This window comes from Sander vitreus, chromosome 24 (assembly GCF_031162955.1).
Source record: "Sander vitreus isolate 19-12246 chromosome 24, sanVit1, whole genome shotgun sequence".
NCBI lineage: Eukaryota > Metazoa > Chordata > Actinopteri > Perciformes > Percidae > Sander > Sander vitreus.
In genome coordinates this window covers 12,709,529-12,770,476 of record NC_135878.1, presented here as the reverse complement: position 1 = coordinate 12,770,476, position 60,948 = coordinate 12,709,529, and the positions used below count along the sequence as shown (strand labels likewise).

The window sequence follows — 60,948 nt, the reverse complement described above, 5'->3', positions numbered from 1 at the left end:
ACATACCTCATTTGGTCCGGACTTTCGGACTTTTCAGTTTGATCCGAACCAAAACTACAGGTGTGAAACCTCCCCCAGACCACGGTCCGGATCAAAAGACCAACTTTTGGTCCGATAAAAAGAGGTTGTCTCAGTCCGGTTCGTTTATAGTGTGAAAGCATTTTTTGGATGGTTCGGACTTTCAGACCAAATACAAGAAGCTCTGGCAGGCTCTCCTTGCGTTACAAGACCGGGGAAGCTCCTTTAAGGAATAGTTTGGTGCTTATGTGTACATGAGAGACGGTAATGGTGTCAGCGCTCAGAGCAGACAGCTGTCAGCTATCAGAGCAGAGAATACATCAGCAGTTTATTTGTTAAGTGGTAGTAAATGTACAGTGTAGGATTCCGTTTGCCTCTGAATAAATGCTCCAGTTCCCGTGTCTTTGCTTCTCAACATCACAACAAAACCAAAAGAGCCGCGGCAGTAGGGGAGAGCAGCAGTCAGTTGAAAAAAACTCTGACACAGCGAGAGGATACGAGAGGACGGGGAAACCCGTCTACAAACCAATCTATTATAAGTATCTGGAGACGCAGCTCACGTATGTGATGACGGCAGGACGTAGTTTTGTCACGTATAGATCTTTAGTGCGCTTGCATAACTGCAGTGTGAAACCAAAACTTACCGGATCAAATGTACACAATGTAACAAAAACATGAACCTGGGTCTGGACCTTGGTTCGGACTTTCATGTGTGAAAACGCCGTAAGACTATCAGCTCCATAAAACTCTCTCTATATTTCTCAGTATGGCTGTGTTTAAAACATGGTGTCGTTCGCACGCAGAAGCTTGAGTGAAGATAATTACCTCTTCTGAAGAGTCCGTCATGTTTTTTTAATCCTCCGTGTCCTCCTTGGTTACTAGCAACTGTGTGGAGGAGGAGTGGGGGCGCGTGCGCGATCACAAAAGGCTTGTATCATGTTGACACTCCGACAGTGTTGTTGTCATTACTTAGAATTCCAAAATAGCCTCGGGGAGGAACTTGTTTTGGTGGAACATGTGTACATTCAAAAGTTGACGTGCAGTCTGTCTAGCTGTCTGGATTTACCCTGCAGAGATCTGATGAGCAGTTCACCTTAGTCCTCGTGAATTGGCCAGAGTTTAAAATGTCAACACAAAGGAAGCCCAAGACAACAGATATCTGGCCTAAATGAGGCATATCCGGCAGAATTTCCATTGGCAACGAAGCAATCCTGGAGGTGGAATGTCGAGCATATAGACTACATGTGCCCTAACCCATTGCGGTACAGTACTACTGGACAGCCCAATTGAGGACAATTATGTTTTACTTCTCGGATGGATCTCCATCTTGGATAAATATTGAAAATTGCTCAGTCACAATGCCTTTCACTCCGTATCTATCTCTCAAAAATAAAAAAAATTGAAAAAGAATACAAAAAACCCTACAGTGAGGAATATGATTACTGTATGGTATCAAGTTAAAAAGCACTTGGGTGAAACAATCTCTTTCTCTCACACTTCAGCTCGTTATGGGGCAATCATTCTCTCCCTTAATGAAGTGGACTGAAAAAGGAATAAAAACAATATGTGATCTCATGGTATCAGATGCCGGGACTTTATTATCATTTGAAGAGTTGATGGCCTAAAAATATGATATCCCACACAAACATTTTTATAAATTCCTTCAGGTGAAAAACATCATCTCATAATCAGTGTGTTGATTCCCCCATTATCTAAGTTGGGAACAGAAATGCTGAAGGATTGCTATGGAAAAGGCTATAACTATAACTATATACCAGCGATCGTCAACTGGTGGTCCGCGGGTCACATCTGGCCCTCCAAAGCTTTTATCCCGGCCCACTGAATAATAATGAATTCAGAAAATGTTGTTGGTTTATCTTGTTTTGCCACGAATCTTGAAATTTGGACAATAATTGTAAACTAAGCCACTGGCTAATCAAACCATCCTCTCTGTTGAAGTGGTAAAAAGATGTATTAGAAGACCAAAACAAATCCATGTGGCTACTTAAGGGGATACTTCACCGATTAACATTAAGCTTTGTATCAGTTGAAACCTGGAAGTATTTTCGAATGACTGTGCTTCCCTCCCTCATGTCCCCCTGAGACAATAGAGCTCTGTATTGTGTGTCTTGAAAAAAGCCTCTGATGACGCAAAAATCGTCATTTAGCGTCATCGGAGGCATTTTTGGCCCAAGGCTATGGACTACAGCCATAGTACAGCCAGCTAGTTCCGCATGTTTTCAACCCGCCCATAGGGGTGGGACTGTCGAGTGTCAGCCATCTTGAAGCTAAGCTAACAAGCTCTCTCTTTTTAGTAGCAACCTTTTATTATGTGCATTAAAACTACCGCACATTGGTACAGATCGGAGAATATGCAGGAAACTTTATTACAGACGGAATATTCGACACACTACGCAAGTTTTGCATGCTACGCAGACCAGCACCTCAGCCTGTGGTGATGATTGATGTCGCTAGCCGGGGAAGGGGACATCGAAAGCAATGTGCGAGACAGTGGAAACGCGGAACGAGGGTAGGAGTTTGAGCTGGAAAGCTAACACTAGCTGGCCACCTGTCCCATCCATCCTGCTTGCAAATGTCCACTCATTAGACAACAAACTGGACTACATCTAACTTCAACGGAACTCCCAACGGGGGTTCAGAGACTGCTGTGTTTTTGTCTTTTTTGGCTTGGGAGTGGCCTTGTAGGGAAGCGAAGCAAGTGCATTTTCTGGCTTTTCTCGGTCTAGAAGGCACCAATTTATAATTATTCTTCACATTTCTACTACATAAATGACCCAATTTAAATACATATTCATCTTTCCAGCGGTGAAATATCCCTTTAATATGCACGCGAGTGATGTCATCGTCATGTTTGCGTTCTTCATTCTTGATGATGATGCCGACTGTATTCTTTTGCAACAGCGATCGTTTCATTGCAAATGAGACATGCAGGTTAAGCGTTATTCAAAGCCAGCAAAACAAATGTGTAGCCTACTTATCAGTCCATTCATTATTAAAGCTGTGGTTTTCCATGTCAACTTTTTGCTTCAGGCTCTTTGACAGTGACATATTTACCTAACAACAAGCCTGTTCTCCTGCAAACATTTTCCACCAATCAGGACACTGCATATGACACATGACACAAGTGGCCACAGCTGACATATGAGGAGAACAAGAGCTGACTCTAAACAGCATGGCGCCAGACGTTGTGGAGGTTGCGGTGAGGCGGGTTGGAGCCACCGAGGGAGTAAATGATAATCAGCCTTATCCAATGTTGTCCTTACAGGGAGAAGGACTGACTCCTGACCAAGAGGGGGAAAGGACCAGCCTGCTACAGAAGTGGACAAAAGTGTTTTCAAGCCATGATGAGGACTTTGGCTGCACTGGGGTAGTGAGACACCAGATACCAATTGGTTCAGCACCCCCAAGTCATGAAAGGTACTGATCTGTCCCTCCAAGTCTGTATGCTGAACTACAAATCCTGCTGCAGAACATGCTGGACAGTGGTGTGGTGAGAGAGAGTGCAAGCCCTTGGGCAGCCCCTATTGTGCTTGTCAGGAAAAACAATGGAAGTTGGAGGTTTTGTGTAGACTACAGGAAGTTGAATACACTCACGCATAAGTGATGCCTACCCTCTACCCCGTATCGAGGAATCATTGACTGGACTCAAAGCTGCTAAATGGTATTCTACACTGGACCTGGAAAGTGGCTATTGGCAGGTAGAGATGGACCCCTCTGACAGAGAGAAGACTGCCTTCACAACGCCCTTCAGCCTGTACGAGTTTGAACAGATGCCCTTTCGGCCTGGGCAACGCCCTAGCCACGTTTTAAAGACTGATGCAAGACTGCTTGGGAAACGTGGTAAATTACTCACTTTTGATTTATTTGGATGATGTGGTGGTGTTTTCCCCTGATTTCCACAGTCATGTGCTCCACCTGGAGGTGGTGTTCCGGTGGCTCCACCAGCATGGACTAAAGCTGCAGCCTAAAAAGTGCCACTTGTTTCAGCGGCAGGTGACTTATCTGGGACGTGTTATCAGTGAGCAAAGGGTGGCTACTGATCCAGCTAAGACAGAGGCAGTGAGAGACTGGCCAGTACCCCAGACCGTGAAGCAGATAAAATCTTTTCTTGTCTTTGCTGGTTATTATCAACGTTTCATACCTGCCTTTTCCAAGATTGCAACACCATTAAATACCCTGACTCATGGTACTGCTGCACATGAGAAGACCGCTCCAATTAACTGGTCCTCGGAGTGCCAACAAGCGTTTGACCAGTTGAAGGGAGCCTTACTGAATGCACCAGTTCTAGTTTTGAGGGCCTGGGAGCAGTGCTAGTGCAGGTACAGGGAGATAAAGAGCATGTAATCGCCTATGCCAGCCGCAGCCTCAACCCAGCGGAGTGCAACGACCAGAACTACAGCTGCTGGAGCTGCTGGCCCTCGAATGGGCAGTTGCAGAAAAGTTTAAAGATTAAAGATTTCCAAGTAACTTGCAGTACATACTAGGGACCAGTCTGCCAATACGACAGCCCAAGCCCTGTACAACGGTCTTATCCAGATGTATGGCTACCCAGAACATATCCTGACAGATCGAGGGGCTGCTTTCGAATCTTCACTAATTAATGAGCTTTGCCAGCTCTATGGATGCCAGAAGAGCCGCACGACAGCATACCACCCCCAGGGGAGCGGGGCTTGTGAGAGATTCAACCAGACCCTGCTAAAGCTGTTAAGTTCCCTGACAGAGACCGACCAGGCGCAGTGACCCTACCAGCTGCCAGCCCTCCTTCAGGCCTACAATAACACCACTCACAGTACTATGGGGGTGACTCCATACTATGTGGTGTTTGGGAGACACACCAGGCTACAGTGGATTGGGCAAACGGCCTGAACCCTATAGTGAAGTCACACACTCACTTAATGTCAGAATGTGACTTTAGGCAGCTTTTTCATTTTGTTCCCAACGTTGCATGTTTTGGTTAATTATGTTATTAATGTTTTAGTAGTGTGTGTATTTTTCATTAGTACATGTGTTGCATGTTTTAACAGTTATTAGTTGCATGAGGTTGTGGATTTGCTGTGTGTTTTTTCTAATTGTTTGTTAGACTGGGATTATGAGAAGCAGCTGTGATTGCCTGGACCACACCCCCCCACCCCACAGCTCATGATTGGCCACAGGATCTAATGATGTGATTGTTATAGGTGGATGCAAAACAGGTGTGGGAAAAGAAACAAACAGGAGGACAAAGAAAGAAGTTGGGGCTGTGACCTGCTGGAGCAGAGTTGTGTGTTTTTAGTCATGTTCTTTTTTTTATAGCTGTGCAGAAGGAACCAGTAAATTATTGAAGAAACCATCCTGTGGAGCTTTGTTTTGTTTTTTGGTAACGCCTTGTTTTGCTGGTAACAAAGGACCTCACACTACTGTGTGACATATACTGTAACAGCGTTTCTGACTTTAACCATCACTCCTCAGTGAACTGTATCCTAATCTAAGATAATTTTCAAGTTTATTAGTCTAGTTATCGTTATGGATTTTTTTACAAGTCCGTTCAACATAATACGTGTAAAAAACAAAAACAAGGACAGAAGTATTTTGTTTTCTTTATTTGAAAGTCTGGCACCCGGAGTGTCTGCTTACAGACATTCTGTCCCTTGGAAAAGAATCTCAACTATCCAACAATACACAGACAAAAAAGGGACACAGTGTCTCTGATACTTATTACTGGACCAAGCTCTTTTATTTTATTGTCTATGACATCTTTTATGGTCTTCCATTGTTGAAATGTCAATGTCACAATTCTCAGGGGACAACACATGCATGCCCAACTCATTTTTATGTATTGTTCCTGCAAGGGATGACAAGCAGTAAAAGACAAAAGCATAGAATTATTGTTAATGTAAGGTTGGATCACAATAACAATCAGCTTTGCCCTCCTTTGTTTATAGCCATTTGTCTAGATTATGCCATGCTAATAGTAGCAAAAATGTAGGCCCATAGGCACATTTGCCTCACACATTACATCACACTAAACATCACCCAGAGTTGGATTACCCCACCCACTATTTCAAAACCACATATTTACCTTGAAAAAAAATGTCCCCACCAAATGTAGAGCTCTCATTAAATAAGGACACACAGATCTGGCTTCAAGCATCCTGCCGGAGGGAGACAATTGTTTATTCTGGTTGGTACAGCATGTCACAGTCAGAGTTTAATTCTTTATACTGTGAACACTTGCACACTCCTCTCCGTTTTAAAACACTGTACTGCTCTTTTATATTACATGTTTTTTATTTAAACTTTTTATTTTATTTTTGATATTCTTTAAGCAACATTATGTAGTATTGGCATTTTTTGCAATTTGGCGCACCTACAGTTTCAGGCTGTAAATCCCTTATTTACTTACAGCTGAACACAACTTTAGTAACACAGCCAAAGGTTTGTTTCTTCAAAATAACCTGTACTTCTCACCAATAGTTACATCGTGAGAGAACAGGTGATCGGGGCGAATGACACAGGGAGAATGACTGAAGCACCGTTCCCCCATGCCTTATGTTGTTGTGAATAAAGCAACTATAAAAATGCATCTGCAGCATACTGTATTTTGTGACCTCAGTATAATTTTACCAAACTCCTTTAATCCTTACATTTAATTTTATGCCACCATTAATCATATCCTATTTATCAATGTCAAAGATGGACCAGGTCAGCACATTATTTGAAGGGCCTGAACATGATGATGTAATGAAGTAGTAATGTTAACTTGAACAATGACAACACTACAATTCTTCAGAATATATGTACACTGCTCTGACTGGTCCGTTTTTTCTGAAGAAGACATGAACATCATTAATAAATCAGAAATCGTGATGATTGAAATACCTTAATTGATGCATTAATGAACGTATTGTTCCCGTCATGCATGAGATACCATTATCCTTGTACATTACTAATACTTCATGAAGTAGTACATGAATAAATTCATGATAATTCATGTACCATTATTAGTGTTACCCTAATAATAATAATAATAATAATAATATCATCAAGTATTAGCAGCTGGTCCAAGGCAGACCTGAGCCAGTCCTAATTATAAGCTTTATCAAAGAGGAAAGTTTTAAGTTTACTCTTAACTGTGGAGATGGTGTCTGCCTCCCGAACCCAGACTGGGAGCTGGTTCCACAGGAGAGGAGCCTGAGAGCTGAAGGCTCTGGCTCCCATTCTACTTTTAGAGACTCTAGGAACCACAAGTAACTCCAATTCTGGGAGCGCAGTGCTCTAGTGGGACGATAAGGTACTATGAGCTCTTTAAGATATGATGGCGCCTGACCATTAAGAGCTTCGTAGGTCAGGAGAATGATTTTAAATTCAGTTCCGGATTTTCCAGGAAGCCAACGGGAGAAATGTGATCTCTTCTCTTAGTTCTTGTCAGCACACGCGCTACAGCATTCTTGATCAGCTGGAGAGTCTAGCCAGCCAGCCAGTTAGAAATGCATTGACTTGTTTATCTGCCCTTTTTTTTTTTTTAAGACAGGATGTGCCCAATTTGTGTACAGGGCGTGGACTGGGAGTCCTGCCAGTCAAAATATATAGACATATATTTAGTTTTTTACAAAAATGCGATGAATTGATGTGTGTGAAGCGAAGCGATCATTCCCTGGTTAGTCTGCAATTTGTCCTCATAGGCCACACCTCCAACCCATCTGCCTCGGTCACCACTTAACTCAAACACCAGTTAATCCAGAACACCCGCAATCAACTATCCATTGAGATTAAAATATGAGGTAAACTAAGATCCAAACATGTTAAAGTTTTTGGCTCCAGTACATTTCCTGTTGGTTAAAAATACTATTATTAGTGATACAACAGCTTGGTTTAAATGAATATAATATTGGTGTTGTAGTCTGTTTACCTTCTTGATAATTATAAGCACTGTGACAAGCTAAAGTTGCCAGTCTTCAGCTCTTTGTTTAGAACTGACAGCAATTAGTGGCAAAAGGTTATGTGTGTTTCTTAAGGACTGAGTTTAATTAAGGAAACATGAGAACCTAGAAATGCTATGTTTCATAGTAATGTTTTCTTTTAAGTGGTTAACTAAATTAAAATATAATTGTTAACCTTTGATATTTTGGAAACTATGTTGATATTACAATGTGAAAAAACTGAATACTGAAAACAGAGTTTTTCATATAAGCAAATAAATTCTGCTGAGCGAAGCTGCACTATTGGCCTACAGAAGCACTTGTCTCATTCTTTTTCCTGTTTTACAGGAATCATATCTGTCTATGGGTTCTTAGTCCGAGACCTGTAACAACTCAAGTGACTGCCTTGTGCCACTACCACTGTAGCTGAGACAAGAATCTGGCCAGCAGTTAGTGGTTGCTATGGGTACGATTAGTGGATGGATTGCAGGTGTGCAGCTGGGAGCAGCTGAACCAGTTTGGCAGCAATCAGGAGCCTAGAGAGTGAGGGAAGCACCACGGCAACAACACAGAGACAGGGGAGAACAGATATTCCAATAACATAATATATATTCTGAAATGGGCCATAATGCATAATGAGTACTTTTACTTTTGGTATTTTAAGTACATTTTGATGTTAAAAACATTATGCACCTGATTGCCTGCTAAAGTCAGAACAACAACTCGGAAACTCAGAAAAGGTTTTGGTGCCCAACTTGCTGACTTGACATCATATGTGTCATCAACATGGCGGACAAAAGTAGATGTTTTGTTAAAGGTAAGAAAGTATGGTATACGTGCAGTTTAGTGTCCCAAATTCCCTATGGAAGATTCTACGTGCAGTTCAGTGTCCCAAATTCCCCATACAATGTCCTTAATTATGAACCTGCTAAACCACCTGTGCTGTTTAACAGGTGTTTTATAGTAATTAATGTGCAGGTGACAAGTTTGCCGCTGAAAGTCATTTATTACGTCATTTTGTTGCAAATGTACATTATTTACAAGTGGAAAAAAAATGGCAGGGCGACCCCATTCTGAGATTAAAATTAAGGGGGAGGAGCGGAATTTAATGAGGCTAATTCCCGAACTCACCACACCAACAGCGACTTTGGAGTGGCTGGCGAGACGTCGCCTAATCGCAAATGCGATGGAGTGCACCGCTGGCCGTCACCAGCTGGAAGGGGGGATATAGACGGCTTCAGGTGGAACACATGGATGCGCGCAAAGAAGAAGCTCAGGCGGCAGCACAGAACAGCTGAGCTATTTCAGTCTTACCTGGCAGAGTTCTTGTGGCGAAACAGAATGAGGCCAAATTTTCCCGGCACTAATACACACAGTTGCAACAATTTACAGTGTAGCCTAAAGAAATCATCATAAGCCTCCTTGCCTAACCCCCACCCCTCAAAACTCGTTTTATAAACACTACGGCGCTTTTCCGGACCTCAAATAAGACCCTCATCATCATAATCTCGTAGATGGTAGCTTTGGGACTTTGGAAAATGATAAACTAACCTGTCTCAAATAAGACCCTCATCATTTGGGACACTCAGTTTTTGGAAAGTAATTTGGGACACTAAACTGCACGTATACCGGAAAGTATTTATTCATGTATTATTTGTGTATGTTTATATGTACATTTTAGTATTTTTAGCATTCAACCTTGTACGAATCCGACCTACGTCTGTTTGCTGTGTGTCATCCCGTCTCTCTCCCCCTTTCCTGTCTATCACTATCTAATACAAAATTTAAAAAGCTCCAAAATATAAAAAAATAAATAAATAAACAAGTCAGGTAACCACACTTCATAGCAGTGTTAATGCTAATAAATAACTTACTCATCTTGGTCACTCTGTGAACAGCAACATCAACGGTAGTAGCTAGTGTTGCACGGTGTTCCGCACCTAGAAAGTTACCGAGATACTCCGCCGTTATTCACGACAAACGATCAACTTTTCTGAAAAAGAAATGAGCGTCATGCTTACCGAACCCAGTTTCCAAACGTCACTGGCATACTGCGTCCAGCGCAACGCACCAGGCTCACAAAACTCAGATCAAACTGTCAAACTACGCAGTTCTGATCAAATATGATGATTCTGTTACTGTATTGCCTATTTCTTGTCGAAAACATTGTAGTGTACTGTTTAGCTGTATTTGGAGCTTCCCTCACTCTCCCGGCTCCTGATTGCTGCCAAGCTGGTTCACCTGCTCCCAGCTGCACACCTGCAACCCATCCACAAATCAACGCTGCACCATAGCAACCTCTCACTGCTGGTCAGATCATTGTCTCCGCTACAGTGGTAGTGGCACAGCGCAGTTGCTAGAATTGTGCATTCCAGTTTATTTCCTCCCGTATTTTCACTGATTTGCTTCTAACCTGCTTTTCCTGTGCCAAAGAAACTCTGCCTGCCTGCTCATCATAACCTTTTCCATCAAATAATTGAATTGCTTTAACTTGATGGAATAGTGACACAGAGTGTATGTGATTAAACACCACATTATGGTGAAAAATAAGTTCAGATTGCAGCCTTTCATAGCAGTTAACATTTTATTAATCCACTTGACAGAGCAGCTTCAACCACAGGTTGCTTTCCCGCTGCACATTAGGTTTTCACTCTGTGCCACGACTGTGTCTGTGTCTGAAATCACTCACTCATTCACTGCTCACTTTATGGGGAGTTAAATGTAAAGGACTGTTATTTGTATGCCTTACTTGCCTATACTTAATAATACTCTTGATAAACAGCTTTCAGAGCTCTGTGGAAATGTCACGCCATACAATATTAATCTTTCTTTCTTTCTTTTTTCTCACAATCACTTAAATATTTTTGATCAGGAGAAAATAATAACTCGACATTAAACTGAGACGTGCTGCTCTTTCAAGAGGTCGTCAACTTGTTAGTAAAAAGATGAAGATGATGCTAGGCCTTTGTGTTTAAAATAGATAAATACATATATCATTACTGAATTGTCAATGTGAAAATAAACTCGTATAGTGTCAGACAGCATTTCTGCCTTTGGCTTTTAAAGGACAATTCAGGCGCAAAACGAACCTAGGGGTTAATAACACGTGTACGTGTTACACGTGTTGAGTGTTCTCTGGGACATGTTTTCATGCTAATCGAATGTGTTTGTAGCTTGAAACAAGCTAGCGCAAACCGCTGATAAGCTTACAACGCTAGTATTCGGGGCACTTGGAAAGTAAAAACAAATTACTATTTTATACCACTAACAAGGCTCAAAATATCACCAAACTTCAATGGTAACATAATGAGGGTCCCTACATGCAAACCGAAGCATTGAGAACTTGTAAGTGTACAGACAGTTTATTAAAAAGATAGATTATAAAGACAGTAGCGTTCATGTTTACATACGGGCGCCATCTTGAAAACCAGTCATCAGCAGTCGAATCGCGAACGCTGTGTTTGAGCTATGTTACTGGTTACTGGTTCCACGGCGTTCGTCGTTCAACTGGTCATTACTGTGTTCCCAAGATGGCGGCCGCCTGTATATGAGAACGCTACTGTCTTTCTAAACTATCTTTATAAATCTATTTTTAATAAACTGTCTGTACGCTTACAAAGTTCTCAATGCTGGCCCTGCTCCTCCTTCTCCTCCCCAGCCTGCGTCGCCGCATCAGCTACATCTGCAAACAAAAATACAAACACATTTATTGTTACTTTGCCTTTTTTTTTTCTTACCTCTTAACTCAACCTGTGGTGACTTTTGTCTCTGTCTAAAGCTTGACCTAGTCGCTCCTCCTCAGCCTGGCTTGGCCTTCGTGAGACGCACCAAGCCAGGCTGTACAGATTTAGACTAGGTCAAGCCTCGCTTTATCGGATATCCTGGATTTATAAACTCTGCTTTTGTGAAACAGCCCCCAGGGGCATAGAGTAGGGTGTGAGTGTTTGCTTACCTCTCATCCCTGTCAGAAAAACTTTGCAGCTAAGACATATTGATAGACAAATGTACTCAATGTGGCAGTTTGTGACATCATTACAGTCATTAAATTACATTAAAGGCCCTGAACACCCACATAGGTGTTCATTGGTGATTGGACCTTTTCCAGGACTGTGTGGGTGTGATTAGACTGAGTGATTGACATCTTCCTGAGTCCACCTTTATATTCAGTTGATGTCAGATAGTCTGTAGATAGTTCAGCTGGCAGCAGAGCCGTTGTTACCAACTCCTCTCATATACCAGAAGCTTTTCTTTTAAAGACATTATCCACCTGTATCCCTTAAACACATTTAAACCGGTAAATAGTGTCTGACTTCAGTCTGTGGGGATTTCTCTGAAAGCACAATGTTGAGAATTTGCAGCAGAACTCTGGTAAGTAACACCACCTTATTAAATTACACTAGCTAGACTAAATCATGTGGGTACACTTATTTATCCTTGCATAAAACTAAGGTTTGTTACCCTGTATTCGTATGTCTTAAAAGATTTTATATTTTGATTTTAATTATTGCACTGGGTCTATACCCCTTTAACTGTTATGTTAAAGCTGAGTGTGTAACTTCCACATTTACAACTGCTGCCGGGTGCCAATTTCAAAGATTTTTATATATATATCAGTTACTTAGACATCGATGTATGGGTCCAGGTTGGAAAAAAACACGAAATGACCCTTTAATCCAGGTCTTCTTCTGGCAGAATAGATTGTAATACAATAAGGACTTACTGGTATCTGGTCAAGATGAAACCGCTGTCATAAGTTACAACATGCATGTATTTGAGTACATTGTTGTGTCTTCCAGGTGAAGGTGGGGATGGTGAAGCCCTGGCAATTGGTCAAACCTGTATCATCGACACACATGGTTGCTGGAAGAAACCTGAGCCAGCAGAAAGAACTGCCCAAGATCCCTGTCCCCCCTTTGCAGCAGACCTGTGAGCTCTACCTGAGCTACGTGGAGCCCATGGTGGAGCCGGACGAGCTGAGGCGAACAAAAGAGCTGGTGGAAGTGTTTCGGAAAGCAGGAGGTGTTGGTGAAAGACTGCAGAGAGGCCTGGAGAGGAAAGCAGACAACACTGAGAACTGGGTGAGCTCAACAACTACACCAACAGCTGTAGGCACTTTCACTGACACAATGGGGGTGACCTGCTCACACATTCTGCAGTTATTTGGTTCCTGGTTTACTGAATGAGCAGCTCATAGTGCACTCATCTCCTTGAACTGCCATTCAAACACTTTCTGCCAGTGATGGAGAGCTCACAGACACAGTGTGGGGTGGGATTTCTATAAGATCTCCAAGTTTAGAAGTTAAATCATGATTACCATGACTAAATAATATCGTACTCCACAATGTATACCTTGACCACATTTAAACCACCACACCTTTCTTAGAAAAATTGGGTCTATTGCAATCTAGTGCTAAATAAAACAGGGTTGAGCCAGAAAGAGAGGGGTGGCCTAGAGCCAGAAAGAGAGAGAGGGATGGACTGGAGAGAGAGGGTTGAGCCAGAAAGAGAGGGATGGACTGGAGAGAGAGGGTTGAGCCAGAAAGAGAGGGATGGACTGGAGAGAGGGTTGAGCCACAAAGAGAGGGATGGACTGGAGAGAAAGGGTGTGGTCAAAGTAGCAGCTGCACCTGCTCAGAGTTGCAGACAAACATGATACAGCTGATGTTTGACTAAAGCCAATGTGATATGTAAAGTATATAAATGTCTAAACACAAGACAGAACACTGCAGTTACAGCCAGTAGTGGTTTTACAATACAATCATCAAATTGAATGAAAACAAGCTGCCTCCTGTCCTTTGGCCAGCTACAAAATAAATCACATATGATCAATAATAGTCCTTGATCTGTAATTTCGAAAGTTGTCTTTCTTCAATACAGTGGGGCAAAAAAGTATTTAGTCAGCTACCAATTGTGCAAGTTCTCCCACTTAAAAAGATGAGAGAGGCCTGTAATTTTCATCATAGGTTCTCTTCAACTATGAGAGACAAAATGAGAAAACAAAATCCAGAAAATCACATTGTAGGATTTTTAATGAATTTATTTGCAACTTATGGTGGAAAATAAGTATTTGGTCAATAACAAAAGTTCATCTCAATACTTTGTTATATACCCTTTGCTGGCAATGACAGAGGTCAAACGTTTTCTGTAAGTCTTCACAAGGTTTTCACACACTGTTGCTGGTATTTTGGCCCATTCCTCCATGCAGATCTCCTCTAGAGCAGTGATGTTTTGGGGCTGTTGCTGGGCAACACAGACTTTCATCTCCCTCCAAAGATTTTCTATGGGGTTGAGATCTGGAGACTGGCTAGGCCACTCCAGCACCTTGAAATGCTTCTTACGAAGCCACTCCTTCGTTGCCCGGGCGGTGTGTTTGGGATCATTGTCATGCTGAAAGACCCAGCCACGTTTCATCTTCAATGCCCTTGCTGATGGAAGGAGGTTTTCACTCAAAATCTCACGATACATGGCCCCATTCATTCTTTCCTTTACACGGATCAGTCGTCCTGGTCCCTTTGCATAAAAACAGCCCCAAAGGATGATGTTTCCACCCCCATGCTTCACAGTAGGTATGGTGTTCTTTGGATGCAACTCAGCATTCTTTCCCCTCCAAACACGACAAGTTGAGTTTTTACCAAAAAGTTCTATTTTGGTTTCATCTGACCGTATGACATTCTCCCAATCCTCTTCTGGATCATCCAAATGCTCTCTAGCAAACTCCAGACGGGCGTGGACATGTACTTGCTTAAGCAGGGGGACACGTCTGGCACTGCAGGATTTGAGTCCCTGGCGGCGTAGTGTGTTACTGATGGTAGCCTTTGTTACTTTAGTCCCAGCTCTCTGCAGGTCATTCACTAGGTCCCCCCGTGTGGTTCTGGGATTTTTGCTCACCGTTCTTGTGATCATTTTGACCCCACGGAGTGAGATCTTGCGTGGAGCCCCGGATCGAGGGAGTTTATTAGTGGTCTTGTATGTCTTCCATTTTCTTATAATTTCTCCCACAGTTGATTTCTTTACACCAACCTGCTTACCTATTGCAGATTCACTACAATTTTGTTTCTGGTGTCCTTTGACAGCTCTTTGGTCTTGGCCATAGTGGAGTTTGGAGTGTGACTGTTTGAGGTTGTGGACAGGTGTCTTTTATACTGATAACAAGTTCAAACAGGTGCCATTAATACAGGTAACGAGTGGAGGACAGAGGAGCCTCTTAAAGAAGAAGTAACAGGTCTGTGAGAGCCAGAAATCTTAGGTGACCAAATACTTATTTTCCCGAGGAATTTGCAAATAAATTCATTAAAAATCCTACAATGTGATTTTCTGGATTTTTTTTTCTCATTTTGTCTCTCATAGTTGAAGTGTACCTATGATGAAAATTACAGGCCTCTCTCATCTTTTTAAGTGGGAGAACTTGCACAATTGGTGGCTGACTAAATACTTTTTTGCCCCACTGTATGTCATCACACTCAATAATCTCAAACCTAAAGCCACAGTGATAGTACTAAAAAGTATTTAGGATGATTTTACATTTAATGTAAAACATATTATTTTCATCACAGAGCTGACTAGATAACTATTTGACAGCGTAGTTGTAATAAAGTGAAATGTCATTTGGCTTGCCATATGAAGACATAGACATTTACATATGAACAAAGCAAAAATAACTACTATAACAAAAGAGAGCAGGACCACAGTAACTGAATTTAGACATCTGCCTGTTGATCAGTTATCAATGTTGAACCTAGAACTAATGTCATATCAGTCTCTATCATAGTTGGAGGAAAGGAGGACCATATTCATTAAATTAACTTTTCAAATGGTATAATAGTAACTAAATAAAAACCTGCTCAATCTTGCAGCGCTGCTTCTTTTGCATTTCTGACAGAGTTGCTTGTTTGCTGCGTTATTATGGAACCCATACAACTTCTAGGCAAGACCCGACCTTCAATAGCATTCACACGCTATTATTGGCCAGGTGTCCATGCCTACGCAATGTAACGGACTCGATTTGTTCAAGTCCTATCCCCTGACCAATTGGCTATCCTAACCTTAACTACTTGGGGTCAATGCCTAATCCCAACCAATCGGGCTGCTTCGTAGGGCAGGTCTAGAAGTTGCGTGGGATCCATATTAACACGTGTTGCATTTTCAAATTCTGGGACTTCAATAAAATGTTACCACCAGTAACTGGTTTCGTACACTGTGTACAACCCCGCAAGGGGTGAAAAACATCTGTCTGTCTGTTTGTATCTTTGTGTCACTTATACTTTGTTACTATTTGTAGTTAACAGACCATTATGTGATCACTGATCATCTCAGAAAACGTTTGGCCCTCTTGGCTTGGTCTGGGGTGATTTTTCCACGAATGGATTTCAGAGATAAAAAGGGACAAATAAGGTAAACAGACACGCACGCACGCGCACACACACACACACACACACACACACACACATCATCAACCATCTAGCCCATGTAGGCACTAACTATTTCTATTACCCCTATCCAGTTTTTATTCAGGAAAAAATACCTAAGCACTTCATCCCCTGTCTGCTCCACTGCAGTCCAGCTGGTAGTTTGCTGAGAAGGTTAACCCTTTGACCCTGTCTGAGTTGATTCAAGAGAGGCTCAATAGCCAGAGAGTATAGCATCCTAGATGAGGGACAACCCTGTCAGATGCCTCTCTGTTCACCATCCACCTTTAACAAAATAGTAGAAGAAATGTCGGTGACAATTTATAATATATAACTGTCACTAATTAACGGTAAATTGATCTTTAATTAAACTTGAGTTATTTTACTGTTAACAATTAAATGATAATTATTCATGTTTACTAATTATTAGTAATGCTATAATGTTATTGTTATGTTATATTAACAGTTTATTGTTGCACACATTCATATCATTTTATATATTATATTAAGCATTTGTTAATGATTGCCAAATGTTTTGTAAAGCTTTTAAGAAATCATTTGTAAACTGTTAATATAAATTATACAGTTGGCTATTGTTACGTTGCATCTGATGACTATAATACCTTGTCAGTGGTTAACAAATACTTTCTAAATCATCTATTAACATGATTTAGACAGATATTGGTGTACAAAAAAGTACCTCTTTTATAGATGACCAAAAGAAAGATTGAATGGGGCCAAATGAGTGTTACATGATGCTTTATAAACCACGTATTATTAATTAATCATTTTTAGCATTAGATGCAACTTTATAACAGTCAAACAATGTTTATAGATGGTTTACTAAACAATTAACAATTTACAAAGTATAAACTCTCCACATTTATAAACATTTTTATTACACTAAACTTCTTACAAAATAACAAATTATAATAATTATAACCAAAAGCCTCAAGTGTCCTAAATAAATAACTGATCAACTCCATCAAAAGCTTTCTCGTGATCAACACACTGTAAAACAGTCGCAACATCAACTCTTCAACAACTTCAGACAAATCAATAATCACAAATTATTACACGACAGTTACCCCAAATCAGTTGTCAAGAGGAGTCGTACTGTTGTATAATGTCCTCTGTGGCTCTGGATGTAACTTTTCAAAAGCCAAGAAACTACATCAGGGTCATCTTGGATTGTCGAGACTTCAAATTTTGGGTTTTAAGAGATCGAGGTATACGAGGGTAAAAAAGTCAGGATATCTCAGCCTCTCTAACGTGTACCATTCCTTTATGAAATCATTCTCATTCTCAAATTGTTAGTTTGTTTTTGAACATTAAAATGAATAACCATGTTTTGTTTTGTTCAGGTGTGCTGCTCAACTCATTACAGCTGTGTTGGAAATTAAGACAATGATTGACAAGTGAGTAGTATGCTTAAAATGTTCTAATTTTTCCCTTAGACACGCAAGATCTTTGTCATCCTCACTGTTTAATTATTTTCCGTCATGATTTGTTTCACACAATGTTATAATTAATGACTATTGTGCAGCTCAAAAGTGAACCGTAATATTTATGTTGTTTTTGGCAGAAGAAGCAGTTAAATTACACATTAACATTAAGAACGGTCAGAGGTTTCAACTGCTGCCTGAAAATAGTGATATGCTTTTTAAAATGATGTTGTCTTAAGCCAGAGATATGAAATCAGTTCTATGAAGAATTTGAATGCTGTTTTTTTTCCCCCTCTAAAGCCTGAAACATCAATTAAATACTGCCCAGAATACATGATATATTTTTCTATCGTATTTGATACATCAGGCATTTATCCGAATTATTTGTTCACAAAACATGTCATTGTTTTTATAAACAAAAAAACACTTTTTTATAGCATTATCATCCTTAGCTTCCCCTAACTGCTCCATTTCACTTGAATTGTCATCCGTAATCATTCTAAGGGCATCTTGAACACTGTACTTTCTGAATGAAAGAAAGAATGGTCTTACTACAATGAAATGGCTGTTTTTGAATGCACAAGAGTCTCAGCTTTCCAGTCAGACATGATTTATGCAACTCCAAGACTGTTTACGGACCGCAGTATGCTGAAATATTCAAACAATTTTAGAATAGATGGAAACAACACATTTGTACTGTATGAGAAAAATGTGCATTAGCATGAAGTGTGCATGTCTGTAAAGAGGAGACTTGTGGGTACCCATAGAACCCATTTTCATTTAAATATCTGGCAATGGATATCCCAGTTCTTCTTTCACCAAAATGTAGACAAACTTTGGAGCATTACTTTTCCTCCTTCCAAGCTTGATTCCACTGGATTCCTTAAATCATCTAGTTTAATGTGATACCACTAACTTCACGCTAGCCTAAAATATGACAATAAATCCAAACAGCAGAGATCGCCGCCAGTCCTACAGGTCTAAATACATGCAGTATCACATTTGATACATACATTCTCAACACAATTTTACTATGGAGTAAGCTACAAAATACAAAATTAATTAATTATAAGTTGCTTTAATCAAGTAAATATTGATATTGTAGCATTTGTAACAATACAACTGTCATTCTTACTGTATTTTCTATTTAAATTATCAAAGATTTGCATGCAAAACGTGCAGGTCAGTGAATCAGGGCAGCCATTTCTGATTTTCTATTTAAAGCCTGCATTTTACCAATAGTGCAGTGCATGGATAATCCACCAGGGGGCAGAAAACATGTATAATTTATCATTTTAATATGACAGGTTTTTCAGGAAAGTATGTCATGTGGATGACATAGAGGTCACTGAACGTCTAGTATCAAATATGATATGAATGGCATTAAAGGGTGTTTGGATTTCAACTTAAGTTGAACTTGTAGAAGTTCATCCAAGTTCAGACATTTGTCTTTTATGAACACTATCATCTGTGGTTAGATCAGATTTAGTATTTGTATTTTGCACCAAAATCTATGTGTATGTAGGTGATGAGACTAAACGTTAAATAAATAAATACATTAAAGATGGAGGCAGAGCTACATTACTCAAAGTGCTCCTGAACAGCCACTGGATGCGGCAGCTTCATGTTCATCAGTGGCCAGAATTGTATGTTACATTACATGTCATTTAGCTGACACTGTTAACCAAAGTGACTTACAATTGCTATATATGTCAGAGCAACCAGGGGTTAAGTGTCTTGCTCAGGAACACATTGGTTGTATCGCAGTGGGAATCAAACCCGAGTCTCCCACACCAAAGGCATGTGTCATATCCACTGCGCCATCACCACTCCTATGTGACACTATGTGTATGTGACACTGAATGGCTGAGTTAGTGTTTCGTGTTTGTATGTTTGCAGTGGTACACTACCAGCTGACTACATAAGAGGGCAGCCGCTGTGTATGAAGCAGTACGAGCAGATTCTGTCATCCTGCATTGTCCCTGGTCTGGAGAGAGATTCAGTGGCGTTCTACGCAGAGAAACACATCACTGTTGTACACAACTCTCAGGTGAGAAACATCACGTCATTATACAATGGTCTGGGTGAATACTCAATTCTGACTGGCTGTAGGGTTTCTATTAAAAAAAGTGATATAGGACACCAACTTACGGGTTCTGGTGAAACTGTCTGTTTAGCAATCTAAATTGATGAGCTACATTTAAACCCCCCAAAAATTGTGAATCTATTATTTCTAGAGGTGTGACGAGATCTCGTGCCGCAAATAACGTAACGAAATTTATCGTTGAGGTAAAAAGTGTCTCGCGATATCAGTACACAAGTGCAGAGCAGCAGCCTCGAAATTAGCATAGAAGAACCCCCCCCGTCCGTTCTCCAAAGTTGACTCTGAGTTAACTTTTGCAGAGCGATGGAAGAAGAAAAAAACTGGCTGTAAAACCCAGCGTTGGGACGTTAGAGTACCGCCACTCTCTCTCTATCCCTCTTTTTGAAGAGACACACACACGGTCGCAGCGTGCAGTTCACTATGGCACTGTCTCGCGCAGACCACTCTCTTTCTCTGTTAAAATCAGTCGGTAAGCGAACAGCAAAAGCTAACTTTACTTTTAAAGATATTAAACAAAGAGAAATGTTCTCAGTTTGTCCTATAATGGTCATGAATTGATACTAGAGTAGCCTACTTCCTTGTTTACTGCTGCAATGAATAAAATGCAGAGGAGGAGAAAAGAGCATCTGTCTTGACAAAAATCATCTGTTGAGTGTTGGATGGTAATTTATTTGTGTTTCAGAATGTCATCAATGTGAAACAATAGTAAAATAAGCTTTATTTCTCTCTGTCTACTGTACAATGACAAATTAAAGTACAAAACATTTGGTCTCAACTAATGCCAGAAAACGCTTGGTTACGTTGTAACCTTGGTTCTCTGAGTAGATGGACTAGCTCTGCACCATACATATGAAATAAGTAATGGAGTAACTGTTAGTTATACAGGAGATAAGCCAGTCACTTGAGCTTGTGGCAAAACCTCTCAGTGCTCGTTTTTCATTTTGTCGCTTTCAATTGAATAAAGCACAATTTTTTCTTATTTCTTCATTGAAGTTTTCTGTAAAATAGTGTTAAAGTCTCGTCTCGATCTTGTGAACCCAAAGATCATTAGATGCCATTGGTTTTGTTATTACCCACAACCATACCTTGCTGACCATAGTTGAGAGTTGGAACATACATCCACCACTAAGTCAAGTAGGCTACTTCACCTTTAGGCTTACCTCCTCTTTACCTTGACAGTCCGTTAAGTCATCCGCATCACTGCCAACAGTGCACCAGTCCAGCTGTCAACCTCATGCTCTTAGCCTCACTCATGAACAAGACCCCAGGATATCTCAACTATTTCCCTGGCTTGCATGCAACAGCTAAACTCTTTTCCTTTCAGAACACCATGTTTCTGCAACAGGAATAGTTTTCTTCTTCAGGTTTTTTATGCAAATGTCTACACTTGCAATCCTTCAACAACCCAGTTTCAGGTATACATTGCCAAGTAAAAACGTGATGCTGTTCATAATGATTGTAAATCAAATCACCACAAAGTAATTTCCACACAGACACCCTGAGGCCCTGTGGGTCACCTGAGATTTGTTCAGTTGGTAATCCAGTCTTGCTTTCATGTGTTTCTTCCCTTTGGATTAAGTTCTTTGTGCTGGACGTGTACAACAGTGATGGGACTCCACTGACAGTTGATCAGCTCTGTGTTCAACTGGAGAGGATCTGCAACTCCTCACTACAGAACAACGTGGAGCCTGTCGGCATCCTCACCACCGAGCATCGTGACATCTGGGGCAAAACCTACATCGACCTCATCAAGGGTGAGAACAACTCTGCACTCATTTATGAGAACCTGTGAAATCAACTTATTGTCTACAGTAAGAAAGGTGATCTTGTAGCAGGAACTGTAAACTTATACTAAGCATCATACACACAGGCCTGAAATACACACACATGCAAACAAGACCTGCATTATACTCATGCATTACTGGCGAGATGTCAAAACGAGAGAGTTGCCCATGCACAGTTGGGGGTTTGGTGCCTTGCTTAAGGGCAGCCAGTGCCAGTGTTCCTTTTTTTTTTGGTCCGTTCCATAATAATAATAATTCACATTCACTATATTTATTTTTGTTGGAATAGTGTTATTTCTCCCTCTATGTAGACAGAGAACTACACATTACTTTGCATAAATGGTAACATCATTGATTTTTTTACTTATTTATTTATAGATTCATTTACGATAATAATGACGCTGACTGTGGCAATGTCAACATGTATTGTTGACGAAAGACAGCACTAAAATCCCTAAAATGTAGTTAGTGTTAGGGTTACTCTGAAACTATTTATTTGCATTGCCTTCCACCTTTTCTTCCGCCCCCAGCAACACACTCACATTTTTGAGCCGGCTAACTCCGTCTTTCTGAGTCCAACTCTATACTCGGTCTGATTATTGTGGTTGATTTAGGCAGATTTTTGCTGAATGGCTCTCATAACGTATCGGATTGGGTGGCGTATGTCGTCCATGCCTACTGGAGGAAAATGTTTGTGATTACTCTATATTTTAATTGTTTTATATTTTTTGACCAAATTTTGAATCTGCAACATTCTCTGTCAGGTTAATGTAGTCGGAAAATGTTTTCCTCTGAAGTAGAAGTACACAGTGTGTAAGTAGTAGGGTATAGTGTGCATATAGAGTTGCATATTGAGTGCTTTGGGGTCCTTCTGTAAGTAATTTTAGGGGAGTACTACTATACAGTATATAAAATGAGGATGAATAACCTATAATACAAAAAAAAATACATTATTCTATTAAGTTCACCATACAGTTTGACAGTTTTGTTACTTTTTTAGTGTTTAAGTTTTTGAGCCTTAATATGTTCTTTGAATACACATAAAAAGGCAGTGACACGTCAAAATGCTTTTCCCCTTTTTTTATTTGCTATGTTTTTTTAATTGTTTTCTATTTTGTCTTCTCTCTACTACTCTTTTGTCCTCTTGTTTTTATTTACCCAAATGTTGTCCTGCTAACGTTTAGCCCCACTGTTTAGCCCTCTGTTGTTATATTGACCCCTGGATATCCTGCTTTGTCTGTCAAAGCACATTGGAAACTCTGTTTTAAAGCTGCCATACAAATTATTATTTGTATTATTATTATTATTAGATAAGACCAACAAAGAGTCAGTGCTGGCTATCCAAAGCAGCATCTTCACAGTGTGTTTGGATGGAGCGTTGCCCCCGGATGAGACGTTTGACAACAATGCCACTGACTCGATGATGCACGGAGGAGGCAGTCAGTGGAACAGTGGAAACCGTTGGTTTGACAAGGGGCTGCAGGTGATATAACACAAAGGAAAAATATACACTAAACACTGAGGGTTTTTTTTCTTTTTCTGGCACGAGGACTTGGGACTGATATCACAAATTTGAAAACAAACAGCCAGAAGAAACCTTGTTATTGTTGAATACATTTCTCTCTCTCTTGTTTCTCTGCATAAATGCATGTCTAGAGTGCATTCATGATACAGTTTACTGCTGTATCAGCTGATCCATCATGGCTAACCAGTAATCATAGTCAATAATAATCAGTACAATAAAAGCACCAATCAACTGCTGAGCAAGTCTAAACTTCTCCCTTAAGCATTCACTGGTTAGAATAACTTCAGCAACACAGTCACACATACACAGACTCATGAGAAGTTGTGATGTAATGCTAATTGTGTGTTTTAAAAAAAATATTTTTTCAGATAATTATTGGAGAAGACGGGTTATGTGGTGTTAACACCTTGAATGCCACTGCTGATGGTGTAGTCGTCGTGGACATGTGCGCACATTTTTTACCCCTAATGTGAGTAGACCAACAATATATACGCTTTTGTAAGTGTAGGTGTTTTGATTTGCTGTAATAATCACATGATAAAAAGTTAGGCAAGTGTACACATAGTTTAAAATCATAACATCTTGCTGTGGCACTGACCGGTGAAATGGTCTTTGTCCAATCACACATATGTCTACAATACCGAGCTATTCAAAAGTGCCCCTGTGGAGTTTTGATGTGAACAACGTTTCTGTTTACATTCAGTGTTGTTCACCCTTCTTGAGGTCTAACCGTAGACTGTAAAAAATAATGGTCAAAGTATGTAATTTCCAGCAGTGGAAAAAAATAAGTGTAGATAAGTGAGATCTACGAGAAAATGAACCAACTACTTTTCACTTGATTTATTACCTCAATAAACATTTTCATTGTGAGTTTTTGGTCTTAAATCACTACATTAAGTCTTTTCCATACAGCATGATGTTCATTCAGTAAGTTATGGTCCCAGGCTACACGTCGACGTGTCAATCAGGACAGAGGCTTAGCAATGGGTATCCATGGCACTGTGGACATTAAAATAGATCTACACTTGTTTTTTGGGTGTTGTCGCTGTTATCATCATAAACTTTGACCCCCCCTCACTGTGTGTTTTAACTTCATCAAAGTTAACTGGAACATTTTGGTCACCTAAAAATGTCTTGTTTTGCATTCTGCCAACTAAGCTAGCCAGCTAGCGCTAGAGTTAGCTGGTAACTTGAGGGAAAGTCTGAAGACTTACTGTACTGCTTACATGCAGATGAAACATGCAGTACCTCCACTGTATACATAACCAAAGAATGCTTTTCGTACAATAAGTGCAGTAAAAGAACATTTGCTTCGAAGTTTTGCATAAGGCATTCAGGGTCAACAGAGTCTTCCCCTTTGTTCTATGCCCGTTTGTTTTGTCCATTCCAGTAAGCATTCAGGCTTTTCCTCTTGTGTTTAGTTCTTTGGTTTATGGGCTTTCTTCTTCTAAGCGTTACTTTATCCACTTATTCCAAATCAGACATTTAATTCAACCTTGTCCCAAATCGATCTGCATTATCTTAGATCCAGTTTCTTTTTTTTTTCTTTTTGGCTTATTAAGACACAATCATTTTAGATCTTTTGTTTGCTCCTGGTATTTTAGCTGTCAGATGTGCTTGGTTAGTGTGTATTTTTATGTGACTTTTGTTTTTCATTTAATTCCCTTCTGTTCCCTCTCATGTATCATTTGTGTGAAAACAGGAAAAAGCCACAGGTGGTGCAGTCTCCCTTGGAGCCGCTTCCCGAACCCCAGAGACTACACTTCAACATCACACCAGAACTCAAGATGGACATTGAGGAGGCCAAGCGGCACCTGGACATGTGAGAACAGCTTTTAGTTGTGACAGTTACATAAACACCCAATGACCTGGGTCTCATTTACTACACAGTGCGTAGGATTCATACTAAAAGTCTACATGCTCTCAAAAGCAGAAAATTGCTTGCACCAAAAAAAAATCTGACTTATAAATCTGCATACAGACATGCAGGCATGTTTCACTTTATAAAACACAGTCCACCTGAAAATGAACCAACCTCATGTCTCACCCTCTACACGGCCACATTCAAATATAAATGGCTAATGCAATGCATTACATGACTATATAAATAAAAGTGATCAATGGTTCTTTGCAGTGAATTATGGCAACTACAGAGGAAACCTGACAGGAAGGGTGCTAAATAATGCTCCAAAGTTAGACTAAATTGTGGAAAGGGAAAAACTGGCATGTACATTTTTAAGGAGTCCCTTGACCTCTCACCTCAAGATCTCTAAATGAAAATGGGTTCTATGGCTACCCACAACACTCTCCTTTACAGACATGCACACTTTATAATACTCTCATGTAGTAAATGGCGGCCTATGAATACAGTTATTGCACATGTTAAACAATGTTATTGTAGTATCACAGTCCAGTGGCTCACTGCAGGGAATTCAGTAAAGTGGTTAAGAGTTCAGGAGTCTGATGGCTTGTGAGAAGAAGCTGTTGCAGAATTCCAATTATGGAGTGTTTCCTAATAATTTTGCCTAAAGGAAGCATACATAAATAGAATAGGTCCAAGCACAGAGCCTTGTGGAACACCCTGACTAACTTTAGTGTGTATGGAGGGTTCATTTTAAACATGAACAAAGTGAGATAGATCTGGTAAATGGGGCTCAAACTAGCTTAGTGTGGTTCCTATAATGACATTGAAATGTTCCAGTGCTGTCAAACACTTCTGCAAACCTCTGTCAAACTACCCAAGAAAAGTCTAACTGTCCAGAATTGTCTCCCATTCCCAACCCCACAGATGGGCACAAAGCCAGGGTATGAGGACTACGGTATTCAAACACTTTGGGAAAAATCTTATAAAGGCCTTCAAGTTAAGCCCTGATGCTTTTGTACAGATGGCGATACAGCTGGCCTACTACAGGTGAGGTGCCTAAAAGTAATGTGGAGATGGACTGTCTTTTTGTACAGGCTTTATACTACTGTCATGTTATTTAACCAAGGTTAACTAGAGTGGCAAAGGTTGCATAAAAACCCTTGACCATACAGTAAGGCAGCAACAGAGAATCTTGTCAAACTGAAATGAAATTGATTCACACATTCAGGTTGTGCTTAAAAAAGCTTCATTGTTAAAGAAACAGAATGATTACATTACATTTTCCCATCAGAAACTGGAGTAATGGATAAACAAATGCCCTCAGCAAAATCAAACTGGATAGTTAGTGAAACATTATACTGACTGTTTGCTGAGCTCCAGTATAACTTTTTTTTTGATTGGTCAAAAAGATTCAGGGCACTGTATATTGAAACACAGTTTTCTCCTTTCTTTTGTCAGAATACACCAGAAGATCCCTGCAGCGCTGGAATGTGTTTCCATGCGTAACTTCAGAGTGGGCCGTTTAAGTTTTACCAATATAAACTTGCCTGCCTCAGTTACCTTTGTCAAGGCCTTTGATGACCCTAACAAACAGGTCTGAAGAGAGGGAAAGTTGTAATGCAACTCTTTTATAATGTAACTCTATGTAATGACAAATGTGTTGATATCAGAGAGACTTGGCTTGCTTTATATTATACTATTTCTGAACAGAAATCACAATAATAAACACTAACCAACTACAAGTGATGAGTTGTAACATTCCTGTCTTCTTCTTGTTTTGCGCAGAACTCGGAGAAGGTTGATTTATTGGAGAAGGCTATAAAGACACACACATGGCACACTAAATTGGTGAGTATCATTCACAGCACCACTCAACACTTCAGTTCAGTGTATGTTCAGTGTAAAGATGCCTTTTAGCAATAACTGTTGTTGGTTTGTTATAAACAGTTGTCCTTTTACTGTCACAGACTCAGACTCAGGACACAGAATACCATCCGAATATCTTTAATGGAGGTCTTGGATGGGTACAAAAGTAACAATTACAGAAAAACTCTGGAAACTTCCACCCAAAAATCTAGGGAAAAAACTCGGGGAACTTCAATTCAAAAATACAGAAAAGCTCAGGAAACCCAGTCAAAGACACAGGCTAGGAGATAAACTTAACTTCTCAGGAGATACACACAGGAAGATCTGGCACAGCAGCCAAAATGGGAGAGTCCAAATGACATGTGGAGTCCTATAGTGATGAGACCAGACAACAACTGAGCCATGGAGAGGGTTCTTGTAGAACGAGTTCAAACAGGCAACAGGTGAGGAGTGCTAATAGGCTGGGGATTCTTGGCCTTCTTGGAGACCTTGAGTGGAGTCCTGCATGGGGCTCCAGTGGGGGACTCCATAGTTCTGCTGGGGGACTTCAACGCATATGTGGGCAATGATGGAGACACATGGAGAGGCGTGATTGGGAGGAACGGCCTCCCTGATCTAAACCAGAGTGGTTGTTTGTTGTTGGACTTCTGTGCTAGTCATGGATTATCTTTAACGAACACCATGTTCAAACATAGGGATGCTCATAAGTGTACTTGGTACCAGAGCACCCTAGGCCAAAGGTCAATGATCGATTTTATAATCGTTTCATCTGATCTGAGGCCGTATTTTTGGACACTCGGGTGAAGAGAGGGGCGGAGCTGTCAACCGATCACCATCTGGTGGTGAGTTGGGTCAGGGGGTGGGGGAAGACTCTGGACAGACCTGGTAAGCCCAAACGGGTAGTGAGGGTAAATTGGGAAGGTCTGGAGGAGGCCCCTGTCCGACAGACTTTCAACTCACACCTCCGGCAGAGCTTTTCATGAATCCCTGTGGAGGCTGGGGGCATTGAACCCGAGTGGACAATGTTCAAAGTTTCCATTGCTGAAGCTGCGGTGAGGAGCTGTAGTCTTAGGGTCTTAGGTGCCTCAAGGGGTGGTAACCCACGAACACCGTGGTGGACACTGGTGGTCAGGGAAGCCGTCCGACTGAAGGAGTCTTTCCGGGATATGTTATCCCAGAGGACTCCGGAGGCAGTTGCAAGGTACCGAATGGCTGCAGCCTCTGCCGTGAAAGAGGCAAAGCAGTGGGTGTGGGAGAAATTCAGAGAAGACATGGAGAAGGACTTTCGGTCGGCACCAAGGTGCTTCTGGAAAACCGTTCGCCACCTCAGGAGGGGGAAGCGAAGAACCATCCAAGCTGTGTACAGTAAGGATGGGATGCTGTTGACCTCAACTGAGGAGGTAATAGGGCGGTGGAAGGAGCACTTTGAGGAACTCCTAAATCCAACTAATACGCCCTCTATGGTAGAGGCAAAGCTGGAGGATGATGGGGGATTGTCATCAATTTCCCTGGTGGAAGTTGCTGAGGTAGTTAAACAACTCCACAGTGGCAAAGCCCCAGGGATTGATGAGATCCGTCCAGAAATGCTTAAAGCTCTGGGTGTGGAGGGGTTGTCTTGGTTGACACGCCTCTTCAACATTGCGTGGAAGTCTGGGACGGTGCCTAAGGAGTGGCAGACCGGGGTGGTGGTTCCCCTTTTTAAAAAGGGAGACCTGAGGGTGTGTGCCAATTACAGGGGTATCACACTTCTCAGCCTCCCCTGTAAAGTCTACTCCAAGGTGCTGAAAAGGAAGGTTCGGTCGATAGTCGAACCTCAGGTTGAAGAGGAACAATGCGGATTCCGTCCTGGTCGTGGAACAACGGACCAGATCTTTACTCTCGCAAGGATCCTGAAGGGAGCCTGGGAGTATGCCCAACCGGTCTACATGTGTTTTGTGGATCTGGAAAAGGCGTATGACTGGGTGCCCCGGGAGATACTGTGGGAGGTGCTGCAGGAGTACGGGGTGAGTGGGTCCCTTCTCAGGGCCATCCAATCTCTGTACGACCAAAGCGAGAGCTGTGTCTGGGTGCTCGGCAGTAAGTCGGACTCGTTTCAGGTGAGAGTTGGCCTCCGCCAGGGCTGCGCTTTGTCACCAATCCTGTTTGTAGTATTTATGGACAGGATATCGAGGCGTAGTCGGGGTGGAGAGGGGTTGCAGTTCGGTGGGCTGGGGATCTCATCGCTGCTTTTTGCAGATGATGTGGTCCTGATGGCATCATCGGCCTGTGACCTTCAGCACTCACTGGATCGGTTTGCAGCCGAGTGTGAAGCGGCTGGGATGAGGATTAGCACCTCTAAATCGGAGGCCATGGTTCTCAGCAGGAAACCGATGGAGTGCCTTCTCCAGGTAGGGAATGAGTCCTTACCCCAAGTGAAGGAGTTCAAGTACCTTGGGGTCTTGTTCGAGAGTGAGGGCACAATGGAGCGGGAGATTGGTCGGAGAATCGGCGCAGCGGGTGCGATATTACATTCAATTTATTGCACCGTTGTGACGAAAAGAGAGCTGACCCAGAAGGCAAAGCTCTCAATCTACCGGTCAGTTTTTGTTCCTACCCTCACCTATGGTCATGAAGGCTGGGTCATGACGGAAAGAACAAGATACAGGGTACAAGCGGCCGAAATGGGTTTCCTCAGGAGGGTAGCTGGCGTCTCCCTTAGAGATAGGGTGAGAAGCTCAGTCATCCGTGAGGAACTCGGTGTAGAGCCGCTGCTCCTTCGCGTCGAAAGGAGCCAGTTGAGGTGGTTCGGGCATCTGGTAAGGATGCCCCCTGGGCGCCTCCCTAGGGTGGTGTTCCAGGCACGTCCAGCTGGGAGGAGGCCTCAGGGAAGACCCAGGACTAGGTGGAGGGATTATATCTCCAACCTGGCCTGGGAACGCCTCGGGATCCCCCAGTCGGAGCTGGTTAATGTGGCTCGGGAAAGGGAAGTTTGGGGTCCCCTGCTGGAGCTGCTACCCCCGCGACCCGATACCGGATAAGCGTGAGGATGGATACATGGTTAAATGTAATTTGCGTGTATTGCTGTGTGTACTTTTTCCATAGAAAATCCCCTCCAGTCGGTCCCAAAACATCCCAATTAGATAGTAAATGCCCTTTTTTGACTCTCCTGTGACGTCCGTTAAAAGCGCCCCAATGATCAGCAGCAGCAGACACTGATCCAATAGGAAACAAGAGGATGGTGCTCTAGATTATTAGTGATCGTTACAATGTGTAAGCAGTTACTGCAATATACTTTTCTGCAATGCACCAGCAATGGTAGGGAAGAAGAAGATCTGATTGTAAACAGTGATGAATCCAAACTTTGAGGATGAATCCGGTTAGTTTTAGGCCAGGTTTTGCTTTAAGGAAGAAAATACATCTAACACGTGTTATACCTCAAGGCCACACGATGGGCTTTAGTGCAAAAAACTGAATTATGTAGAAGAGAATTCCACAGGGTTCCTTTAATACCACATGTGTTCGACTTTGTAAACATATTGTATTGTCTCCATCCTAACAGGCAAGGGACGGCCATGACATATCCAGCCACCTCTGGGCTCTGAAGATGCAGGCTGTTGAGGAAAAAATCTCAATGCCTGAGATCTTCACAGACAGCTCCTTCTATAAAACCTTAGACAAGGACAAGGTGGAACTCTATTCAAGTCAGGTAAGGACCGGTATCCAGTACCATTAGGTTGATAGCCAGTATCATTCACCATACAAATGGAATATGTCCCAGAAAATGTTGCTGGAAGTTCCTGCTTAACCCCAAAAGAAGATCCACTACAATTCACAGAAAACACGTATAAAGTACTCAGTGCTACAACAATAACTAACCGCTGCCATTTCACTTTTGTCCCTTTTCACCAGGTACGCAACAAGGCTGGATGTCGGGTATGTTTTTCCAGTGAACCTGGAATGTACGAACTCCTCTATGGAATCAAGAATGATAACATTGAACTCAGCTTGACTTATAAAGCCCATCAGGCCAATGAGGTGCCGTTTGCACTGATTGATGTGTTGCAGGATGCACTGTTGGACTTAAGGACCCTGCTGGAACAAACTACAAGAGCTGAAGCTAATCCAGACTTAAACCAATAGTGCGACATATTATTGCAGAGTTAAGATGATAATATATAAACATTCCTGAGTTCCAACTGGTACACCATTGCTTTATACAGACTATAATATTGTAATTATAAATCATGGACATGCACCAGGGACTGACTGCAATTCATGAATGCACCCTGTTGTAGAAATTTCTGTAATAAAGTGATCTCTGGGGGGATTTGGGTAACATTACAGTTGCTCCCATTGTAAAACATTAATAAATATCAACACGGATAAATTATAAGAACAATATATAGGTATGTAGGTATAAGTATGCACAAATTGAAAACACTGTATCTGTGGCATACCACAATCCCATAACCGTCCGGCTCACCCGCCCAGGGCAGGAGACGTCGGTCCGGTCAGGGGGGAAGACGGAAATGCTAACACTAGTTGCATCATCCGGAGTCCCCACAATCCCGTAAAAATAATCATTGAAGTACAGGTGTTAACTCAGAAATGTTGATCCACATAAAAATAAAACTAGATAACTCATTAAGAATAAAGTTTTAAGTACTATTAACTTTGCGACGGATTTTAATTGTTTGGTTTGTACAATTTATAAGTTAGCAGTACTGTTCGGGGTTTACAGTGTGTACACGCTTAATCATGTATGAAAACATCCAAAAAAAGTGACAAAAGCATTTAAGAAGGCGACAAAAACATGAATAAACCAGAAAAAAAAATTAAACTTAAAAAAAAAACACAAAACAAGAAGAAGAAAAAAAATCTAAATAAGCGACAAAAAAACGTTACAAAGTGATTGAAACAGACAAAAAACTAAAACTTTGAAAAAAGTGACAAAAAATTCCAAGAAAGCGACAGAAGAGTTATAAAAAAATATTAACATCGTTGAAAAAAGCGACGAAAACAGAAAGGTCATGTTCTGCCCCAAACTGTAAATAAGTCCTTTTATATTCTCTAAATGTAAAGGTACATTGCTCACACAGCTTCTCAATAAATCCACTGTAAATAAAACCAACAGGCGGCAGCTCTTCAACAGAAAATGAATCCATGAATACAGTTTGTGAGGAAAACCTTTTATTAAGGCATATTAACACGTGCACAGAGAAAACTGCGGCTACAGAAGATATGGTTTCCAGTTTCTGTGTACATGTTTGAATGTGTGATGCAACTTTGTAAATGTTGTTATATCTGATGTTCGCACCTCTGAAGACGACACATTGTTGGCTTTACATTCAGCACCAAAAAACAACCAAAGGTTAAAAAAAAGCCACAAAAATGTTGAAAACCCTTTAACAAAAGCAACATGGAAAAGCACAAAAACATGTCTGAATGTGTGATGCAACGTTTTACACGTTATAACATGCGTATGAATACAGTAAACAGATATCTGATGTTCACACCTCTGAAGACGTGTTAGTGTAACAAATGTTGGCTTCACATTCAGCACCAAAAATCTACCAAAGGTTGAAAAAAAAGCCACGGAAAACACAGCACATTCTCAGGAACGGGTCCGATATCGTACAAAAACGTATGTACACCACAGCGTATGATATCCCAGGAGACCGCCGGCTGGTCACGTGACGCCGGGTGGCTAAGAGCTCCATGACGCCGAGCGCCAGTTGTTTTAGCCGCTACAGAGCTTCATAACGCACGCTACGGACCTCAGTCACAGCTCAGTCGTGTCAGTGGCAGTTAGTAGATGTGTTTAGCAGAAAATGGGTGACTTTGAGCGGGCTACAGACCTCCGTGACAGCTCAGTTGTATCAGTGGCATTTAGTAGATGTGTTTAGCCGAAAATAGGTGCCTTTGAGCCGAGTACAGAGCACCACGAGCTTCCGCTTGTTTCAGCGGAGATTACGGTTAAATTTAGTCCCCAAAATATGAGCATTTTACCGCGACAAAAGTTAAGATTAGGCACCAAAAACGGCTAGTTAAGATTAGGTAAAAGATCATGGTTTGGATTAAAACACTCCCAAGGAACATGCATTTCTTGGCCGTCAATGTGGTGCATACAGCATAAAAACTAAAAACATTGAAAAACCTTAAAACATGGAGGAAAAAAAGGAATAAAAACGTTGAATAAAGCGACAAAAACATCGTAGAAAGCCACAGAAACGTTAAAAAACCTTCAAAAAAACCATTGCAAAGTCTGACAAAAAAGTGTTTTGAATGTGTTTAAGTGAACTTTTTACAGGTTTATTTGTCGCGTATGAATACAGTACAAACAGACGTCTGTCGGACGTTCACACCTCTGAAGATGAGTTAGGGTAACAGAGCATTACGTTCAGAACCGATGTGTTTGAGTTGTGTTGTGTGGAGACATCTGATGATTCCTGATGAGATAGAGAGAATAATTAGCATTACATCTACGCAGATTTTTGACACTACAGTAAAATAAATCTTATTGGATTTCTTCAGTATTACTTCGAAAATAAGGCCTAGAAAGCATAGACTCTAGATCATTTGTTGACGGGGGTTATGTTTCCTATGTTCAGGGTTTACCTCTGTTATCCTCGCTCTTCGTCCTGGAGGGGAGACGTCCCGGTCTCTGACGGTCCGCGGGTCTTTACCAAGACGAAATCCTGCACACATTCACAGTTTCGGTTGTCACTGAAATGTTTTTTTTTGCCAAAAAAAGCAAAGAGGACTGAAAGAGGCCGAACATACTTTAGCGACTAAAACATCGGAAAAAAGCTAATGTCAGAAAAAGCGACAAAAACGTAGAAAAAAGGCGACAAATCTTTTCAAAAAAGCATCAAAAACATTGGAAAAAGTGTCCTTAACGTCAACAAAATGACAAAATGTTGAAAAGAAAGGCAAAACAGCGACAAAAACATCAGGAAAATAAATGACAAAAACTTCAACAAAAGGTTTTAAAAAAGCTTCAAATAAGCGCAAAAAATAGGATGTTTATAAGTTATGTTTTTCCCAAATGCTTTACAGATTTTTAGGCATTCTGTGATCAAATATGTTGAAATCCTTTACGACAACAGCCTTGACACAGAGCTGGCTTCTAGCTGAAGCGCGATTACTGAAGATTACTGAACTATGAGTGCCGGAGTTTAAACTAAAAGCATCTGGTTCTGTTTGTTATCTCTGAATTATCAGAGAGGGAAATAAAGGAGTTACCTGAAGAAAGGGTTCTTGAGGTCCAGGACGTTTCCAGATCTGAAGCCTGATTGGTCAACTGTGGCGGTGATGTGAATGTCATAGCTCTGGCTGGAACGTGGGAAAAGATTATTATTCTAACAGACAACAGACGACCTAAACAAGGATTTCCAAGGCAGGGCCAAGCTTCTGGGGCTCCAGCCCCGAATGATCTCAAAAACGTTGGAAAAAGCAACAAAAAAGGTTAAAAAAAAGTGCCAAAAACAGTGTAAAAAACCCGACGAAAAAAAGCAACAAAAAAGGTTTTTAAAAAAGTGTCAAACTTTAAAAACGCCATCAAACTTTGAAAAAAAAGCAGTGACAAAAAACTGTTGACAAAAGCGGACAGTGTCTGCCAAAAAATCTCAAATCTGTCAGAAAAAGCGACAAAACAGACAATAACGTCTGAAAAAGCGACACAATGAACGTATGGTCCTGCCCCCAATGATTACAGCATCTGGCCCCGCCCCCAATGATTACAGCATCTGGCCCCACCACCTATGATTACACCATCTGGCCCCGCCCCCAATGGTTACAACGTCTGGCTCCGCCCCCAATGATTACAGCGTTTGGCCCCGCCCCTGGTTCAGAGGGAAACATGTCCGAGAGCAGGCTGGCTGGCAGCGCCGGTGTACCTGCTGTTGGCGTCCATCAGGACAGTCCCAGACAGAGTCTGTCCCAGCTTGGCGAAAAGCGGCGTCTGCAGCAAACATCTGACCTGATACCAGCGGGTCAGAGGCTCTGTGGGCGCCGTGGACAGCCACACTGTCGACCTGCACACACAGGTAAAAAAAATCTGTTTGAAACTGATGGCATGTTTGTTTGTATAAGACCTTTCCTTCCCTGTAGGTCTCCAAACTGCATCCTTGTATTTTTTGCACATGTGCTACAGAGTTGGGTCTTCCGTTTTCTCCAAAGCCCTGAATCTTTGAGGGTTTTAAAGTAACAACTTTGTGTCATTTCCCCTCAGTCTCTTGACTGGACCAGCAAATAAATGCAGCAACCACGCCTACGTTATGGAAGTTAAACTCAAACGCGTCAAAAAAAACGTAAAAACTGTAAAAACGAAGCAACAAAAACACGAAAAAATTACAGAAAAAACAAGCTTAAAAGTGTCTGGAAAAAGCGACAAGAACATTTTTAAAAAATGGACAAAACTATCAACAAAGCAACTTAAAGATAACAACAAAAAACTTGCGAAAAAGCGGGGACAAAAGCGGTGAAAAAAACATTTACATTTTTGTAATTTTGTCAGTTTTTTGTAAAGTTTTTGTCACTTTTTCCAACAACAACAATTTCAAAGTTTCTGTTGCATTTTCGCCATTCTGTCGCTCTAACGTTTTTGTCCATTTTTTCCAACAATTGTCGCAATTTTTTTACGTTTCTGTTACATGTCATTTTTGGGATTTTTTTTCAACATGTGTTTCCCTCCACGTTTTGTGTGCATTTTGAAGTACTGCACTGTCAGAAAAAGCCCTAAAACCATAGAGAAATGTGCAAAATGTCCACAACAAAAAAAGCACAGAAGAAATGGCCAGAAATGTCAAAAAACGCCAGGGATCGATCAAAGCAATACAATGTGTCAAACTAGAACAGCTGTGTATTTCTTACTTGGATCCCAAATAGGCCACGTCGAACCAGAAGGCGAGTCCGTGGACCAGACCGGGCTGCAGCAGGGAAAACACAAAGGGGATCTCTATTCTGGAAGAATCAAACAAAAGTCTCAGGAAGCTTTTCTTCATTTTGAATCATTATTTTAACTAGTACTCAAAATGCAGCAATAGCAAGGATCTCACTATCACTAGCCTCAGTCATAAATGTCAAAAATCGACAGAAACGTTGAAAAAAGCCACAAAATGTCAAAATAAAGTGTCAAAAAACATTCAAAAAAGGGACAAATTATGGGAAAACAACAAAAACATTGTGAAAAAGTGACAGATACGATGAAAAAAGTGACGACAAAAACATTGAAGAAAAAAAAGGTCAAATAATATCCAGCTACAACAAAAGTCTGAAGTTAGAATGTATGGAGAGCAGGGTTTCTACAGGTTTCACTAAGTCAAAGACTATTTCAGACTAGTTCAAGACCTTTATGAATGAAATTTAAGACCTATATCACAACATCAAGGTCAGATGTCAGAGTCCGCAAACACTGTCTGAAACAATTCCCTGATTTCCTCATTGGCCTCATAGGACAGGTGTCTAGATTGGCTGCAATACAAGTTGCATTTTGGTCTCATTTTTTGTTGTAATACAGCAAATTCTATTTGGACTTGCGACGGAAAGAACTACAACACCACGGAATTAAAAAAAGGTAGTGTTACATTGACATTGGAAAATTAAGACCTGTTGAAAATAATGTAAGACCTAGAAGACAATACTCCAGCGAATTTAAGACCTTTTAAGGTCTTAAATTTAGATTTTGAAATTTTTGACTTTTTCAGACTTTTTAAGACCCTGAGAGAGTCGTTTTTATGCAGATGATACAACGTGTCGTCTTGTCGTCTCATTTGTGTAAACTGGGAGGTCTACACTGCATTGCAAGGAGACAAAAGTTCAACTCGTTTCATTAATCTTTGGTCTGAACTGGGCTTAAGATTGATTCACATTCACGTCCACACTGGCAGCAGCGGTGACGAAGACGAAAACTTTGAAAAAAGCGAGAAAAATGTCGAAAAGCTACAGCTACAAAAAAAAGCCTGAAAAGTCAAATCTCTGGTGATTATGCATCTGACCGCTGTAAATCTTCTTCTTTAGCCTCCATGAAGTTGATGCAGTGCTTCACAGACCTGGCCATCAGGATCTGCACATCAAATGTGTCCTGAAAAACAAAAACAAATGATTTTCTTTGCAATAATAATCCACCAGGATCAGCACTGGCCACTTTATGATAAAAACATTCAGGATTATCTTTAAATATCTTTATCTTTAGTTTTCTGTACTGTTTGAGTTTGCCTTACATTTGCACTATATAGAATGTATTACTGTATTGTACATATTACTTATCTTTTTAATTGTCTATATAACTTACCTTTCTTTATCTTATTTGTATATATTTCTTATCTTTTTTATATTATACTTGTTGTATGTGTCCTTATTGCACCGTGGGTTGGAGAGAAACCTATTTTCAATTGCTCTGAATGTCTGGCACATACTGCAGAATTGACTTGACTGAGAAAGTTGACTTGACTTGAAACCAAAAGAAGCACGCATTTTTCACAACATAAAGTCACACAAGGTGAAGGGTGTTTTGCTGAACATACCACTATGGGCTGCCTGAAGAACTCGTCCACTGCGGCGCTGTGAAGAGCACTCAGGTTCACTCCGTAGAGGTTTCTCTGCTGCCTGGAGAACCAACAGGGATCACATTAGTTCGAGTCTACTATTTTAGTCTCTTTCTGTTGCTTTATTCAAACACACACACACACACACACACACACACACACACACACATACACTCACACAGTCTTGTATAAAGTACTTGAAAGCAATACTTGAGTAAAAGTACAAGTATCTTACCAGAAAATGACTTTGGTAGTTAAAGTCTCCTTTTAGAATATTACTTGAATAAAAGTCTTAAAGTATCTGATATTAAATGTACTTAAGTATTAGAAGTAAAAGTAAAAAAAAAACTTTATGGCCAAAGGTGTGGGGCATTATCTTGGCAATTTAGGAGCAATGATTCGCCAAACGCGCTTTTTTCCCCAGTGCAACAAATTTCTTCTGATTTTATTTTGTAGTAACGAGTAATTAAGATGCTTAGGGGAAATGTAGAGGAGTAAAAGTACACATGTTATTGTAGGAAATGTAGTGGAGTAAAAGTAAAAGTTTCGATTCGAAATAACGAAGTACAGTAAAGATACGTGAAAATTCTAAGTATTCTATCGTAAAGTATTTGTACTTCGTTACATATAAACACTGCACGCACACCAATTTCCACTGGGGACAGGGTTGGACACGACAGCCTACCTGTGTGCCCTCATCTAGGCACGTTGCGTGCACGCTTTAAAAATAGTTCACTAACCGATAGAAACTTCTAATGAACAGGTATTGCGGTCTCGGCACTACGTAATAATACAAATGAAACGCCAGTAACAGCAGCCAATGACTTCATTGTTGTGTATGAAAAGAAAGAAAGCAGATGTGAGTTGGTGGATTCAGTAAATTAGCTCCGGGTAATCATATTTTCCGTCTACACCTGTTGATGTCAGGCTAAGGTTGACTGAGCTAACGTTAACACGCACTGTTGCTAGGTAAATTCGGATTATAAACTAAATTTAAAGATCCTCTATACTAAATATTCAATGTAGAACATTCTGTGTACCATGAGAACGAGTCCACTTTAAACCGCAGCATTTTCTGTCAGCAATGTATGATAAGCAGACTCTTAGGCTGCTAGTTTATTAAAGTGCTCATATAATGCTCATTTTCAGGTTCATTGTTGTATTTCGAGGTTATATCCGAATAGGTTTACATGGTTTAATTTTCAAAAAACACCATATTTTTGTTGTACTGCACATTGCTGCAGCTCCTCTTTTCACCCTGTGTGTTGAGCTCTCCGTTTTAGCTACCGAGTAGCTAGGTGAGCATTATGACGTGTGTTACAAAGTGACGCACGTTCGCCACGGAAGTAAAGGCTGGACTACAATAGAGCTGTTTGGGGCAGTTTGTGAACAGTGTTTTCTGTTGGAGATGGTAATTCCCTTTGGGGTGGACTTTGGGCTTTTTCACTTTGTAAACCTATAACATGCACAAAAAAGATCCATCCATCCATCCATCTTCATCCACTTATCCGGGGTCGGGTCGCGGGGGTAGCAGCTCCAGCAGGGGACCCCAAACTTCCCTTTCCCGGGCCACATTAACCAGCTCCGACTGGGGGATCCCGAGGCGTTCCCAGGCCAGGTTAGAGATATAATCCCTCCACCTAGTCCTGGGTCTCCCCCGAGGCCTCCTCCCAGCTGGACGTGCCTGGAACACCTCCATAGGGAGGCGCCCAGGGGGCATCCTTACCAGATGCCCGAACCACCTCAACTGGCTCCTTTCGACGCGAAGGAGCAGCGGCTCTACTCCGAGCTCCTCACGGATAACTGAGCTTCTCACCCTATCTCTAAGGGAGACGCCAGCTACCCTCCTGAGGAAACCCATTTCGGCCGCTTGTACCCTGGATCTTGTTCTTTCGGTCATGACCCAGCCTTCATGACCATAGGTGAGGGTAGGAACAAAAACTGACCGGTAGATTGAGAGCTTTGCCTTCTGGCTCAGCTCTCTTTTCGTCACAACGGTGCGATAAATTGAATGTAATACCGCACCTGCTGTGCCGATTCTCCGACCAATCTCCCGCTCCATTGTCCCCTCACTCGCGAACAAGACCCCAAGGTACTTAAACAACACTTGAACAAAAAAGATATATAACACAATAAAGGAAAGGGAAAAAGCCAAAAAGCATAATATGAGCACTTTAACGTTAGACTCAATATGATCATGACTCAGTTGTTTTCATATCAGAGGACAAATGAGGTGGAGCTGCTTAATGATAGAAGGGAAGAATGAGAGTGAATACAATTTAAATATTATCAAATTAGATGTTCTTCTTGTTTGAGCCAGGGTTGTTAATTAGGGATGAAGGGAGAGTTAGAATAGAATGCATCCCCATACTGAGTTCTATTTGTACTTCGGAAGTCAGATTTTCCGAGGTCAAACTCAGAAACATGCCCCCTGACCTCGGATTTCCGTGCTCGGAACTCGGACAACCACTGAGTACCCCGAGCCAAAAATCCAACATGGCTGCTCCGTGCATCAACAGTTGTGAAAGCTGTAGTAACATATACTTATACACACTTGGATTGCGAAGATCCAGGAATTAGCCAAAAAATTTGAACATCGACAACTTCTCAGTCCCTCCCCACTTTCTGCTAAAGCCCAAAACGGTCTCCTAAGCCCCTCCCCCCTCCCCACAATGGAGAATGAATGCGTGTGCGTGAGCAGTGATTGACACGCAGTTAGACACCCCCCGGCCCTGATTGGTGCATCTGAACAGGGTGCTGTGGATTTTTGCAAATTCCACTACAGGCTGTAGGTGGTGCCAGAGGAGCTGGATTTTTTTTTTTTTTAAATGACCTGCTTCATGTAGTTCTACTTAAACATAGGGTCAGTTTCCGCAAATATGACATGTTAGTGTATGATATGATAGTTAGTTTTATAAGTCTTCATAAAAAAGCGACAAAAGCATAAAAAAAAGCGTTGGAAAAAGCATCGCGACAAGTGTCAAAAGCATCAGAAAAAAAGCTTTTAATTAGAGAACAGATTTCATTTGAGAACTTTACTAACTGAGCAGCTTTGTGTGAGATTTAAAAAAAAAAATGTTCTGTATAGTTACACACGAAATTTCCGTTTTTAGGTACAGGACAAAGTCCGGGTAATGAGCTGCCAGATCATTTTTCTGTAGTTGATTTTGTGTTTTGACCATTTGTGAACTAAACCCCCTTCTCCTTTACCATGCTTTGGGGGTGTGACTGTTTTGCCCCGCTATCACCATTCATATCCATACAAACAATGTGTTTATGGGTAAATTGCTTACCATTGTTAGACCATAGACTCTTCATAGATCTGGCTTCTTGTTTTTGCTCTTAAAGTGTACCAGATTGATACATTTACTATAAAGTATACAACATTTTCTCCGGTGGGAGCATGCCCCCGGACCCTTCTAGGGGATTGGAGGTCTATCATATGCCTGCAGTGGACATTTAATCTCACAGTATTTGAATTTTATTCACACACAAAACAATAATGGGAAACACATTTCGACTTTAGAAAATGATTCTCTCAAGTCTTGGCGATCGGCTCCTATATTAAACAATAAGAAAGTAAGACAGCTTTTTCTTACACATAGTTTAGTACTACTCTTTCTGGCAGAATTTATCATTATGATCAACTTAATTATTTCCTGGATTTTGTATCACCATGGTCCCTAAATGTATGTAGAAATGAAGGACATGGGGTTCACGTCGGAAAAATTATTCTGCCGGAGGACCCCCCCCAGAACCCCCGTTTTGTGTCCACCCCTATGCGCACACAGACACACAGACACAGACACACACACACACACACACACACACACACACACGTTGCTGCTGTGAGTCAGGACTGGACCTGAACCAGAGCGTTTTACACCCAACAGGAAACATGGCTGACTGAGGTCAAGCCCTGAACATGTGTGTCTGCGTGAGCGAGACAGAGTCTGAGGGGAAAGAAAGAAAGCCAGTGTGTTTGTGTCCTCATGCATGGATTTATGCGTGCGCATGCATGCGTGCGTCCAAACCAGAAACTCGCTCGTGCGTAGTGTTCGAGGTAGAGCTGCTCGTCGTTGAAGGGAGCCAGATGAAGATCTCCAAACGAGGGAAACATCAGACCTGCAGAGAGAGAGAGAGAGAGAGAGAGAGAGAGAGAGAGAGAGAGAGAGCGCTAAATGAACAGTGAAAGAGAACAAAAACATTAGAGAGAGAGAAATACAGTCAGAGACACAAACTAGGGGCGGAGCCAGACGTAAACATTGGGGGCTCAGCCCAAACCTAGAGGGGAGTCTGGGGTGATGTCTATTTACAGCAGCTATATAAACTATTTTTCAAGGTATCTGATAACAGAATGCCTAAAAAAATCTAAACATCATTTGGGAAAAAACATAGTTGTAACATTCTATTGTTATGGGTTTCTTTTTTCAATGTATCTGATGCTGTTTTCCCATTTTTTCCCCAAATTTTTGTGGTTGCTTTTTAAAGAAAATTTGTTGTTGCTTTTTACAAAAAAACTGGCGCTGTAGTGGCCTCTTTCAACGTTTATGAAATTTTGGACGCTTTTGACGTTTGTCAAACATTTTTGGTCGTTCTTTTCGACACGTCGGTTGCTTTTTTCCGACGTCTCTGTCGCCGTTTCCATTTTTTTGTCAACTCTAGTTGCCTTTTTCAACATTCTTGTCGCTTCTTTTGACGTTTTCGTGTAATGTTAGCTACAGTAACAGGGGAAAGACAGAGAAAATAAGCCTGTATTTATTGCATTATTCAAACATTGGATTTGGAGGTTTTCTGACGCGTTTCTATCTTCTTCCTACCGTTGGGTTTGAGCCATTTCCTGGCTCGCAAGAAGCTCTCCATGAGTCTCTGATTGAGCAGCATGTATCCCATCGGCTCAGAGACAATGACGTCCACCATGTCAGGACAGCTGACCTCGTCCACTTCCCCTTCCAAGACGCTGATCCGCTCCGATAGACGGTTACTGTGGACCAGGATCTGCATAGGAGACACACACATCCTGACTTAGATAACAGGAAGACAAAAGAAGGAAGGGTTTCTGCAGGGGCGAAGCCAGACGTCGTAAATATTGGGGGCTCAGCCAAAATCTAGAGTAGGGTCCGGGGTCATGCTCCATTTACAGCAGCTATGGAAACTATTTTTCAAGATATTTGATAACAGATTGCCTAAAAATCTTTACAAAACTGTTACAAAACAGGATGTAAAAAAGTAACAAAAACATTGAGAAAAACAACAAAAATGTCAAAAGAAAGTGGCATAAACATTGGAAAATGCATCCAAAAAGTCGAAAAAAAAGCGAAACAAGGAAAAGAACGTACAAAAATGTAAAAAAAAAAAAAAAATGCGACAAAATGTCTGAAAAAAGGCAACTAAATTTTCTTTAAAAAAATGACAAAAAGTTGAAAAAAGCAACAAAAACGACAAAAAAATGACAATTCTCTCTCTCAAAAGCGACAACCACGTCAAAAACATCGACAAATGTTGACAAAGGTCAGCAAAAAAAAGTTCCCTTACCCATCATAGAATGACTGAATATGCAAACTCTGTTTTAAATGTCTGAGTCTAAAAGTCAGCAAATCTGCCAAAATCTACTCTGACTGTCGCGTAATTGCAGTTTGTGAAACAGTTTCCCGCCTTTTTGGGTTTGGCACACAACTAGGCATGGCCAAAATTTATTGTGAACCTAAAATGATATGCGGGCCGGATCTGCAGCAACATCTGCAAAAGGCCGGGCACATGTGCTATACGGGTTATGGGAAAGTGGAAAACATGTCGAACATGTTGAAGAAGGGAAGGGTAAAAAACATCCAAAACCTCATTTTTCACAGCACAGTGTTGGCAGGTTTGCTTCCTTCAGATGCCCTGCTGTGGAGCAGGAAAATAAAATCCTACATATATATATATATATATATATATATATATATATATATATATATATATATATATATATATATATATAAAACTCTGTTCTCAGTCCTGTGAGCTTCAGCATCTCTCTGCAGCCCCTATCCTTCTGAACTCTGGTCCAGATGGTGCCGCGACCCATTAACTCTTCAGAATGCTACGCTCTGCATGTGATGTATGCACTGTGTGCTATCTGGTGCATTGTGGTCTCTCTCTCTCTTTTGGCTCTTTCTAGGCCAACACAAACAGAACTTTCCTCTCCAGGCTCCGCGTGTGAGCTCACAGTTTAGCTCAGTTACACACAAAGCTTTATTTTCTGCACAGAAAAAGCTTTAAAAAGCTGCGGCCATCAGAGCTGACATAATAAAAAGGCAAAGACGGAGGCATGAGATCGACAAAAACGCCTGAAAAAGCGACTTAAAAGTCAAAAGTGTCAAAAGAATTTCAAAAAAGCAAAAGTGTCAAAAACGTCAAAAAAAAAGAAAGAAAGAAAAGCCTTGGATAGTGCCCAAAATGTACACAAAAGCAACAAAAGCATATTTAAAAGCGTCAAAAACATGCAAACGCTTCCGAGCTAACATTATAAAGGCTTCACATGGACTGACCTGTGTAAACTTGGCCATAGGGCTGGACTCGACCAAATACACTCTACTGGCTCCTGCCTGGACTGCAAAGAAAGACAGAACACCAGAAGCACGACACACGTCTAGAACCACCTGCAGACACACAAAGAAATCTTTATTAAGATTAGTTTTTGGACATTTTCAGCCTTTATTTTGATAGGACAGCAGAAGACATGAAAGGGGAGAGAGAGGGGGAATGACATGCAGCAAAGGGCTGCAGGTCGGAGTCGAACCCAGGCCCGCTGCGTCGAGGAGTAAACCTCTATATGTGGGCGCCCGCTCAACCAACTGACCTATCTGGGCGACCAAAAGGGTCATTTTTTCACCCAAAATCACCAAACCCACCTAACTTTTTGTTTACTTCTTTGGGCTTTTCATGCCCATGCAGGACAAGTGATGTCAGAGGCATTGGGATGACATGCAACAAAGTCTTATTTTGGAGTTTTGGCCATCATTTTTGAGAGTTATGATAACATTGTAGTCACTACAGAGCTCTTGGGGAAAACCCACTCAGGAGCAACTAAATTGTATGACTTGCAAAGAAGCATTTAATGAAATCTGGATTAAACACAGCGTAGTGTCACGTAGTGTCACGTAGTGTCACGTAGTGCCGTTCCCATCCCACACAACAACATTAGAGATTACCAAATAAGGTCCTTCTTCACTCATCTACGCGTGTGTGAAGATGCTATTGGATCGTTTAACCAGTGGTGGAAGAATCAATGCGAGTTTCTCGCCGTCACATCTTTGGCCCGCTGTTGGAAGTTGGATTTGTTTTGGCTAAAAAAAAAGGAAGAAGGACATCTGGCCTAAGGTAAATTCTTCTGGTAAGATTTCTGACCAATGCAAGGACAGTTTTCTCTTGCATCGCCATTTGTCCACAGTTTTGGCCCCGCTGTCGAACGTTGCCGTGTGGACACAAACGAACCAAATGCAACTGTTAGACATATGTGAAGTGGATGTGAAGTTTGATTCACCTTGTCTCTGAAGTCTCTCTCGTTGACTAAAATGGCTCGGTGGTAGGTGGCGATCCTTAGGTAGTCCTGAAGCAGGCTCTGCTGCTGCGACAGACAGCTGTGGAACTGCACAAACAAACAAAATAGAAGCATTTCAACTTCTTGTTCAAGCTAATCTATTTGCCCCATGCACCTGCAAAGCAAGGGCAGGGCGTCTGGGGCTCCGGCCACGAATATTTTTAAAAGCCTCAAAGATTTGAGGCTTTGGAGAAAACAACTTCTACTTTGTGTCATTACGCCACAAGTCTCTGATGATGATTGATTGATTCATCATGATTCATCAAATGATTGATTTAGCTGCGTGCCACCGGACTCGGATTAGACCCCAATGATGCCCCGCCCCTGCTGCAAAGTCAGAAAGATTGACCTGGGAGATCTGTGTGGGGACATTTTCAGCTCTGGATTCAACCACAGTGGGATGTCTCCTAGAAGGTGTTTGCTTTCCTCTCTCGTCTCCTTCTGTGCAAACTTTCCGGGCCCCTCCATCCTCCCCTCTCTTCATTAACAGCTGGAAGTTCTTCATATCTGCAGAGTCAGAAAAGACAGGACGTTTTAACTCATAATTCCCCGGATGATCAGCAGATATTAATGCATTCCGCACAGACCAGTTGGAGATTTGAACCGCAGAAGGAGACTCAGCTTGCCGACGGTAAACAGGAAGGACTGTCCTCCGACCTGGCAGCAATCCGTCTCCTTGGAAACGGCGAACTGAAAGAGTGTTCTGTTGGCTGGACACAAATCAGTTTCAGTTTTGTTATTTCCTGTTTGATTGGGTTAAATCATTCCCTGTGTTTTGCCGTTCCGTGTTCCCTGTTATGTTTTCCTATAACATTGCGAAATGACGTTTGTTATTAATACTCAAGTGCAACTTGCTAATCATGTTTGTGTACACTTGAATGCAGAATTTTTAACTGAAACTGAATATTTCAACATTGTGATACTTGTACTTTGACTTAAGTAACGATGAGATAAGTCGTTTTACTTTCACCACTGATGAGCTTTTACTTCACATGATGACGATGTCCATAATGACATGGTTGGGTTCTAATCCAAACACTGAATATTTTTTTCTGCTACTACATTCTCTGTTCATGCTAATCTCTAAATAAGAAAACATGACGTGTGTATGTGGAGACTTAAAAAATGACATTTCTACATTTTTTAAGGATTTCAATCAATACTTTTGGCATTTATTCTGAGTTTTTTGGCGTTTTGTCTGATGGTTTTGTAGTTTTCAGACATTTTTGACGCTTTTTCAACCTTTTTGTGGCATTTGTTGACATTTTTGGTATCGTTTTTGTAAAGTTTTTAGGCTTTTTGCAACATTTTTGACACTTGTTTCCGACAATTTTGGCGTTTCTTTTGACGTATTTGGTGCTTTTTTCGACATTTGTGTCGTTTTTCCCGACATATTTCTCGCTCCTGAAAAACACAGTCGAAACTAAGTGAAGGTAACGGGATGAAGATATTTCTATAAACAGTTCATGACTTGGGAGAAAAGATTGCGGAAGGAGGGAAAAGCAGCTCCTTCGTTCTGATGTAAATCTGTGCAGCTGTTTTGCAAGGGTGGCCAGTGCCCCCGTCATATTAAGCCTCGACCCCCCCCTAACTGTGGCAAATACATACATTTTTAACCCCTCCTTTATCCCCAAAGAGGGGATATTATTTGTGTGCAGTGATAGATAAAATGTAGGTTAACACTTGTGTATATATTCTTGTGTAGCGTTATTTGTTTTGTAGAACCAAACTTATGGAGGGCTTATGAGGGCTGTAACACATATATTTGGTACCCCTAAAATCGCATGTGGCCCCAGCCTGACCCCTCCATTTGAAATGGTCTAGTACCGCCAGTGTGTGTGTGTGTGTGTGTGTGTGTGTGTGTGTGTGTGTGTGTGTGTGTGTGTGTGTGCGCCTCTACCGTCTTGCACAGTGAGGTGCTGAGCCTCTGGCCGCGTGCTGAGGATCACACGGAGCTCCTGCTCGGCCCTCTGTCTGCACACACTGACCTGCTGCAGAGCACAGCACACCGGGTTACATCGCTGACACGGAAACACGCTCACACAGACCGCCTTCTAAACCGAAGTATGGTTTTATTACACGCCACTTTTCAATTTTCAATTGATGAACAAAAACATCAAAAAGCGACCAAAATGTTGAAAAAACTTTGAAAGAAACATAAAAGAAAAACTTTTCCAAACAATGTTCATATCCAAATGGACATGTCACACTAAAGAATTAAGAATTACTGCGGACAGGTAAAACAAATTTCAATCAATTAATTTAATCATATATTAAATGATATGTCTTTTAAGCAAGACATTTTACAAATGAGGTTCCAGCTGATCGCAGGGACTACTTTAGTTCATATGTGTACTTTAACTTGGCATGCTTCCGTTTTCTCATTCCTTTTGAATTTTGAGCCTTTTATGCACTCAAACTGCAGTGAACAGATTAGTTTCAGAGCTGGACACATCATAAGTGCAGAAGTTTAACTTTAAATGCATCTGATGTGATAAAGAAGAGCTAAAGCAGGTTTGTTTTATTGTAAAAGGGATTTAAGAAGAACATGAGTACCCGGTCATGTGTGTCCATGTCCATGTCCTCGTCCTCCGCCGGCAGCTTCTCCTGCAGAGTGAAAACCCGGACAGAGAAACACTCCTCACTCCTCTCCTCCATTCTGCCGTGTGAAACCATCCTCGAGAAGAAAGAGGAGAGGATGGAGGTGGGGGGGAAAGGGGAGGAGGGATGGAGGAAGAATTAGAGAGGGGAAAACAAGTTAAACAGGGATAGAAAACTTTAAATAGACTCACTAGAACCACCTTCCACCAAATGGTTGAGACGACGGGTTGGACGCTACAAAAATGTTGCATCTAATCTGGGGGGAAAAAGCGACAAAAAATGAAAAAGCAATAAAAACATCAAAAAAGCAACAAAAGAGCAACGAACACGTCAAAACAAGCAATTCAAAAAATGTCGGAAAAATTGCCAAAAACGTCAAAAAAGCGACAAATGTCAATAACAAGACAAAAAAAACAAGCAACAACAAAGACAAAAGCAACAACAAAGACAACTAAAGGTTGTAAAAAGCGACAAAAATATCGAAAAAAAGTGACAAAACTTTGTTACAAAATGTCAAAACCCAAACCATGTTTTAAATGGACTCATTGAAACCAACAACTGTTGTCTTTTCACATTTGCACAGGTGCTTTGGTGGATGTATTAAATATTTGAATCTACTTTATAAATACAAAGCTGGCTTTTCATTCTGAATTAAGAAAAAACTGTATTGCCCCTTTAAGAGTTAGAGATCTAATACTTTAATCAGTTTATTGGCTTATTCCCAACCTGGCAACCCTAAAGAGTTTGACTGGCCGCAGGCCAAAGCTCAGTAAATGTTTTTACAAAACATTCATTAAAGTTAGCTCGCTCCCATGCTAAAAACAAGCCGGGTAATGCTAGCGGCAGATCCAGTTGACCGACAGATAAAATCTTTTACTCTGTTAAAATATAAAGATCAAACATACAAGGATGTAAAAGTGTAAAAGAAAACTTAAAACGTAATAAAAAAACGTAAATTTCTGACAGAGGTTCTGACGGTCCAACACAACGCCGATGCACACTTAGATTCAGAGGGGATTCACACTATTTTTCTTGTTGTGAAATAATAACAATGTATTGTTGTAATGTAAATGAAGCTTCATGAACTATTAGTTGTATTTCTTGAGTCCACTAGATGGCGCTCTTGGTTTAAAGAAAGTGGCTAAAGGAATGGTAATTAAGGGTTTTACACCAGCCTCGTTTAGTTCGGTTGAATTGCACTAGATTTGATTGCTCCGCTGGTGCCGTTCGATCACACTCGGTTGCGCACCAAAGGTGGACCAAACAAGCATACCGAGACCTGCTAGATGAGGTGGTCAAGTCATATAAACAGAATAACCTGCTTGTTTGTTGGCATTCATATGGTTTACATTTTTAAGGGATAACGTGTGTTTATATATATATAATAAAGTATTTATATTCTTGTTGTGTGTCTCTATATTCATTATATATTTAAAAATGTGATGTAAGTGTTTAGTTTAATAAGATCTGAACAAATTCTTTATTGGATGCTGTGGAAGTTTAAAGGGGTGATTAAGTGATTATATAGGGTATTTTACACTGTTCCTTAAGGTCTCCTAATAGGGTATGTAACATTGGTTGGGCTGAAAATTGCCCGAATGCTATTTTATTAGGCTACCCTGTGAATATGGCTCTATTTGAACAAGCGCTTTTCTTCCAAATATGGTATGCTCATGAATATTTAGATGAGCTGCGCGCTGATTGGTCTGAGCGAACCCCATAGAAACACATTGGAGACGAGACAGCAGGTCTCATATTTCATTCACTGCAAAGTTATACGTTGTTTTTCGGGCTATTTCATTATTAAACTCACTTCTGAAACTTTTTTAAGCGAGAAATCAACTATATAAAGCTCAAATATGGTCCGTTTTATGAAGATTGATGGCTAATTGCAAATTTGATAAGACGTGTCGGACTTTAGCTAGGAGCTCCACACAGTCTGACGAGAAAGCGGCAACCTCCATACTCAGTGAAAGTCACCGTTTCTCGGTTACTGGACTACCGGGGCTCGGGGCTCGGGGCTCCGCGGGGAGCTGGCTGGCTCCCAGCTGCCGGCATAACTAGAGTATATTTACAGTTTGAATTTCGTCACGCCACTTTTATAACATCTACCCCAAGGTCTTATAAAGCTAACAATGGTGTCCGATTTCAATTTAATGCATTTTTGTGAACATTAGGGATTTCGTAGCTGCTACTGTCCCTTCAATCCTATGGGTAAAGATCGCGGCTAGCTGCAGGCCCTGGAGCTCCATCAGGGCCTCGGCATTTTGTAGTCCAGGAACACAGAAACAGTGACTTTGCGCGGGTATGGAGCGCCGCGGGCTTCCCTTCGTGACGGAGATCCAGCAAGCTCACAGCGAGCCGGAGTCTATGAAGTAGGACACGCCGGGCGGCGAGGCAGCACCGGCCGCTGTCACGTAGCCTGCTGAGCTCCTGCTGAACTGCGACACACAGTCGGACAAAATTTGCAATTAGCCATCAATTTTCGTAAAACGGCCCATATTTGACCTCTACATAGTTGATTTCTCGCATAAAAAAGTCTCAGAAGTGAATTTAGTGGTAAAATAGCAGATTAACAATGTATACAATTTCTGAGATATACGCGACCTATTCAGAAGACTAAGCTGACCTCAGATCAGTGGTGTAGCCTATGTAAATGTTTGGGCATGACAAAGAAAGAGACTAGAGCCAAATGAGGAGGATTGCCTGAGATTTGCCCGTTTTCAGAGGCAGTTTCAAATTGTGAGATTTGCAGAGGAAAGAGGTGTCAATGGGATATTGAGGTTCTATGTATGTCCTAGTTACCCACTAAACTGTCATTATTCAACTATGACAAGGTAAAATCGGTTTTGCATTCAATCACCCCTTTAAAGGTTGACCTCTGATGGAAAATCAACATTAAAATAGTTTCAGGAGAGTTGTCTCCATCTGGTGGAGAGACTCGGCAGCACAACACACAAGTGGTTGCAGGAAGGGTTGAGTTGAATGATGGGAAATGTAAGATCCAGCTCACCTTGTGTTCACCGGCTGTAATTGTTTACGGCCATACCACGCTGAACACGTTCAATCTCGTCCGTTCGATCTCGTCCGTTCGATCTCGTCCGTTCGATCTCGTCCGTTCTCGGAAGCTAAGCACGGTTGGGCCCAGTCGGTACTTGAATGGAAGACTATCTTGGAATACCACGTGCTGTAAGCTTTTTATTCTCGTCTTTCATCAGCAGAGGGCACTGCTCCTTCTTTAGTGGAGACAGAGCTGACGAGGAAACAGTATCATGATGCAAAGCGTATGGAAGATGTGAAATCACTTTTAAAGGGCCAAAATAAATAAAGGAATAGATAAATAAAAACTTAAATAAATACATGTATGAATAAAAATGGGAATGAAATAAATACGGTACAAATATCTCAACAATTATTTTTTTTATAAATACGTGAATTTATGAAAAAATAAATGCCTGAATACAGAAGTTATTGTAACTTAAAAAAAAAAAGATCATAAAGCAATTCAACGTCTTTAATCACTATCGATTAATGTAGTTGAACTACCAGCAAGCTACTGCAAAATGTAGGTACACTACCAGTGTAACTACATGTAGTTCAATAATCCCCAACCTCAAACTGCATGTTCAACAGTTTTGAAAACCCTCAGGTTTTACCATCTATGCTATCTATAGCTTGTGTTCATCGGCTGTAATTGCTTACAGCCATACCAACCGGAACACGTCCGATATTGTCCGATCTCAGAAGCAAACGGTCGGGTGAGTACTTGGATGGGAGACCGCATGAGAATACTCTGTGCTGTATGCTTTTTATTAGATTGACTGATCGGAACAACAATCTTTGAAATTGGTCCAGTATTAAAAAAAAACACTGGAGTTGACAGTCAGCCAAAACAAGCAACAAAGTAAGTTACTGGGCAATTGTGCGTCTTCAATTTAAGTCCACAAAAGTGCTTGTTTTGCAATTGGCAGGTTCAGATTAATATTCTAAGTGTTGACAACGTCATGGAAAGAAGTTCTAAGGAGGTTGACCTCTTTTTTAAAGAGTAAGGTCTTTTTTAAACATAAAAAACATCCGCAAAATTGCATTTGCTAAAGAAGTAGAAGTAGAAGAAGTAGAGGTTTAGTAGTTGCTAAAGTGCGAAAGAAGAGCCACCTGCGAAGGTATCCGCTGATCTTTCTCTCTATTACCTCTAGAGAATGTGGAGCATAATGCCATGTTGGTAAATCCAGGACTTGAATTTTCCTGGTAGTCCTGAGTTGTCCTCTCTGCTGAGCCAGGTCTTTAGCTCCTAATAATCAAATTAAGGTAAAAAATGGAGAAAGAGTTTACAGTTAGTATTACAATTTTAACAATTACAAATACACTTCCAGGTACTTAAAATAACCAAAGGAAAAGGGGTCAAGTGAGCAGAGGTGAGCAATCTAACTAAAGATGTGTTCGAGGGGAGCATCAACTTACCCACCACATGTGCTCACTGCAACTGATAGTCACTGAAAACCGGTTCACTGCAATTTGTGTCCCAGTGCCATTATCACTACAAACTCTGAAGGGAACCACACTAGCATGCCCAGCCTCCACCGCAAGCTGGCTACTAGCGCCACTGAAAAGAGCAAAACAAATTAAAGAAATATCAACAATAAACCAGTTGGTTATATCTAAAATAAAAGCACACCAAATAGGGAGAGTGCTGCCTGGTGGCACTGTATCAAAGGTGTAGGAATCCTAAAAACTAAAACCAAGGCAAAACCGCAGCTGACAAGCTACAAGTCAGAAAACAATTACATATTAAAACAGTAATCAACATACAATAACATTAGTAAGTTATTCATGCCTTAAAGATCTCATATTATGCTAATTTGTTAGCTACATAATTGTATTTAGACCAGAATAGGTTTATATGATTTAATAAAAAAAAAAAATAATAATATTTTTGTCGTACTGCACATTGCTGCAGCTCCTCTTTTCACCCTGTGTGTTGAGCGCTCCGTTTTAGCTAACGAGTGAGGCATCTCACTTCTATTCCATCTTTGTTGGGAGTCGCATATGCGCAGTACCTAGGTAAGGACTACTAGCCAGTCAGAAGCAGAGTAGGGCCCTGACAAGCAAGCTAGTGTGATCCAAAACAAACCCGCTTTAGCTGGTAACCGTAGTAACTGTGTGGAGGAGGGGTGGGAGTGTGTGCGCGATCACGGAAGGCTTGTGTCATGCGGATGCAACAGTGTTGTTGTCGTCATTACTTAGAATTCATCATAGGGGCGACAGAAACTACGCACTGTAGCTTTAAATGTTAACCTATTAGTCTTTCATAGGTAACGTTTTAATTCTGCACTGTCTCCTGGACATGGCGATACAACTATCTAAACTCGTCGGGCCTCCGCTCTAACTAGCTTGATTTGAGGGCATTCAACACTAGAAGCTAGGCGAGCATTATAACGCGTGTTACAAAGTGACGCAAAATGGCGTGCGTTTGCCACGGGAGTAAAGGCTGGACCACAATAGAGCTGTTTTGAGCTGTTCATGAACAGTGATTTCTGTGGGAGATGGTAACTCTCTTTGTGGTGGACTTTCACGTTGTAAACCTATTACATGCACAAAAATATATACATTACGCAATAAACGAAAGGGAAAAAGCCAAAAATATTACAATATGAGCACTTTAACACCATGTGCTCTGAAGAGTAAAGGAGTATATCGTGAAACTCCAAGCAGGGGAACTTTGAATCCCTGTCAGCCAGGCAGACTGCAGCAAAATGTCTAAGTCATTCATATAGAAACACCTTAAAAACATAAAGTTTTCAATTCAATCACCTACCTAAAGGTCACAGAGAGGGTCCTAAGTGGCAGCTGAAAGGCAGAGACAAAGTGATGTGGCGGCCATCTTCTTCTTCTTCTTTAGTTTATTGGCAGGCTACAAACCAACGTTACGGTGCATGCCGCCACCTACTGTACCGTAGTGTGTAATATCATGACTTTAAATAACCATCAACCCCCAAAAATTAAATAAATAAATAAATAATAATAATAATAATAATAATAATAATAATAATAATAATAATAATAAAATAAAAAACTAAAAAAAATAATTACAAAAATGTTTTAATAAATAAATAAAATGATATATTATATTCTGGAAATCAAACCCGTTTCATTTAAATAATTTAACAAAACCCTTTTAACCTGTATGTGTTTATCCCCTGTCTCTAACATGTTCATCTCCCTTCCCAAATCTACCACCCTGTCCTTCAATCTCTTTCTTTCAACAATAAACTTCCTAAAACTCCTAAACTTCCTAAAACGCAAGCAAATTAACAAAACAACTTCATTAATTTGACAACACATGTGCAGCATTCAGCAAACGCGCTGCAAATGCACACAACACAACCAAATACATAAACGCGCTGCAAATAAAAAACGATGCAAAAAGAAAAGCACACAAGTGTGTGTCCCTGCTAATTTCAGCAAGACAATGCTAAGCCACATTCTGCACGTGTTACAACAGCCTGGCTTCGTAGTAAAAGAGTGCGGGTACTAGACTGGCCTTCCTGCAAAATGAGAATTGCAAAAAAAAACAATAAAGTTATCAGTTTAAACATTACATATCTTATCTTTGTAGTGTATTCAATTGAATATATGTTGAAAAGGATTTGCAAATCATTGTATTCTGTTTTTATTTACGTTTTACACAACCTCCCAACTTCATTAGAATTGGGGTTTGTACAAAACTCCCATGATATAAAATTTAACCCAAGTAAAGAGTACATGCATACATACAGATTTGAAGAATGTATTAGTAACACATATAGCACATAAAGACTTTTGCAGTGAATGATTGTCCCCCTTGACAACATCGTAGAGAGTTTTAACTTCACTTCACTGTGTTTGTATCAAGAACATCTGCCACTCCGTCAAGAATGAATCACTGTGTGAATCTAACAGAGCATAGACGAGAACTTCCTTGTCTGGATCACTTGCCGTTGACACATAGACAGGTACTATTGCCGACGTCTGTGTACTATTACTATCTTGTACAACTCTGTTAGAGGTTGTTTCCTTTGTGACGTCTTGTGGTTGAGTTCTTTCCTTAGATTGTTCTCTCTTTAGTTCTTGGTCCCTTTTTGAACGTTCTTCGTGCAGGACGTGGGGTGCCTCATTGAGCATGTATCACAGAACATACGGCTACTGCAGCTCTTAGACTGGTGGCCAGGGCTCAAACAGCCGAAGCACGGTTTTCACGTTGCATAAATTTTACGCGGTCAGCACCAGACTTCTCACTTATTTTGTAGCACTTGTGTAAGCTGTGTCCTGTTTTTTTTTTACAAAACACACATTACTAGTTTCCTTTCACTGGTGTTTGTTGTGAAGATCTTGACACATACGGTTTGGTTCTTGGAGGTCATAATGTTCAGGCTCTTGATCTTCGCTTTATCAGACTCACTTTGCTGTAATGCATGGAAGGATGTAATGGAGTTGTAGCGATGCTAGCCTCCATTGAAAGGAACGTCACAAAATAACTGAAGTTTGGGATCCTTCCGTGTTCAAGTTGATATTATGTGGCTTTTCAGTTCCAGCCAGAGTTTAACCAGTCAGGTAACTTGGCAGTAAGTTTTTGATTCTCAATTCTATCATTAAGAACGTTGAGACTGTCATCGTTAGCCATAGTACTTTCGCAACTGCGTAAAAGGTCCGCAAATTTTCTCAACTCAGCACTCTCTCTTGAAGCTATTTTTGGCCATGTGTGTTTGTCTCGGAAAGCCTTGGCAATTACAAAGGGTTGGCCATATCTTTCATTGAGCAGGTCCCATGCTGCATTGTATGATTCTTCTGAACCAGCCAGAAAATTACCTTCTAAGGCTTCTCTAGCAGCTCCTCTGACATATTTTTGAAGGAAGAAGACTTTCTCTGCGGTTGGAATATTCTTTTTCTCTATGAGAGTCTGAAAGGATGATTTCCAATGATTAAACTTCAGTGGATCTCCACTAAAGATTGAAGGCTCTGGAATGGGTAGCCTGTTTGCTGTCATAGCTTCAGCTAAGACCTTCGCCAGCTCTTGCATGTCATTTTGGAGCACACTTTTTGGAGTCACATCTCTGAGCGGTGGGTGGTGGATGCTGATCAGCAATGCTCACTTGATTGATTATCTGCATATCTGTAGGCAACCCAGAGTTTTGTGGTACAAAGTCTAAGGGTTGGATATGACTTATTTGCATTGTACACTTGAAGCTTTGCCGTGGCTGTATTAAGCCTCTTTAGCTCTTCCAAACGCTCAAGCTCGCTTTTCAAATTTTCAACTGATCTTTTTCTTGCAGCATTCTCCTAATGATGTCTCTTTAACAGAGCAGCCGCTTGTCTCTCTCTTTCTATCTCGCGTTAGACTTCCTTTTCTCTTTGAAGACGGCGAGTTAATGCAGCTGCTTCTTGGCCTGCAACTATCAACTTATCCTCAGGTCACGTCAAGTCTCTGCAGTTCTGCTTGGTGGCTTTCTTGCGCACTCATAATCTTCATGGCTAGACACTACTTCTCTGTACAACCTGTAGTTAAGAACAGATGTTTCAGTACTTCTCTGTCCCGTAGCAACTCAGTTACACTGTGTAGATTGAGTTTGGGGCACTGTGGGTTAAATTGCTCTTTGTGCATTGTAGGATAATATGTTTCTAGCTTGTGGGAATGTGGGACTCTTGAAACTGTAAGGCATGTTTTCAATTGGTCAAATTGACCAATCATTTCTTCACTCTAAATGGGTGGGCCTTGTTATCATTACGTTAACTCGCTGTGGGGAACAAAATCACAAGCTAGCACCAGCGATAAACTAGCTAGCTAACCTGTTGGTTCGTTATAGAAGCCGGGACTAAAGTTACGGCTGGCGATGAGGCCACTGCAAATGTATTAACCCCATACATTTTTAAGATTAACTTAATGAAATGACTTAATGAAAAGATTTGTTAATACATCACTGAACTAAAGTAGTCCGATTATTCCCTGCTGTCAGCTAGAACCTGATTTATATTTTTTATATTATTTATAAGATATCTTGTTTGCAAAAAATACAATTCACTATATGTGATTAAAACACAGGTATGAAGTATTTACAGGGACAACTGAGAAAAAATGCTTTTAAAGTAAAGTGTTTGGAAGCCAAAGTTTGTTTGAAGAAGAGCTTTAAAAGCAAACTCCATCTGTGGCAGCCTGAGGTTCTGGATGTTCTGGTCCCACTTTGATAGGAACCAGGACTGACGAACAGAGTGAACCGCCCCGGCCGGGGATCTCTGGCTGCATTCTGCCTCATAATGTCCCAAATATACAGTAGTAGTGTACCAATGATGAGAGTTATTTAATTAGATGATCAGTTACCACCACCTAGTGGACAGAGAGTAGAACTACATCATCTGATGTGTGATTTCTCTGACACTAACTGGGTTTCCGACACTGGTTAGACTGGTTTTGATGTCACTCTGAGTTTTTGGACTTGGACGCTAATGTTATGAGTGCACACAGACACAGAGTGTGGAGTAAAAATGTGACTTGTTTCAATAGTGACATTGTTGTGTCATAAAGCACGACCATTTATGACCATTTTAAATATCATTACATTTTAAGTCCACCTGAAATTTAATTGTATTTTTCTGCTCTCTAGCCCTAGCACACTACTGGTTCTTCTTTGAGAGAATGTTTGAATCCAAAAGAACTTAATGTTAATGTTTTTTAGTTTCATGATAGCTCCCCCTGCCTGTGAATTAACCAGCCAGCATGCTGTTTGTTTCCTCTCTGCATAGATGGAGGTGAAGACTTGTTAAACTGTGTAAAGCAGTAATGTTCTATCATAGTCACACCAACAGCAGCCTGAGACACAACAAATTCCACAGCCCACTTTAGCTTTACTGCTAAGGTTTCCTCCTTCTCTAAAACAGTGTTTCCCAAAGTGGGGTCCTTAAAGGGGGGGGTTCCCCAGCAAAAAGGTAAATCATTTTTTCAGAAAATGTATCACTATAATTTCATCCTTGAGTAACAGAATGACAGAATGAATGACGATTTTGGCTCTGGGTTTACTCCTTAATAAATAAAACATCTAAGAGCAAAAGTCCTATTGAATGGGGCACCCTGGGACGAAATATTATGAAATGGGGGGTCCGTTGTCTCATTTGTGTCAGTTTAGGGGTCATTCAGACAGAATTTAAACTCAGAACTCTAAAACATTTTTTTTCAAATGTGGCCCTAATCCTCTTCCGTAGAAAGCAGATAACTTGACAGGTAGTTTAGAAATATCAAGGTCACATCTTAATAAGAAATCTATACCACCATAATTCAACAACCAAAAACTTTGTAACCATTAAGAATATAGTTCTGTAATTAGATGTCTATATATTGAACTTCAAAATTACTGGGATATTATAGACATTAATCAGAAGGTTATCATGAATGGTTTATTGACAAACAGTTTTTCTTTATATTGACACGTAAACCAGATGGGGAACAGACCTCACGTAGTACTGCACCGCAAAACTCCTGCCCCGTGTGAGGCTCGAACTCACGACCTTCAGATTATGAGACTGACGCGCTGCCTACTGCGCCAACGAGGCCTACAGCATTATGGTACACGTATCTCCTATTTGTAACTGAGTACAGTACTTCAGTAAATGTACTTAGGCCTGCTTACTATACCTTCCACCACTGATTCATTTAAGAAGAATTTGTATTTGTTTGATATTTAATTTTGTAAAATATTAAGTAGGCCCTAATTAAAAACAAACAAAAGTAATGCACATTTTTTGTTTATGTGTTCCTTCTCATGCTCGTTTAACTGTTCAAATTGAATAATACACATCACACAATTTTAATAGCCTTATTTTACAGACCTATTGAACACTGCTGGAATTCTAGAAGAAGAAGAAAACAACAACATACCAAACTCTGGTAGGGGAAAGAAAATATCCATCACTAGATACAATACAAATGTTGTCAATGTACAAGAAAATAAAGAATCACCCAAGCCAAAAACAACAACAGAAACAAAACGGGGGGAATTACTTAAAAAAAAAAAAAAATCACAGGTAAAAAGCATAAAGGCTAGAGAAAAAAGAAAAAAATCAACATTTATGAGCAGCACACAAGGGGAGATTAGTCAAAACAATCATTTCCTAGAAAAAAAAATATTTAAAATTCATAAACAAAGGAAGGTTAAGAATATCTCCTCTTACTGCAATGAATATATTTACCCATAAGAACAATCATATTAACTAAATCAGATACTGATGAATCCATAGTATCCATATAAAAGAGGAAGCAGCCAACGCTAACTTTTGAGAGCGTTTTAAGCTTCGTGGCTTTTTGCTGGACGGCGCTCCGAGCAGAGAGCTACGTGATGCATGCCACTACATCGCTGAGGACTGGCGGTTAAATCGGCCGTCCTACAAACACACAAAGCTGACAACCTCGCAGATGGATGCGGTGGCGATGGGCTCATACATACACGCAGCGGACCGCTGTGGACTTGTGTCGGTCGCACGGACACGCGAGGATTTCCAGAAAAGAGGCTGCATGTGTCTACGACAATGCACGGACCATCGTGGCTGGGTGACCGGTACAAGTCGATACAGACATTACATACACTAACACCATGGAACGCCGATGACTGATGTTCACTCGTTCATAATGAATCAGCCGTCACTCTGAGTAGAGAATCCAGTCTGCAGTGTAGTTCAGACACTTCACTGATAAACCAGAGATTGGCTTTATGGTCAAAGATAGTATTTGTATAATTAACTTCGGTCTCCGCCAGAGACACCTGCTTTTAAAAGTAACAAGTAACGTAAAAAGTTACTTTCCTTAGGGGGTAACTAAGTAACGGATTACTTTTTTAAGAAGTAACGAGTAACGAGCAAACACTACTTTTTAAAAGTAACTTCCCCAGCACTGGATATTATCAATCTTTTTTTTAAGATTAACATTTGTTAGTTCATGTTTAAACGCAGAACATACAACTCACGACATTGACACATCACCTCCCCATGTGAGCCCCCCACTTGCCATCACCCCCTCTAAATACAAAAATCAAGACAAAATGAAAAAACAGCATAGGATGAAGTTTGATGCCAAATTCTCGACCATGAAATGGAAAACCAGTTTGGATTTTTAAGCCTGAAAAGAGAAGTATTTACCGAGTAACGTTAACATGAATTAAATAAAACATTAACGTGAAGTGTTGCGACTGTGTCTCAGTCGTGAGAATGGTAATTGAAAGAAATAACAGCCAACAAGTTCAACAAATAAAAATAAAACTCAGAATGTTAACATATCTTCACCTCGAGGAGAAAAACAGTCCCCAAAATTCTGCAGATTTTCATTCTGGATCACCGCTGAAAACAAAAAAAGAAAAACCTGCAGATTCTGTTTGGCTCTGGTAATAACGATCACCAGATTACCCTGATGGATGTATAGGGTGCAGGGACTTGTCACAAAGCCATTACTGTGAGTCTTAACACGCGCCAATATCACTCTGATAAGGGCACAGCTTCACAACGGATAATAAAGGACAATTTATTTCTTCTTTCAGCCTTTTCAGTCATTCATTTAAACTTCCAGCTTTGACAGTATCACAGTTTAGCTTCCAGCTTTTTTTATAGCAATGTTTTTCAGCTCCAAGCTTCATTTTGAATTCAGCTTCCAAGTTTTACATTTAAACTTCCAGGTTTTTCTAGCCTGGTATAGTCAGACTCGGCTTGTAACCTCTCAGTACAGGGGGGTACACAAGGCTTTTTTTCCCCCCTCAGCTGACTACAGGGAGGATTCGTACAAACATACTGTGAGATAATGCGAAAGTCCTCAAATAGTTCTTGCTGTGACCCTTAGGTGGCTCTCTATATTTAAATTTCTAGAGAGTACATGATTAAAGTTGGGCTGTTGCCAACATCATGGATAACTACAAGTGTAACTGGAATTGACAGAAGTGTTTCTAAGAATGAATTGCCAATAGTTCCCAGGGAATACGCAATTAGATCAATCTATTAAATTACGGTATTATTGGAAAGTAATGAATTGCAATTACTCGCTTCACGTTAACGTGAATTGAGTAGCTGCGCAATTGACTCGTGGCTTGGCCGCATCCTGGGCCCTATTCAGGGGCGTTTCTGTTCGGGACATTTGTGCTGCAGCGAGCTGGTCCTCGCCTCTCACTTTGGCCGCTTTTACATGCTGGACAATTTTGAACCCTGCATACTCTCCGTTAGCTGAGTGGTAAGTCGGAGAGTATGACAATGTACTCACCGATTCAAAAAGGCTGCCTGGCTCCTGACGGCAAGATGGCTGTCATCA

General features: G+C 40.9%; 3 protein-coding genes and 1 non-coding gene across 5 annotated transcripts in view; 1 reads left to right on the top strand and 3 right to left on the bottom strand.

Moving 5' to 3' along the window:
- The first annotated feature begins 12,114 nt into the window (after positions 1-12,114).
- LOC144512805 (carnitine O-acetyltransferase-like) lies at positions 12,115-31,595 on the top strand. Of its 2 annotated transcripts, XM_078243745.1 has the most exons (15): positions 12,115-12,305; positions 12,734-13,015; positions 16,216-16,328; positions 17,707-17,760; positions 19,687-19,837; positions 21,471-21,645; positions 22,986-23,158; positions 23,569-23,669; positions 24,903-25,022; positions 25,989-26,111; positions 26,523-26,658; positions 26,850-26,912; positions 30,469-30,615; positions 30,819-30,842; positions 30,975-31,595. In XM_078243745.1, exons 1-15 carry the CDS (start codon positions 12,279-12,281, stop codon positions 31,047-31,049), a joined length of 1,764 nt encoding a protein of 587 aa, XP_078099871.1. In that variant the 5' UTR covers positions 12,115-12,278; the 3' UTR covers positions 31,050-31,595. The 2 variants fall into 2 exon arrangements, with proteins under 2 accessions (XP_078099871.1, XP_078099870.1); XM_078243744.1 differs by having other exon boundaries at positions 30,819-31,595.
- Positions 31,596-33,066: 1,471 nt separating this feature from the next.
- On the bottom strand, positions 33,067-47,696 carry carm1l (coactivator-associated arginine methyltransferase 1, like). Its single transcript, XM_078243758.1, has 15 exons — positions 47,595-47,696; positions 46,939-47,029; positions 45,626-45,748; positions 45,388-45,545; positions 44,982-45,086; positions 43,987-44,097; positions 42,277-42,454; positions 41,491-41,581; positions 37,436-37,517; positions 36,908-36,993; positions 35,784-35,873; positions 34,808-34,945; positions 34,155-34,244; positions 33,528-33,607; positions 33,067-33,358 (listed from the first exon to the last, which is right to left on the bottom strand). Exons 1-14 carry the CDS (start codon positions 47,694-47,696, stop codon positions 33,592-33,594), a joined length of 1,461 nt encoding a protein of 486 aa, XP_078099884.1. The 3' UTR covers positions 33,067-33,358; positions 33,528-33,591.
- A 10,448-nt stretch (positions 47,697-58,144) lies between these two features.
- trnam-cau (transfer RNA methionine (anticodon CAU)) lies at positions 58,145-58,217 on the bottom strand. Its single transcript has one exon. It is a non-coding gene; the product is annotated as a tRNA-Met (tRNA).
- Positions 58,218-58,447: 230 nt separating this feature from the next.
- The window catches only part of LOC144512823 (uncharacterized), a 12,662-nt gene continuing 10,161 nt past the window's right edge, over positions 58,448-60,948 (bottom strand). Inside the window, exon 2 of the mRNA XM_078243772.1 lies at positions 58,448-60,948. This exon is cut by the window's right edge and continues 3,474 nt beyond it. The gene's annotated coding sequence lies outside the window, so the exon portion shown is untranslated.

Bases quoted from the DNA above. Each gene is read 5' to 3' on its own strand.
- carm1l (XM_078243758.1), bottom strand. From the start codon at position 47,696: ATGGAGGAGAGGAGTGAGGAGTGTTTCTCTGTCCGGGTTTTCACTCTG. The intron at 41,582-42,276 runs GTAGGAAGAAGA...CTCTCTCTGCAG, and splicing joins GAAATGGCTCAAACCCAACG to GTCTGATGTTTCCCTCGTTT. The intron at 36,994-37,435 runs GTATGTTCAGCA...TTTGTTTTTCAG, and splicing joins TCTTCAGGCAGCCCATAGTG to GACACATTTGATGTGCAGAT.
- LOC144512805 (XM_078243744.1), top strand. From the start codon at position 12,279: ATGTTGAGAATTTGCAGCAGAACTCTG. The intron at 19,838-21,470 runs GTGAGAAACATC...CTTTGGATTAAG, and splicing joins CTGTTGTACACAACTCTCAG to TTCTTTGTGCTGGACGTGTA. The intron at 30,616-30,818 runs GTAAGGACCGGT...CCTTTTCACCAG, and splicing joins TGGAACTCTATTCAAGTCAG to GTACGCAACAAGGCTGGATG.